We start from the raw sequence: 71,527 nt of genomic DNA on the forward strand, positions 1-71,527 counted from the left end.
AAAACATCCCAACCTGATCACCATTCCCCACCACCACCTGTGTTAGTTTTCAATGCTGTGTAACAAATCACCCCAAACTCAGTGGCTTAAAAAGATGCCCGTTTGTTATCTCACAGTGTCTGGTCAGATGTCCAGGCATGGTGTAATGGGGTTCTCTGCCCAGGGTCTTACAGCTGAAGTCAAGGGCTGTATTCCTACCAGACGGCTCTGGGGAAAGAGCCACCTCCAGGCTCATTCGGGTTGTTGCCTGAATTCAGTTCCTCATCGTTGCAGGATTGAGGTCACCATTTCCCAGCTGGCTGTCCACTGGGAAGGGTCACTCTCAACTTCTAGAGACCACCCACATTCCTTGCCATGTGGCCACCTCCATCTTCAAAGCCAGCCACAGACAGCCTCCCTCACGTCGAATCCCTCTCCTGCTTCTAATTTTATATGCCAAAAAGAGCCCAGCCCCCCACCCCAAGGACTCAACTGATTAGGGAAGGCCCGTCAATGATAATCTCTACATCACAAAATCACCGGTTTGGGACCTTCATTACATCTGCAGAATCCCTTCACAGCAGCATCTAGATTTGTGTCCGATTGAATAATATAGAGAAGATGTGTCTAGGCCAGGGGGCAGGAGTCTTGGGGTCACCTTAAAATTCTGCCTACCACACCACTCTAGTCCAAGCTGCCATGGTCTCTCCCCTGAACTACTGCACATACCACCTCTGGGCTTTTCTGCTTTCACTCTGTTCCATGGAGTCCCTTCTCTACACAGCAGAGAGTGACCTCTTTAGAACATGAATCAGATCACATCAGTTCCCTGTTGAAAAACCTCCAAGAGTTTCCCATTGCACCAACAATGAAATCTACGACCTTTCTCATCGCCTAGAAGGCCCCGCCCCCCCGGTCCTGGCCCTGCCCACCTGCCAGACTCCATCTCCTCCCACATTGCTCCAGCCACACCGACCACTGTGTTCAGCCTCCAAGAGGCTCAGCTGGCTCCCACCACAGGGCTTTTACACTTGCGGTTCCTGCCTTTCCCCTAGAGCTCTGCAGGGCTGGCCCCTTCTCAACCTCCTGAGCTCAGCCCAGACTCACATCCTCGGGGAGGCCCTCCCTGACCCCACGATCTGATGTTATTCCATCCTCAACACTTTCAAATTAACCTATTTGTTGTTTTTATTTCATATCCACAGGCACCATAGCTTGCTTTACTGGCTTTCTTTCTTTTCTTTTTAAAAAAATATTTATTTATTTTTGGCTGTGTTGGGTCTTCTTTGCTGCGCGTGGGCTTTCTCTAGTTGTGGCGAGCAGGGGCTACTCTTTGTTGCGGTGCACGGGCTTCTCATTGCGGTGGCTTCTCTTGTTCCGGAGCACGGGCTCTAGGCGCACGGGCTTCAGTAGTTGTGGCTCGCGGGCTTTAGAGCGCAGGCTCAGTCGTTGTGGCGCACGGGCTTAGTTGTTCCGCGGCGTGTGGGATCTTCCCGGACCAGGGCTCGAACCCGTGTTCCCTGCATTGGCAGGCGGACTCTTAACCACTGCGCCACCAGGGAAGTCCCCTTGTTTTACTTTCAAAGAACTTGACCGTTTACAGTCTGACAGCACTTGACTATTTCACATTACCTTTTTAAATTTATTCCCTCAAACATTGTCTGAGTGCTTCCTCTAGGAGGTAAACCTCAGGAAGTCAGGGACTCTGTCTTGCTCACCTGTGTACCCTGGTGCCTAGACAAGGGCACAGCACATAATGGACGCCCAATAGACATTTGTTGAGTGAGTGAATGAATGAACATATGTCTCTTGAACTGGTCCCTCCTCTACATCTGTACTGCCTCCATCGGGCACAGGCCTCACCATCTCTCACCTGGCCCAGCACGTGAGCATCTTCACTGGTCTCCCTGTTTACAGTTGCACCCTGTCCAATCCATCCTCCACAAAGCTGCCAGAATGAGCCTTTAAAAACACAGATCTGGCCACAGCCTTCCCCTGATCTCCGATCTCCAGTGATTTCCTATTTCCCCCAAAGAAATTCCGGTTGCCCATTGTTTGAGGCCCCCCCACCCCCAGCCCAGACCAGCCACCATGGTGTGCTTCCAGGTGTGGGTTGAGGACCTCAGTGGCATGCTGAGTGATTTTAGGGATACACAGAGATGGTATTCAGTGACATTGTCGCCAAAGCCTGTCTCTTTACAAGTCTTCCTTCTTTCTGAAAACTTTACGGAGAAAGTCTCCATTGGAAACATATGCCTTTCACATCTAAGTACTTGTCAATTTCCCGTTTGAAGAAGAAAGTGTAGAGCTTTCCCTGGGCAATCCTATCTGGCTCCACCTTAAAAATACTGTTTTCTTTTCACTCTAATTTTGCAATCACCTTCTATTTACGTGGCAAGTGATACTGGTTTTCCACTTACGTCAGTGATCAGTGGAAGGAGAATGCTTATGAATTGATTTAAAGAAAAATAGTAAGTAAGGGAAAGCACAGTGGTACTCGGGTGTAGAGAGGATCAGGTGGCATGTACAGTGACCGCTGGCCGGGAACGCTCGTCTCTATCCTCCCTCCCATCCATGGGCTGTGCTTCCTGCTGCCTGCCGTGACTGCTGCTCCATCTCTCTCAACCTTGAACTCACTTCTGTCTGTTCTATGTCCCATCGCCTCTGAATCCTCCAGCAAGTGAGACTTTCCCAGACTGCAGTCATCCCCCCACCAAACTACCATCTCCCAGCTGTCACTCTTACTCCTTTGGCTCTTAATATTCAACTGACTGTAATTTTCCCCTCTACGAGGGAAAATTGTAAACTCTAAGAGGGAGGCACCTTGTGGCACCACTTCTCCATAACCCCCAGGATGCTCTGGCCCAGGGCTCCGCCCATCAATATTTGTCAAATTGAACTTTCCACTGTTTGCACTACTTCTGTGCTCACCACACAGTGACTGAGTCATCAGCATCCTCCCTGGTCCCATTATGGTGGCCCCTGGGGTCAGACAATGGGCGTTTGAACCTCAGCTCTTGGGTCAGCTCTGAACCTTGGACGAGTCCCTTCCTCGTTTGTAAAATACAACACGAATATCTGACTCAGGGCGTTGTCGTGGGTATTAAATTATGTCCAGCAATGTCTGGCAGAGAGGAAGAGGTCAATAAATGTGGGCCTTGGAGACAGGGTGTGGCTGTATGTCCTCCATCACCAAAGAGCTGCATGGGGTCCTGCGATCATGTCTCTTAGATCATGCCTTGGAATTTACAGATGACACATGATTCGAGAAATGTAGATCAAAAGTGATCTGGGGGGGCTTCCCTGGTGGCGCAGTGGTTGAGAGTCCGCCTGCCTATGCAGGGGACACGGGTTCGTGCCCCGGTCCGGGAAGATCCCACATGCCGCGGAGTAGCTGGGCCCATGAGCCATGGCCTCTGAGCCTGTGCTCCGCAACGGGAGAGGCCACGACAGTGAGAGGCCCACGTACCACACAAAAAAAAAGTGATCTGGGTTCCACAAAAGAGGAAGTAGGGTGACCCCATCAATTTGTGATGATAGCTCATTCGCTGCATGAAAATTCCTTTGGATCTCACACAGCCTGTCACCCAGAGCCCCTCCCACTTCTCCTTCCCGTTTATTGAGCAATGGGGGCTCCATTTGGGATAAAGGGATAAAAGCCTCTGGTGTCATGGCTGGGGAAGCAACCTTTGTAGGGGGGGAGGTGAATTCCCAATTCTCAGGGGGGCCGCATGGGTTGGTAGAAGAAGCATGGGATTTGTGTCCTGGCTCAGCTGCTCCCTGGCTTTGTGCCTTGGACAAGTTTCCTCACCTCTCTGAACCTCAGTTTCATGGTCTCTGAAATAGGGATAATGGGATGTGCTGTGTGTCATCTGAGCTGATGTTGTTCCGCAGTGAAACTGGAAAGCAGCCTTGCAGCTCTGGCCGCCCACGCGGAGATCTGAGATTAACTGGGGCAAAGGGCTGATGAGGTGGAGAGCCAAGGCCAGAGGAATTTATGGCAGCCCAAGGTTTATGGTTTTGATATGGATTTATTAAGCACACTCTAGGACTGCAATAGCCTCCTCTGGCCCCCACCCCACGTCCATGCTGGCAGCGGCATGGACGAGGCTTCTGTTGCAATATTATAGAGATTATTTCCTGGTGCTCGGGAGTGGAGGGAAGGCACAGGGGATGGTGGGAGTGGCCCCCGCGATCAGGCAGGCAGCGAATGGGTGCCTCTGAGGCTGGAAATCTCAATGGTTAGCTTCTCACTAGTCAGGGGGTGGTGAAGAGTCCACACTCACAAAGTCCCCTGGGGTGGGCACTCTCTGTGCACCTCATATACACGGCGGCTCTCGTAGCTGCTATGATCTCATTCAAGTCCATCCTGACAACACCCCTGGAGGGAGGGATCGGGGGCTTCCCTGGTGGCGCAGTGGTTAGGAATCCACCTGCCAATGCAGGGGACACGGGTTCGAGCCCTGGTCCGGGGAGATCCCACATGCCACAGAGCAACTGGGCCTGTGAGCCACAACTACTGAGCCCGCGTGCCACAAGTACTGAAGCCTGCACGCCTAGAGCCCGTGCTCTGCAACAAGAGAAGCCACCGCAATGAGAAGCCCGCGCACCGCAACAAAGAGTAGCCCCTGCTCGCCGCAGCTAGAGAAAGCCCGCGTGCAGCAACAAAGACCCAACGCAGCCAGTAAATAAATTAATTGATTAATTAAAAAGAAAAAGAACTACCCGACTATTCTCATTCTTATTTCTAACACCTGAAAGGAAGAAAAGACACCCATCCAAGGACTTAGAAAACATATGCGCCATTTATTTTTTTTTATAAACTTTTGTTAAAACACACAAGAGTAAGAAATCTTTTTTGCTTCTTTGCCCCATTGGGTGCCAGTGACTGGGGCTCAGGGGACAGCACAGGACCCAATGGCATCCACACCCACTGGAAGATGCTGATCAGTCTGGTGGGACACAGCCCACTTCCAGAAATGCTCGATGTAAATTTCAAAATTCGTCACAATCAAGGCAAATCACAGAGCGACTTGGCAAAAGTAATTGGCTTGGTCATCACAAGAAATCGAGGAGCGTCCATTTCCGACGGTCTGCTCGCCTTTGTCCACCCTCAGGAGAGCCATGTGGGTTCTCGAAGCTGCTGAGAGCTGCCTAGAGAAGGGATTGGCTCAGTGGAGGAATTACAGGGTCCGTGCCTGCCCTCCCAACCCTCTTTTAGTCCATTAGATCTTATGTTTTAGGACCACGACTCAGGTAGTGAAGAAAAAAAAAAGAGATCTTCCAATGTGGTGTCGTGCCCTCAGTTTAGAGTCAGAAAACTAAATTCTCTTTGTTTTGTGTTTCCTGCGTTGCAATAACATTATTAAAGTAGAATGGATTTCTCCTCCAGGGAGGTTGATTTGGGACCGAGAACTAGCCCCCTGGCCCAGAAGATTGTTACTGTTAAAAGCCAATGCTACCCAACCCCACCCATGGGAAATTCTTATCTCAGCTTTGCTCCCATGACAGATAGAGGCCTGGGCAACATTGGGGCGGGGGGGGGGGTGTGGAGGGGCAAAGAGGGGGAATGACAATTACCAAAAATGATTCCAGTTTCCCTACCTTGCCCCAGACTAGTCTGAGCGCCCTGGCTGGGGTTTCTGGGGAAGCGCCCCAGGAATAAGGGGTGGCTGAGGAAGCATGGAGCACCCCAAGCAGGAGACAACCTCTCCTGGGACTGGGGACTTGGCTTGGTGGAGAGGGAAAGCCAACCCTGATAGCACTGGAGACGTAGCAATTGCCCTTGGACACCTGCCCCAATACCCGTCATGCCTCTTTCACAAAAAGGAACAATGACTAATGGCGAAATCTGGGGGCACTGGGGTGCTGCCTGCATCCACTCAGAAGGGTCAGCCCTGGGTGGAGGGTAGGTCGTCAGTCTGTTCACTCTCCTCCCTAAGCACAGCTCCAATCCCAGGACACATCTCTTTAATTCCTACTGGCCAGCGGCACTTTCCAGAATTTTCCCAAAGCCTCCAAAATTCTGCATGGATGAGGTGCTGGCTGTTCCATCCCGGGGTTTAATGGTTCCAGAAGGTACCCTGAGTGATGCTCCACAGAGCAGGTCTCAAATCCAATCCTTCTTACCTCTTCCTTGCTCCCACCCAAACCATCCCACCTCTAGAATGCCAGGTCACATTGGTCTATCTCCCAATGCACCGCTGAATGCCCCTTCCCCAGACTTGGGGAGTGAAGACAAAAGGGATCCAGGAGCCATGAATTCTCCTTGTTTATCAGCACACAGGATTCTGGACCCGAAGTGGACTTTAGTGCAGCCTCAGGCCAATCTTAGTCCTGGGGGTGGGCAGGGCTCCTGGGAAGAATGACGCTTCGGCTTCTGAGGCTGCTGAAGGGGGCAGGAAGTTCCTCCACTCAATCCCAGTGAGGACAGAAGGGCCTTTTCAGAGAAGATTTTCAGCCACCGAGGTTAAGAGCTCCTGATCCGGGCAGACCTGGGATCAAGTCTTGGCTTGGTCACATACTAGCTGTCTGAGTTTCAGAAACATGGCTTAACCTCTTAGATCTCAATTTCATCTTCACTAACGATCTCTGGGTAGGAGAGAGGATGACGGGAGATGGTGCAGGTCAAGTGCCTTAAGACAGTGCCGGGAGGAAGCACTTGAGACAGACCCTGTGGAATAATTCCTCCTTACTGCCACTCTGACCTGAGGTTCACCCATCTGTCTTCTCCATCCCCAGCTTCATCTCTCTCACCTGGATGACATCATCAGGCCCCACCTGATGTCTCCACTCCCTCCCAAACTGCCCACCTCTGTAGGACTGCGGTCTTCAGTGCCTGAAAGCTCAGCTCACTGCAAATCACTCCCCGGCTACTCACAGCCCGTGGACCCAAGTCGTCAAGTCTCGGTCTGGCATTCACAGTCCCCAGGCTGTCCAGCGTGCCCCCTCTGCTCCAGACCGCCCCGTCTTTCATCATCTCCCTCCACACCCTCCTTCTTACCTCCCCGCCTTGCCCAGGCTGTTTGCTCTTCTTTGGAACGTCCTGTCTCATCTGCTCCACCAGCTGGAATCCAGCCCTTCCTTAAAGGCCTGGTGCACAGTCTACCCCCTGCTGCCTTCTCTGACCACTCCAGCCCTCCCCTCAGCTCCTGGCTGCAGTGTCCACCCTGGACTGTTCTCTCATTTTTGGCCGCCTGTAGGGATCATCACTCTGACTCAAGGGCTCCACTCAAATCCCTGAAGAAGGAAAGAGCCAGGGGTTAGAGGAGAAATGGAGTCTCCCTTCTCGACAACCTCCTACACTGCGCCTAGCTCCAGTCAGTGTTTTTAAAATGCTCCCGGGATGACTGGGGGAGTTGTTTGCGAGTCTTCCTCAGCCTCTGGAGAGGTGGCTTTGGAGATATTAGGATGGCTGAGGAAGGTGACAGTGGCGGTTAGGACAGCAGAAGAGGGATGGGTAAGGTGCCACCGTCTGACCCAGGCTAGAAGGGCTCTGTGTCTGACAATGTGGCAGTACTAGGGACGAAGTACCAATCTGAGTGGGGAGGGAGCCATGTTTAAGCAAGGTCTTGTGTCGTCTCCAGGCAGCAATCCTTTGGGGGTGAAGAAGTTGGGGTGAAGGATGAAGGGAAGGCAGTGGTGTTGGCAGGAGAAAAGTTGTCCGAGGCAGTGGAGGATGTTTCAACTGGGGTCTCCCCAAGTCACAGCCCCGTCACCAGAGCGGGTGGTGAAGGGTGGCAGTGGGACGTGGCCCATAGCCCAAGTTCTAGGGCCCTCGCCCTTTCCATTACTGCTCTGGGACTGGCCCTGTTGTCACAGCTTTCTTCACTGTGACCAAGTGACCATCAGGGGCTCTCTGAGGGGGCCGGGGGGCTGGCAGAGCCCCCTCCCCCTAGTGACTTGCTAGATGACTTCCTGCTTGGTGATGGTCGGCTGTGGGATTGCAGAGGGGGGCTTGACGATTGTGGCGATGGCTCCCGGCAGGAGCTTGTAGGGCTCAGACCCCGAGCCACCTGGCGGCGAGGGCTGTGGAGTCTCAGGGGTGGCTGGAGGGATAGAGAGACAGACAGGGGCTGCTCAGAATGCCAGCCCTTTGGGGAGTAAACGAAGAGTCCTGGGAAAGTTCGTCCCCCTCTCTGAGACTTAGTTTCCTCTACTACAAAATGAGAGAATTAGACTAGATTCTCTCTAAGGTCTCCTACGGCCCAAACCTTCTGAGTCCCAGATCACCAAGTCTAAGTTCCATGAGGTCTGGAAGGCTGTGGCTGGGTCAGGTTCTGTGGTCAGAACCTTTTGCCCAAGTCCCCATAGCCCCCATCTCTTCCACCATTTGATATGGAGACTTCAGCTGCTGCTCTCAAACCAGGGCCCAAGTTGACTCTCCCTATGGACAATGGGACATGTGACAGGAATATCCTTTCTTGGAGAAAAGGAACAGCATTAGATGCGACCCAAGGGTCTGGCTAACTGGCTCAAAAAATACCATGTCTTTGATCTTTAGGCAGCTGAGTAACAGAAACTAACGGCCCCAGCCCCATTACCAGTTCAGAAAATAATTTTGACTATGACCCACTTGGCCAACTTTATTCAATGGCCGGCTTTCCCAAAGAACAATCTCAGTGAAATGCAACCTCATTTTAGTGGGCCACCTCATCCCAATGATAATCTTACTCTTTGAAGAACTTTGCCCGATGACAAACTCACTCTTGTGAGATTTCACCTCAGAGGACAATCTAGCCCAGTGGAGGTTCTCATCCAATGAATAGTCTCACCCAACTGTCTAATGGATAGCCTTACCCAATTGGGCAGTCTTACTTCAATGACCAATTTTACCTAGTGGACAACATCACCTAATGGAATTCTCACCCAATGGGCAGCCTCACCCATTGGATTGCCTTATCCCAAGGCCCGCTTCATTCAGTGGAGACCGTCCCTCACCTCACTGAATAAACAGCCTTCACAATGGATGTCTCACCCCTCATTCCCTACCCTGGAGCACAGAGAACTGTTTTATCCCGTTTCCCATCTTCTAGACCCGACCTTCTCCAGATTCCCTCTTAGGCCCCAACTTCACCCCTTCCTGGGTAAAGCCCAATTGCCCACCTGCCTGCCCCCTGGGTCGGGGCCACTCACACATCTGTCCGTTGCTGAGGTGAGCAGGCATCGTGTTGGCAACAATGACGTTGGTGCCCATGTGTTCCTGCATGAGGTGAGGGTGCAGGGGGTGATGGGCATGAGGTGCGTCACTGGAGGACCCTGCAGGTAGAAGTGGTACTCAGTGAGGATGAAAGCGTCTGGGATAAAGTCCATGGGCCTTGAGGCACCATCTTCCTCAAGTGTGGCCGATCAACCTGCCCATCCAATACTGACAGTGCCTATTGGGTTCCTATTGCCAGGCTAGTAAACTGGGGCTTCCATTCCTATCCACAGGCTTCATGAAGGTATGGAGAGGACACAAAAACCAAGAGAATAAAGTGATTTGAAAGAAACAAGGAGCATCTAAAGAAGCTGTGAGATCATTTAAATATTGCAGCAAGCACTGTATTGATTACATGTTAATATAATGGATTCAATCAATGGCTCTCAAAGCTCCTTGGTGTGCAAGTCCTTCAACCATTTGGTCCCAACTCACCTTTAAGCCTCATCCCCTATATCTGAAGCCCAAATGACCTACTTATAGCATCGATGTGTCCCCTGTACTGTCCTAGCTCTGTGCTTTTGCTCCTGTGTCACTTCCACTAAAGACGCCTTCTACCTCCCCTTCCCCCGCTCCCCCAATATCCCTAAGTCCAAATTCCAGCTCACAAATTTCCTCCTTTGGGAAGCCTCTCCTGATTCTCCCCAGTCCAGTAGTAAGTAAACCTCTCCTTCCTTGGAAGTCCCATCGTCATTTATCTGTAACCCATCTTTTGGGAACAATCACTTCTGTCTGTGAGCATTACAATTACAGGTGTACTTTTCTTCTCTCTTTGAGGTCCTAGCAAAGTGTCTGGAACACAGTAACTGCTTCAAAAAATGTGTCAGAGAATGACAGTACCATATATATAAGGTTTGGTAATAGGCTATGTTCACTAATATGACAATGATGGAATTTTAGGGCTTGCAAGGGGACTCTAAAGTATACCTGTTTCAGTGATAGCTATCAATTATTGAGCACCTATTATGTGCCAGGTACTGCTTTATAGCACTTTTCATGTTTGACATAATTTAATCCCCACAACAATCCTGTACAGTGGGTATCATTATTAACCCATTCTACAGATGAGATTATAGGACCCGAAGAGATTAATTATCTTACTCATGTTTATCTGGCAACAGAACACAAGCTCCTTCCTGACCCCGGATCTCAGTGACACCTGATTCATTATGACCCCATATTCACAGGGTCAAAGTGAGAATGAAATGAGTTACCATATGACAGTGGTTCTCAGCTGGGGGTGATTTTGGTCCCGCAAGGGACCTTTGAAAATATGTGGATATTTGTCACCCCTGAAGGAGTGATACTGGCATATCTTGGGTAGAGGACAAGCATGTGGTTAAACAAGGTACAGTAGAGCCCCCTCAGCAAAGAACTGTCCAGTCCCAAGTATCCGCTGAGGTTGAGAAACCTCGTCCTTGGCCATCACCAGTAACTGTGTCGCCTCCAAAATCTTAAGTTCAATCATCTTCACTTAGACCCTGCCTCTGACCTTTCCAGCTCACTTCCTCTAGTACCATCACTGCAAAACTTCTTCAGCCCTATTGAGGCTGTCACTTCACTGACCCCCACTTTTCACTATTGTCACCCATCCATATTCCTCTTAGTTCGGCCAGGATTCCGTGGTGCATCATTATGATCACTCCCTTGCAGTCATCCTCAGCTATCTCCCGGGTCCCCTTCTCAGCAAAACATTTTCAAACGGCAGAGTGTACTCTTGCTATCTCCACTTCTCCACGTTCCAACTCACTCCCTCTGTAATACCCGCTCCCCTGCCTCAAATCTGGTTTCCTTTCCCACGGTCTTCTGACACTGCTCTCAACACAATCGCCAAGAGCCTCCTTCTCCCTCCTGTGGAATTTAACACAATTAAATGTCTCTCCCCACCAGAACACACTCTCCTCTTGGATTCTGGGACTCTCCCTGGCTTTTCTCCTATCCCCCTGGCTAGTCTTCCTCTATCTCCTTCTTTGGCACCTAGTTTCTGGGACACCACGAAGCTGCCTCTCATCCTCACCTTTGGGCTTGTTTGAGCAACAAACATGCATCTGCCTCCTGGATAACTCAACCCGGGTATCTAACAGTCATCTCAAGCTTAACTAAAGTCTAACATGGATCCCTCACCACCACCACCATCCCCAGCCTCCAGCTGTTTTTTCTCAGTCTTCCCATCTCAGTAAATTACTCCACCACCATCCCCGTTCCTCAAAGCAAACATGTAGATTTCATCCCTGACGCTTCGCCTTCCCCTCACCGCCCCCATCTGATCAATCAGCAGATCCTGTGGGTTCTTCCTCCAAATAGATGTTCAAGTTCATCTATGCTGATCAATTTCCAGTCAGGCCTTAGTCCTAGCCTCCTTGTCCTTCCCCTGATTGGAGACAGTGACATTTCTCAGGGGTCTCCTGTCTCCACTTTGCTCCCCTGAAATTCACTTTCTACCCAACAATCAGGATAGTTTGTTTAAAACATTAGTCTGATTTTTCAGTCTTTTTATAAGAGTAGTGATGAGAATACAATGCAAATTTCTGACCATAGCCTCTAAGACAATGTTTATGAGTTGGTTTCTGCTCAATCTCTACCTTTATCTCATGTAACTCCTCCCGTCTCACAACCTTATCTTTCTTGAAGACACAAGCCTCTCCTGCTTCAGGAGCACTTTTGCACTACATCTCTTGGAATGTTTCTCTCTTGGCTTTTAAATGTTCTCTTTCCTTCCACCAGGTCCGTGGCATAAAAGTCACCACTTCAGTGAAGTCTCCCTTGGCCAACCTATCTAAAGAGGCCCCTTTTCAGTTATACTCTATCATATTACCTGGTTATTTCAAAATCTGTAGTTGCCCTCTTTATTATATACTTGATAATCATGTGTTTCCACGAGCCTTTATACACAGTGGCAGGCACACGCACACTCATACACAACCTCCAGGAGGACAGAATCTTGTTCTCTGTTGAAACTCCGGCACTTAGAACAGTGACTGGAACATGCTAGCTTCTCAGCACCCGAATTAACAGACCATTATCCCCATTTTCCTGATGAGGAAACTGAGGCTCAGGTAGGTGAAAGGATTTGCTGAAAGCTACAGAGTGAGGAAGTGATGGAGCTGAGAGGTGAACTCAGGTCTGCCTGAGGCTTGTCTCTTGGAGAGCCCGCCCACCCCAGCCCCGCCCACCTCTCATCCCTTCCTGGGCCGGACACGGACCTCCCAGCAGCATCTCCTGCAGCAGGTTGTCGATCTTGGCCATGCCAAAGAGCTTGATGAACTGGATCTGCTCGATCATCTGCCAGGTGATGCTCTGTAGGGTGGGCAGCAGCAGCAGCAGCTCGCCGAAGCGGCCGCGTGAGTCGTACTGGCGGTCGTTGATGTAGTCCTCCAGGCTCACCTGCACCTGGGAACGCAGCCTCTTGATCTTGCCCGGGTCACTCAGCCCCTTGGCATCTGCAACGGGAGAGCTTGTGCAAGGGAGGCAGTGGGTGCCATCTGGAGCATCTGGGGAGGTGGGACCCAGATGTCCCCTTACTCCTGAGGCCCTGATAGGGGGACCTCGTGGCCCAGGTTCACATAGGGAGTCCCCAGCAGCGCTGGGGCAAGGATTCACGGTCCTCAAGAATCAGAGTGTGCTAATGCAAGCTGTAGCTTCCCGGACTCAGGCAGAAAAAGGTTTCTGTCACATTTCCTAAGATGCAGAACTGGGAGAAAGAAGTGGAAGATGGGGGGCAGGACTTCAGGAACACACCCAAGAGGGTACCTTGCAACCGTCTCATCTTAAAGATGGGGAAATCGAGGCTCGGAACAAGGAAAGGACTTGGCCCAAGCCACACAGCCATTTGTTGGCAGATCCATGATGTGAATTAGGGCTCCTGACTCCCAGGTAGCGTCCCACCATCCAGACCTCAGCACACACTGCTTCTGCTGCCTTACAATAGCCTCCCCTCTTCTCTGCTCCCTTGCCTGTGTCGTCTTGGGGTCTCAGCTTAGTTTACACTTCCTTCAGGAAGCTGTCTCCATTCCACCCTCCAAAGTCTGCACTCTCAGTGTCCATGGTGTCCCCAAATTTCTGTGGCTCTTCCATCACTACTGAGCACACAGGATGTAATTGCCTCTTCCACTAGCACAGGCTCCGGACGCGCAGGCTCAGCGGCCATGGCTCACGGGCCCAGCCGCTCCGCGGCATGTGGGATCCTCCCGGACCGCGGCACGAACCCGCGTCCCCTGCATCGGCAGGCGGACTCCCAACCACTGCGCCACCAGGGAAGCCCTCTTTTGTCTTTTTAAACCCACCACTTAACACCATGTGTTGTCAATATTTGTTGAATAGTTAGATGAGAGGATGGGTACATGGACGGAAGGATGAATGAATGAATGAAAAAAAAATCAATGGATACATTCTAGATCCTTAACTAAGAAGGTGATTCAAGTGGTCATCCAATAGTTAATCTCAACCGTCATTGAGGTAATACATTTATTTCCTCTTTTATTTCCTCTTTTATGGATAAAGTAAGCAGCAGAAAGAGAACTTCACCCACATTTCCAGTCCAGGGCTTTCTCTTCTGGGCCACGTTTGTGCATTCTTTCATTCAGTCAATAAATATTTATTGAGCACCACCCACGTGCCCGGCCCTGTCCTAGGTCACCTGCCCGTCCAAGCCAGGTTGCTGACCCTGACTCAGCATCAGTAATCCTGCACATTTTTACTGAGCAGTTACTATCCATCTAGCTCCGTACCAAGCACCACAGGGGATGCAGCCTGGGCCAGGCTCTCGAAGAAACTAGAACTAGAAATCTTACCCCCTTGAGAAACGGGGAATAGCGCGTGGTAGGTAGGAACGTGGGCTTAAGAGCTGGATAGTCTGAAGTTCAAATCCAAGCTCTGCCATTTCCTGGTTGTGTGACCTTGGGCAAGTTAATCGATCTCCCTGTGCCTCAGTTTTCTTATCTGCAAAATAGTGATCATGACAATTCCTACCTCACAAGTAAGAAAGCGAGAACGTCCACAGGAAGCGCTTAGAACGGAGCCTTAGTGAGCACTCCATAAACAGTGCTCATTTCCTCTTTGTCACTATTTTTACTAGAGGCGATCTCCATGCAAGGAGGGCCTGGCGCTAAGAACAGCGTCTGGCACACAGTAGGTCCTCTTCACATGGAAGGAGGGAAGGAAGCCAGCAGGCTTCTGCAGCCCAGGCAACCATCCTGACATTGTGAAATGAAATCACACTTTGCACAAAGACACAACTACAACAACGTTGTATAAAAGTGCAGGTGGGGGCTTCCCTGCCTGCCGATGCAGGGGACACGGGTTCGTGCCCCGGTCCGGGAAGACCCCACATGCCGCGGAGCGGCTGGGCCCGTGAGCCATGGCCGCTGAGCCTGCGCATCCGGAGTCTGTGCTCCGCAATGGGAGAGGCCACAACAGTGAGAGGCCCGCGTACCGCAAAAAAAAAAAAAAAAAGTACAGGTGGAAAGTCAGATGGAATGGGGAGAGTGGGGTGCATTCTCTTTATCCTGCTAATGAAAGGTTAGGAGATGCTGCCTACAGGTAACGGGACAAGAAATAATAGCACAAGCACAGGACGTTATAAAGGCAAACAGTAAAGACACTGAAATAGCAAGAAAAATAGATTAGGAGGATGGGGGAGAAAAGATGGGAGTGGTGATAGAGAAAAGTGCAAGCCTCAGCTATCACAAGAGGGAAAATATGTTCTAAAATGGATAAACCAAGGAACAGAAGGGTTAGCATTTTATTTAGAGCTGGAGAGGTAACTGTCAGAAGAAACAGTAAAAAGAATTGGAAATGGTTCCCCCATGGGGAGTAGGCTTTGGACAGGAAGAGTGTGGTGGGGAAGACTACTTCCATTTTAAGTGTGTATAAATATTATTTCGATAAAAAAATTTTTTGAGGGAAAGAAAAGAAGGATGGTAGGAGGTAAGGAGCAGAAAGCAGGGAGGAAGGGAAAGAAGGGTAAAGTGGGAAAGAAAAAAACCAAGCCTCTGGAGTCAGTGCACCCTATCAAGTCATTTCAGCCCTTTGAGCCTTGATTTTCCTCATCTGTTAAATGGAGCTAATAGAAATGGCCTCTCCTGGTTGATGTACTACAGAGATGAGGTGGTAAACTCAGGGTACATAACCCAGTAGGAGAAGTTTGGCAGAGGGTCTGGAGCATCAGGGGAGGGTGGGAGGTGTGGGCTGTACCTGGGTCAAAGAAGATGATGGCTTTGAGGCAGGCATACTCATTGTCATCGATCTGCAGCTCCTGAAAGGGCAGCACCAGCTCATCCAGGATGCGGATGGACACACGGCTCATCTCTGCCAGCTCTGGGCAGTGCCGAGGGACGATGTAGTCATTGCCTGGATGGGTTGGGAAGGAGAGGGGATGGGGAAGCCACCTGGGTGTACCCCTCTCCCCTAGCTTTGGACAAGCCCTGCCATTGGCAGTTATAATGCAGCTGGTGCCCATGGGAGGAGGGGCCTGTGGGAATTGTCACGCCCATTTTACAGATGAGGAAGCTGAGGCCCAGATTAAAGGAATGAGTTGCTTGCAGTCACTGGACTGGGCCTGGAGCCTGACTTCCTAGGACCCCTTTCACATCACCCAAGCTCCATTCTTCAACATGACAACAGACCCACAACACTGATGACATTAAAGGGCCACTTGGGAGGCATAAAAGCACCAAGGATAAGGGCTCAGTTTCTGGAACTAGACTGCCTGGGTTGAGTCCTGCTTCTACCACTGACTAGCCAGATATATTTGGGTAAGTCATTTTCTGTGCCTCAGTTTTTCCATCTATAAAATGGGAATAAATTACAGAGCTTACCTCCTATGGTCGTCATATTAAAGGAGTTAGTATTTGTAAAGTACTCAGACTAGGGCTCATGGTGCGCCCTATATAAGCATTTAAAATAATAAACAAACATGCTATGAAGGCATAGGTGACATAGGCTGGGGGTTTGTGCCATTCCTGGATGTCTTTTGCTCCTACTCCAGAAAGTACATCAGAATGCACAGGTTACTCCAGGGCTAACCCTGACTGTGCTCTAACTTGCATGCTGGGGAATTTAGTTCTTCGAGTCCACATTTCTTTGCATCTGAGTGGGGTATCCAGTTGAGAATACTGAGGACAGGACCATTCCTGATCTTCCTCCCTCACTCCTGCACACTACCATGGAAATCTCCCGTGCCCGGGTGTGCTCCGTGCTGGGCACACCCTCTGCAGAGCCCTGGCTGGGCAGGCAGTATCCTCACCTAGAAGCAGAACATCCTTGAACACCATGGAGCGCTTGGTGGCTCCGAGCAGCAGGTGCTCGCCAGCATGGGCTCTGAGCAGGGCCACCTGGAAGAGAGAAGGGATGGCGTCCGGTGTCCATACCCCTGGGAAGGTGTCCACACCCCTGGGAAGGCTGCTCCCGGCCAAGTCAATGACCCTGGGCAAGTCAGCTTAATGCTCTCCTTGCCTATACCTGCCTGAATTATAAAATGGGTATCAGAAAACTGCTGCCTTGGAACTTCCCTGGCGGTCCAGTGGTTAAGACTCTGCTTCCACTGCAGGGGGTATGGGTTCAATCCCTGGGCGGGGAACTAAGATCCCACATGCCGTGCAGTGCGGCCAAAAAAAAACAAAAAAAGAAAAAAAGAAAAGAAAGAAAAAGAAAAGAAAACTGCCTTCCTCCCATAACGGATAAAGCTGCCTGGAAGGGCAAAGAACATGTGCTCAGAACCGGGAGACCAAATGCTGAGCCTGTTCTTGAATTGCTGTGTCCATGGTAGCTGCTGCTCCCCTCTGGGCCTCATCTGCATGGCTGGTAAAACTGTAACAACTGGGTATGTGTGTTTTTTTTTTAGCAGAGACTTAAAGGCTTTCATCAGACTCTCAAGAGGGTCTACAAACCCAAAAAGTTCTAAAAGTTTTAGAGCTTTTTCCTGAATTCCTACCCATGGATCAGCTATGAAAGATTATGAAGACTGTTTTGTAAAAACGCAGATTCTTAGGCCCTACTGCCAAAGACGCTGATTCTGTATGTCTGGGGTGGGCCCAAGAATCTGAAATTAACAAGCTCCTTGGTTGATTCTGATGCACCGTTGTGTTTGGGAAATCATTACTCCAGAAGATCTCCAGGGCATCCACCCACTTGACGCTGGAAGATTCTAGATTCTGAGAAAGCGTTATAAGAATCTGGACATGGATGTTGCTTCCCGAGGCAAAGGTGTGAGCACTGGTCCTTGGCAGGGGATCTGCTTGACCGACCCCTTCCCTACAGAGAGGACAGGGAGGCCTTGGAAGAAGACTGAAGTCTGAGGTGGGAGCCCTGCCAGCGCACAGGAGGACATCGCTTGCCCTTTCAGAACCACCTGCTTCAGTGCTTGCATGAGGACCAAAGGATGGGGCTGGTCAAACAGTAGCAGGCTGGTAGCCTCAAGGATCTTATCTGCAAGGTTGGGTTGGGGAGTTTAGAAGTTTTTTAGCAGGCTAAACTAGGAAGCAAAGATGCTTTTATTCATTAATTCATTGGATTGCTCATTCTTGTAGTCGTCAAATGTTGAGTGCCTACTAAGTGCCAGACACTTGTTTGGGGACACAATGGTGAAAGGAAAGCAAAGGAGGGAGGGAGGAGGAGAAAGAAGAAAGGAAGGGAGGGAGGGAGGGAGGGAGGGAGGGAGGGAGGAAGGGAGGGAGAGAGAGAAGGAAAAAATAGATTGATGGAGGGAGGGAGGGAAGAAGAAAGGAACGTGAGGGTCATGTGATAAAGAGCAATGAGGCAAGAGCAACTACATTCAATGAGGAGATCATAAAAGGCCTCTCCAAGGAGGTGAAGTTGTTCTAAGGCATGGAGGATACCTGGCACATAGTAAGCATTCGATAAATATTTGTTTGAATGAAGCAGGAAGGAATAGGTGAATGGATGGGCCAACTACTTAACATCCTCTCCAGATCGATCCCCTCCTACCGCCATGCCCTTACCTCATCTGTTCCCCCATGGTTAAGCCTGATGAGGGTGAGAGGAAAAGAGGAGAAACGGCAAACAGCCTTGGAGGCGAGAGCTCCCTCTCCATGACCAGGGCAAAAGGAAGCCAAAGGATGCTGATTATTGAGCACTTCCTATATGCCAGGCGCCATGCAGGACTTTCGTCACTTACCCCAGTGCCTCTGCAATCAAGAGGCAGAAGACCTGGATTCACACCCTGTGGCTGCCTTGTTCTGTGACCTTGGGAACATGGCTCTTTCTCTCCAAGCCTTAGTCCCCTTATCCAATGCTACCCAGCCTTCTAGGTTTCAATGGGTTGATGTCCAAGACAAACCAAGAAGCAAACAAACTTGGAAGGTGGTTCCTGGGGCAATGTCGACAGACAGTGCCCCCAGTTCTCCCAGGTGTGCCTCACCCATCTTGGGCAAGATGAGCTCCTTATACACCATGAGTGGGGACCTGGGAACCCTCCTGGCCCTGGGTCTAGCCCCCTAACATGGTGGCTGTTCTGGGGGTGGGCAGGCAGGGGGGTGGTGATGTTAATGATTATTCTGTGTTACTGGCCACCCATCACTGCTCTCTGAGAATGCTCTGAGCCCCAGCCAGGAAGGTTTGGGTGGGAAATCGAGGTTAACAATTGCTTAGCTTGGGGGGGATCTTGTTGCCCTGTTGAGCCCCTGGGAAGGAACAGGAGGGATTAAACATTAATGCAGACTCTCCAGCAGAGGGGACCAGGGCCAGAACATGAGGAGCAGGGAAAAAGGCAGGGGCAGCTCGGCCGAGATCCCTGCCTTGTCATCCCTTCCAAAGCAGAGAGGAATCCATGTGAGAGGGCGTCTGATCTAGCCCATGAGGGTGAGGGCCAGCCAAACCAGGGTTTTCACAGCGTGTCCCCCAGGTGATACTAATGTACTCCAGGAGAGCCTGGGCATCAGAAGACTTCGAGAAGCCCTAGGCTTCCCAAAGTTCCATAGCTGCCTTGCCTGAAGACTTCTCAGAAACTTTAATAGACCGACATGTGTTGCCAATCTTTTGTGCAAATGTGCAAAACAGAGAAGCAAATGCACCAGGAGCCGGTACCTGGAACACTACCCATTGGTGTCCCTCAGCTTCCCTTGGAGCTGAGAAGGTGACCCAGCCCAGCTCCTCTTTCCCAAACAGGGAAAGTGTCTGCAGAGGCCTCAGGGGTGCCCTGGGCAGGCGTTACCATTTACAGCATCTCAGAAACTCAACTGTCCTCAGCCCCCGCCCCTTCAGCCCCCTTTTTCCCCTGGGACATTTTTTGGTATTCCAAAGGAGGTACTTTGGGAAATAAAATGCTGAGTTAAGTCATCTTGGTGGGATACAAGGAAGAAACTGACAGGGAGGTCCGCTGTGGCCTGGGACTGTGTAGGTGCCCCATTACATGATTCACGCTTTTCAAATGGTAAGTGGGAGATTGGGACGGACATGTACACACTACTATATATAAAATAGATAACTAATAAGGACCTACTGTATAGCACAGGGAACTCTACTCAGTACTCTGTAATGGTCTATATGGGAAAAGAATCTAAAGAAAAAAAGTGCATATATGTATATGTATAACTGATTCACTTTGCTGTACACCGAACTAACACGACATTGTAAATCAACCATGCTCCAATAAAAACTTTTTTAAAATGGCAATGTCCCTCAATCCTCCCAACAGCTTTCTGAAGTGGATATTACAATTCCCACTTCACAGATAAGAAAATGGAGGCTCAGAGAGAGAAGGTAATTTGTCCAGGATCACACAGAGAACCTATCTTAGAGCAAAGGCTCAAGCCCAAACCTCCTGATCCCTGCCCCTGAGCCCCTACCAACATCCTCCCCAGGAGAGCTGCCTGGGGCAGTGGTGCAGTGGCTACTAGCCTGGACTTTGAAGCTTGTCTGCTTGTTCTAATACCAGCTGTGTTGGATACTAGCTGTGTGATCTTGAGTAAGTTACTTAACCTCTCTGTGCCCCAGTTTCCTCACCTATAAGATGGTCATAATAGCACTGATCCCCTAGGGTTGTTGGAAGGATTAAATGAACTAATATTTATAAAGTGATTTAAACAGCTCCAGGCGCACATGAGCACTGTGTATGTTTGTTAAATAAAATCAAACCAGTCCAAGGCTATATCCCAGGTGGGCCAGCAGGACCCACCTGCCCAGGGCCCGCACTGCCCGCAGACCGTGTTCACCCTCACCTGGTCGTCCAGGGGGAGCTCGCAGAAAGCTGGGATGTACTTGGCCCACTCGACAAGCACCAGCAGCTGCTCTTTCATGGACTCACACACATCCGCGATGCTGGCGATCTTCTTTGCCCGAATGTCACCATTGATTCCAGAGACAGGGGAGGTGATCTGGGGGAGATGAAGGAAAATGCTGGGGATGGCCAGGCCCTCCTTATATCCTCTGTCCCCTGCACAGAGCCCCCACCCCGGAGAGTTCTCCTGTCTGGAAAAGGGCAGCTGGACTGTGGGTGCCTTCTCAGCTCTGAAGGAAGCTCAGGGAAAACCAGAAAGGGAGGATGCTGAGGAGGCAGTTATGGGGGAAGAAGCTCTCTCTGGGCCTTTATCTGCTGCCTGCCCCGTGCGCCCTCCTCCACCAGCTCCTTTGAACCCCGAGGAACCCCTCAGCCCTAGAGGAGAAGCAGAGCAAAAATCCTCATCCTCATCGGATAAGTGGAGAAACCACTGCCCAGAGAAGTGCTGTGACTTGCCCAAGGTCACACAGCAAGGGGTTGGCTGAGCCCCATTGCTACTCTGTCCACTTGTCCACTCCTCTTTTCTCTTGGGGCTAAGCTGATCTCAGGCCCTCAGCGAGAGAGAAAACTGCCTGGCTTGCAGAATGCAGGCCCCACAGGGCCCCTGAGTGCCGGCTGTGGGTCTTTGCTACTAAACCGGCTGAGCAACCCTGGTCTCAGTTTCCCTTCTGCGATAGCTGAGGGCCCTCCCATCTGCTGCTCCAGGGCCTGGCTGGGGAGGTCAGGGGTGGAGTTGAGATTCCTCTTTGGGGTGAGGGATCCCCAGGTGGGTGGATCCTGGAGGATCCCCAGTACCTGCTGGGACAGGACCTCGGCCTGCAGGAGCGCGTTGATGGAGGGCAGGCTGCTGTCCTCATAGCTCGACCTGCGAGTGCTGATCCGGTCCCGTTCGTTCTGGACGGCTGTGAGGAGGCAGAGAGAGGTGGGGGTGGGGGGCTCCCGTGACATGAGGGGTGGCTGAGGAGCAAGGGGAGGTGGCTGAACCCAGAGGGAAGGACTGCAAGGCTGGCCTGGAACAAAGGAAACAGGGTTGGAGGTGGGAGTTGGGGGGCGCTGGGGAGCGCCCAGGGAGCAGAGCCCAGATCAGCATGTGGGAATGGGGGGAGATGGGTCCTGGCCCAGCTGTGGGAGAACTTGCCAAGCACCACAACTGCCCCGCACACAGCTGGGTGGCTGTAGGAGTGACCCAGCCATCACTGGAGGCATGCAAGGTCGTGATGACTTGGCAGAGGGCTGAAGGTGGGTCTTTGAAGAGGGGATCTGTCTAGACGACAGGCTTTCAAGCTCTGTTTTGAAAAAGGGTCCCTTTCTTTCCAGATGAAAGTGTATAAAACAAGCAAAATGAATTGCTCTGGGTGACGGAGATGGTCAGGGATTCCTGAATGTGGAGGCAAAAGGCCTGGACAAGGGGATCTGGAAGCCCCACCTGCCCTGGTGGCCTCAGCCATCAGCAGGAAGTGCATGTGCTCTAGACAAACCTCTCAGGAGCAGCTCAGGAAAGCTCTGGCTCCCTCCTGACCGACTGCGGGGCCCCCTGCCAGGAACTCAGAGACCCAGGGCCTCCGTCCACCAGGGCCTCACACCCCCCCGGCATCCCCATCCTGGCCTAAGATGTAAGGTGGTCCTTCTGCTGCCCTGGCCTGGCCCTTGGAGTCCAGGAGGCCTCACGGTGGAATGTTTTTGAAGCTGGAAGGAGGGAGGACGAGGCGGCAGGAGACCTGGGTTCCTGTTGGGATTCATCCCTCACTCTCCATGTGCTGGTGGGGGTCACATCCTCTCTCTGGGCCTCGGTCTCCCCATCTATAAGCTTTTCCCTCCAAACCTGCTCCTCGGGGTCTTTGCCATTCCAGGAACAGGCAGGTTCATTCTTCCTCCCAGCCTGGGAGTCTCACTATATGCCTTTTTTCTCACACTCCAAATTCCATCAGAAAGCTTTGCAAGATCCATCTCTGGCTCCAGCTCCGGGCTGGGCCCTGGGGCAGTTCAGACCCTCCTCACTGGTCACTTGGCTTCTGGCCTTGCCCCTGAAGTCTGTGCACTTCTCGAAAGACAAAGGGATCCCCTAAAACCCAACTCAGGTCATATCCCTCCACTGCTCAAAACCAGGACCTCCCCATCATACCCGGAGTAAAGAGACAATTCCTCGCGATGGTCCTGTCTCATCCATCTCGCTTTTATTCTCTCTGCCTGTCAAACCTGCCTCCCCGCTGTTCTGGGACTCACTCGGCCACTCTCCCTCAAAGCCTTCCCGCGGCTGTTCCCACTGCCTGGAATTCTCTTCCCCCTGCAGCTAAGCTGCTTCTTCTTCATTTACTCACGTCTTTGTGCAAATATCACCGTCTCAGAGACACCTGCTCTGACCATCCTGTCTGATGTGGTATCCCTCCCGCAGGCTCTGCCCTTTCTCCAGCCTTATTTTTATTTTTTTGCGGTACGTGGGCCTCTCACTGTTGTGGCCTCTCCCGTTGCGGAACACAGGCTCCGGACGCACAGGCTCAGCGGCCATGGCTCAGGGGCCCAGCCGCTCCGCGGCATGTGGGATCTTCCCAGACCGGGGCACGAACCCGTGTCCCCTGCAACGGCAGGCGGACTCTCAACCACTGCGCCACCAGGGAAGCCCCTTCTCCAGCCTTATTTTTTTTCTTTGTACTTACTCTCTGTTTCTTTCTTCACTCTCTGTCTCTCTAAGAGAAGACAAGCTCCAGAAACCAGAACATCATCCCTATTGTCCGCTGCTGTAGCCCCAACAAGTAGAACAGAGCCTGGCGCACAGTAGGTGCTCAATAAATATCTGTTGAGCGGCTGAAAAAAGGCGCAGGATGAGACAAGCTCTGATTCTTGAGCACATCCTATGCCCCGTTTCTCAATGGAACGTTGACATTCCCGCTATTCAACTCTCTCCTGATTTCACACATTGTTGGAATCAGAGAATGAAAGTCAGATAGTGTACAGGGAGCCCGGGAATTTAGTGGGATATGATAGAGGTCCCAAGGTAAGAAATCTTCTCTCCCCAGACCCACCATTCTGGACGGATGCCAGCTCCCAGCCCCGCTCCCCTGCCTGAGCCCCGCCCCGCCCGCAACACCCCTCCCATGACTACCAGCCCGCACCCACCAGGGCGCCAAGTGGCGGCCTAAGAAAAGGGCTGCTGTCAGCAGCTGGGGATTGGGCTCCTCAAGGTTAGGCCGGTGTTATCAGTGCCCGGCGCGAGCTCAGTCACGGAATGATGTTTTCCACATGTTTGCTCAGTATTAGCAGGGTCGGGGACCTAAGGTAACTTCTATTGAATATTAACCGGCCCGGGCAGAGGCGGAGAGGAGGACCAGCCTGTCTTCCGAGAGAACCCCTGAGTCGGGGCGTAGGGGAGTGCTGGGCTGGGGTTCCCAGGAAGGGCCTCTCAGACGGCCCCTGGCCTACCGCCAGCTTGCACCTCCTGCACCCCTGGCTCTGCGTCCTGGGCTGGATTTCTGACGCCAGGAGTCAGACATTTGTCCTGGGGCTACCAGCGGGGGCCCAGGAAGGTGCAGGTTTAGAGGAAGAAATCTGAGACCGGCTGCTGAGCCCACTGATTCCCCAGATTTCTTCCCAGAGTCTTTGTTCTTTCAGGGAACCCACTTCTGACCACCGTGGAATAGCCTCTGGCCAAACTTATAAGACTTTGAGGTCGAGAGGAAGTTTCAGGAATCTCGACCGAGAAGGTGCCTCCCAAGGCCATCACTACTAGATTTCACCCAGGGACCTTGTTGTCTGCTCAGCTCTGGGGAGCCTGAGCTCTAGTCCTGCCTTCCCCCGACCCAATCACATCACCTCTCTGGCCTCAACTTCTGCATCTGTAAAATGGGGAGGGGGTAGATCTGATGACCTCGTATACAACTGACTGGTCTATAAATGCTACGTTTGCGACCCATACCTTCCTGTCCTCAGGTGCAACTTTTGAGTTTTAATCCCTGGATCTTCCTAAGGCCATCGAGGAAGGGAAATAAAAACTGGTCCCAACTCTCCTGATCGCTGGGGCTTCCACCGAGAATCTCTCTTGACCTCCCACCAGGCCGAGGAGGGGTGTTGGGACTGTAAGACTTAGGTAGAGCTAGTAATGTCCTGACTTCCCAGAACTTGACCACAGTGGCAATGGAACACGTTGCTACCCTGGCCTGTTCTCAAAGCAACCAAGCAACTGCATGTGTCATGATCTCCTGGTTAACCCAAGCATGTAAATAAGCACCAACCTTTACTAGCCCACACTCACTTGCCATCGGTTGATTCTCCTATCCTCCTGGAGTAACGCCACCTTCTCCAAGAAGCCATTGGCTATTCTCAAGCGTAAGCTAAGGCAGAATGGCCGGGGGCTCTCCCTCCCCTTCCAGGAGCCAGGATCCGGGCCTGCTGCCTCTGTGGCAGCTCAGTGGGAGGATCAGGGAACAAATACACATGTCCTGGTGGGCAGTATGTACTTGTACGGGTAGATCAGTGGGCGTAAAGGTAGACTCACAGAGCTGGAAGGGTTCATTATCCACCCCTGTCATTTTATAGATGTGAACACTGGAGCCCAGATGGGGCAGAAACTTCCTCGAAGTGACACGTGAAAGTGACTCTGAATATTTAACAAGAGACATCTATAAAGACCATCCAGATGCAGGACCAGGCTACCTACAGCCTAGGAAGGTAGCCATCTGCTCAGGTGAGCTGCCAACCTTTCTCCACCTGCCTGTCACAAGGCCTGGAATTTTAACATGAAAGATTCATTCTCTCAAACCTAAAATCTTAGGCTGTCGGGGTGATTGATAGAATCACTGGCTCTTAGACTATAGCTCTCAATCTTTTTCTTGCCTCCAGCTGTTCATGCATGCCTCATATTCCCATTCATAACATTTCTTTCTTTCTTTTTTTTTTTTTTGGCCACGCTGCGCAGCATGTGGGATCTTAGTTCCCCGACCAGGGATCGAACCTGCACCCCTGCACTGGAAGCATGGAGTTTTAACCATTAGACCGCCAGGGCAGTCCCCCATTCATAACATTTCTCATTCCACAAAGTCGTTCTCAAGTTCAAGGTGAGACTAGCTCAATCCCATTGATAACTGGGTAGGGGAGAGCAGGGGGGCATCTGCCTTTTGAAAAAGGCCCTCCCCGACTTTGAGGATAACTGAGGTCTGGATGAGAGAATTGTGTTGCTGCGAGCCAGAAGGGGCTTTGGAGACCACGCACTCCTTTGTGAGGATCACAGGACCAGGTTTCCCAGCAGGGCTAGTGAACTCTAAGGGCTCTGTAGGGATGAGACCCAGAAGATGTTTCCCAGGGAGGGAGAAGAGAAAACAGGGGCTCAGAGGTAGAGTCGGGGAGGGGAGACAAGCAAAGCCAAGTTCCCGTCCTTCTCAGTCTGCCCGGGGAAGCCTGGGTCCCAGGCTCCTGCTGCGGGGTGGGGTGGGGTGGGGTGTGTGTGTTTGTACAGAACTAGACCAAGGGTTTTGGCTGCTGTGCCACAGCTGCGGGCTGGAAGCGAAGGTCTGGGAGCCAGTCCCAGGTCTGGGAAAAGTGAGTTGAGCAGAGAAGGAGACAGATTTGAAAATGAGCTCAAGTTACCCAGAGAAGCGGTTAAAAGATGTTTGCCTCCTGAGCTTAGGCTGAAAAACTTTTAAACATTCCTGGGGTCCGGAGGGCTCAGTAGGCAGCACTGAGGTATTGTCCAAACAGCAATGAACTCGGGTCCAAAGCTCTGGGTTCAAACCTCGGAGCTTGTCTGACCAGCTGCGGGGCCTTGGGCAAGTTGCTGAACCATCCTGGGCCTCAGTTCCCTCGTCCATGAAAAGCAGGAAGGATAATACTGCCACACAGGGCTGTCATGAGAATGAAAGGAACTATCAACTGCGGAAACGCCCAGCCAGGGGGTTGGTATCTGCTGGTGGCAGGAGGCCAGGGAGACCCGAATAAACATTGTGCCCCAGCGTTCCCATCCTCCTCCACCCAGGATGAGTCTGGGGCCTTGTTTCCTTTTCCTAGAACGGGAGAACACTGGGTCACCCGATGCCCAAGAAGGAAGATTAAGAAACTGTTTGCGGGGGGCTTCCCTGATGGCGCAGTGGTTGAGAGTCCGCCTGCCGATGCAGGGGACACGGGTTCGTGTCCCGGTCCGGGAAGATCCCACATGCCGCGGAGCGGCTGGGCCCGTGGGCCATGGCGGCTGAGCCTGTGCGTCCGGAGCCTGTGCTCCGCAACGGGAGAGGCCACAGCAGTGAGAGGCCTGTGTACCGCGGGCGGAAAAAAAAAAAAAAGAAACTGCTTGGGGAGAAAGCTCAGCTATAGAACTCTCCCACCCCCGGCCCCATTCCCATTTGCTGAGTCTGGGTGGTGGGTCCATGGATGTTCGTAGTGCCATTCTCTACACTTTTCCTAATGTTTGAAATAGTATATTAAGAAAAAACACCCAACTCGGCTGCCTTGTGTTGGTAAAGGCAGGCAGGGGTGGTGGCGCTGGGAACCTGAGTAGCTGAAAGTGGGAGCTTATCTCTTGGAATCTTTCTCAAGACCAAGCCCAGCCCCTCCCTATGGTCAGATTTTCAGGCCCTCCCTCCTCTCAGCCGTTAGCCAGTCACCCTGGGGCCTGTCACCAAGTCATAAAGTTGTGGCCGCAGTTGTAAATGGCTGCTGGGAGCTTGCGGGTGCAGGTGGGACAGTGGAGTGGCAGGGGGAGGGTCGAGGCTCACCTTCCTTCTTCATGCCAGCCCGGAAGCACTTCTTGAGCCTGCAGTAGCGGCACTGGTTCCTCTTGTCCTTGTCCACCACGCACTGCCGGCTAAATCTGGGGAGGGCTTTGGATGGTTGGGTAGAGAAGAGACCGCCTTCCCCCTCCCAGGTCTGAACCAGGATCCTGGCCATCTGGTTGACCTCCAGCCTCTTTGTTCAAACCTTTCATCCCAGGAGTTCTTCTGCTAACCAACCAGGAGCTGGAAAGGCCCTATGGACTCTCTGAGAGCCCAACCCTGTCCCGCTAAACATGGGGAAACTGAGGCTCAGAGAGGTGACACGTGGCCTCAGACCACTCAGCTGCAAGTGCAAGGCACTGCTATTTCCAGCATATCCTATAAAATCCCAGAGCCCAGAGTGGGCTCCTGATTGTGGATCAGTGTCAATACTTGGTCCACATAAGCCACATTCTTGGGGGCGGGGGGGATATGGAATAGAGGCAGTACCCACAGTGGTTATGGGTGGGACCCTGAGTGTCAATCTGGGCTCTGACATTGATTCAAGCTGGGTGACCTTGGGCAAATTCCTAGTCCTCTCCAAGCCACAGCTTCCTCATCTATAAAATGAGAATAATAATAGTAACGACCACAGCGGGGTGTTGACAGGTGACAATGAGATAATTACCTTAATGGGGCTCAGCACACAATCTGCTCATAGTAAGGGCTCCTAACTGACAGCTACCATTATTTTATTACTGCTGTTACCCAGAATGTGAGATGCTTTGAAGGAGGGATCTCCAAGGCCTTGAGAGAGGTGGAAAGGCTGGGGCCAATCCCCTATTTGCCCCAGAAAAAGCACCAGGTTGGGGGATGGTCCTCATCCTCTGAGGCTTCAGAATTGGCTTGATCCTAAACCACATGGGTCCCCATTTGCTAAATGGGAAAAATAACAATGAGCTTCTGGGAACAGTTAATACAGGCAAAGACTTAGTATGGTGCCTGGCACATGGTAAGTACTCAATAAATGTCAGTCTATGGCTTTATGATCAATAAATGAAGTTCCTAGAATAGATGTTCCCATCTGGATCTGCAAGGACTAAGAAATCAGAGGAGGCTTGAAGGGCTTGAAGGGCAGATGCCTCTGGGACCTATTCAGAGAGAGGACAGACCCGGGGGTATATTAGCCCAAGTGCACCCATTTCCCAGCTGGAGAAATCAACGTTCCTTACCTGCAGGAGTACATGTGGTTCTTTCTTACACTCCTCCGGAAGAAGCCCTTGCAGCCGTCACAGCTTGAGGCACCATAGTGTTTGCCTGTGGCCCGGTCCCCGCAGATGGCACACAGGGCGCTGACACCCAGGCTGTTGGGTGCGTTGAGGTTGGCACCTTCTGATGGGGATGTGTCTGCACCACAAAAGAAAAGTGAGGACACAGCGGGGGCAGAAAGTCACCTCCCGGAGGCCCTGCTCTCCTGGTGGTTTAGATTCAGAAACTGATATGAGCATTGTGGGGATCTCCCCAGGGCTTCAGCCTCAGCTACACCCAGGTGCTGTTATACTCCCTCCAAGAACTTGGGCAAGTTCCTCACCATTTTGGAACCCCCATTTTGCATCTATAACTTAGGGATGGTTGTGGCACTGACTTCACAGAGTTGTTTGCAAAGGTCTGTTCCTCCCCATCGTGGAGACCGCTAGCCCCAGCTTTTCTCTGGGAAGGAACGAAAACCTGGCTGTCTCCTAGGATGCATCGGACCCTTGTAGACCCTGATTGGCTGGGTGGAGGGGACCGTGGGAGGGGCAAATATTCCCCCAGCATCTGCCCAGAACCAGGTCCTGTTCCTCACTCCTCACTGAGTGAACAGGTCTGGGTGGCTCTCAGCTTGGTACCCAGGGGCCCTGAAACTCTCCCAGGGAACAGGAAGACATACATCAAGGACAGTGGCTCGTTTGCCCTCCTGGGAGGATCATGGCAAGGATCTGAGCACCTCATAGCAAAAGCTACTGCATCTATGTAAATGTGAAGAGGGGAATAAGAGGCAGGTGGCTGGGGTCCTGGGTACTAGTACTGCTACCAACTTGCTTGTGGCCTTGGGACAAGCTCCTTTTCCTTGCTTCAATTTCCCCTGGGCCTCAGTTTCCCTAACTGCAGAGAGGGGCAGTTTGACTGGTCCAGTCGTTTTCAATTTTTTTTAAGTTTCAGCAGCTGAACCCTCTTTTTTGTAAGCAAATATTCCACCAAGGATAGACCTCTTAGAGAAGTTGACAAACACTATTGACCATCTCCCCAGAAAAATGCCTACATATGCACATCTCACAAAGTCATACACACACGTGTTTTCATAGAAACCCTGAATCCAATCTTGAATTCCTAGGGAACATCTAGCTAAGAACTGGAGAGGGATATAGTTCTGTAGTTAAGGGCACAACCTCTGTAGCCCTTCTGCCAAGTTTAAATCGTAGCTTGCCCACCTCTTAGCTGTGTGACCTTGGCTGCATTAATTCACTTCTCTGTGCCTTCATTTCCTCGCGTGTAAAATGGGGAACATGATAATCCCCAGGTCTGTTATGAAGATTCAGTGAATCAATATATGTGAAGTGCTTGGCACATAACAAGCACTATATCAGTGTTTGTGAAATGAAAACTTTTCTGCAGAAGAAAACTCTGGGAGCAGATGACTTCCAGCCTCCAAGCACCAGTGGACATCTCATTGCTGCTGTGGCCTAGCTGAACATCACCTAGACTCCCGAGGGTGCCCAGGAGTGCGGCCCCCTCCACTTGGTGAATTATTCCTGGAGATGGGGATAATTGTTAAACTGCGTTGGTGCCCTTTCTCCCTCAGCCTTGCCTCCTCCAACCCCCAGGAGAGCTGACCCCACAACTCAGGTGGAGGCTGGGGGAAGGGGCTCCCATATCCTGGGCAGGATAGGCTGGGTGATGCCAAGTATATCACCCCACTCCCAGGGTCAGCTGATGGCTCCCATTCTCCAGGTGAGAACATCAAGGCCCGGAGAGGACAGGACTTGCCCAGAGTCATCACGTTGCTGTTAGGTAGAGGAACCAGGTTTATGGTCCAGGTGTGAGGGCCAGTGCTGGCCTTATTGGGGTGTCTGCTGGGGCCTCTGATAAACAAGGGCTTCTGCCACTTCTGAATCAAGGGTGGCAGGCAGGTAGGGAGCTATCTTTGGAGCCTTCAAGCCTCCAGCCCAGGGTTATGCAAAAGATAACCCCAACTCTCAACCCACTTCAAACTCCAAGGGAGAACGTAGACTCTTCTTAGAGATGCTCAGAGTTCCCGAGATGACTCATGCGGGGCCAGGACCAGTTACCAGCGCTAAGCACTCAGGTGCCTTATCGTTTTTTTTTTTTTTTTTTTTTTTTGCATTACGCGGGCCTCTCCCATTGCGGAGCACAGGCTCCGGACGCACAGGCTCAGCGGCCGTGGCTCACGGGCCTAGCCGCTCTGCAGCATGTGGGATCTTCCTGGACCGGGGCATGAACCCACGTCCCCTGCATCGGCAGGCGGACTCTCAACCACTGCGCCACCACGGAAGCCCCAAGTGCCTTATCTTACTGGATCCTCTGGTTAGCCCTGGGAGGCAGGCGCTATGATTTACTCTCACTTTACAGATGAGAAAACTGAGGCTCAGAGAGGAAAATGGCTTGGCAAGTTCACACAGGTAGGAAGGATTTATGCCAGAATTTGAGCCCCGATCTTTCTGGCTCCAGAGCTGGAGGCTGTCCTGTCTTCAGAACAGCCGGTAAGGAGTCTGGCCTCTGTCTCAGGAACACACAGTTCTCGGGAGCTGGAGATATGCGCTTTGAAGGGGTGATGGGGGCAGCCCAGGGCTGGGCGGTGACCAGGTGTGGCAGCACACACTATCCCTCTGGGGTCACACAGACCCTGCCTAGTGCAGCAGCTTCTTGTTTACCATTTCCTGTGTGTTTTCCCCTCAGTTCCCTCACGTGATACCCGGACACTCCTAAAAGCCGGCCGGCCAGCAGGCCTCAGGTGACTAAGCCCATTTTGTAGAATATACAGAGGCCAGGAGAGGGGAGGTGACATGCCCAAGGTCACACAGTGAGCGAATGGCAGGGGGAGGCGAGCAGCTGGTAAGACTGACCACGGGCAGTGCCCACTGACCACGGGCAGGGCAGATACCTCTCTCTGGCTGAGCTGAGCTGACCCAAGTTCTACAGACCTCAGCTGAAGCCACGGAGCCATGGAAGGAAGGCAGGTGGAAGGCCAACCTCGGCCAGCTGCCCTCTCTCCTGTGAGGCTGGCCTTCGACCAGTCAGGTCCCGGCATCCTGGCTTCCAGGCCTCCTCCCTTCCCCCATCTCTTTGTACAGGAGACCCCCCCCCCCCCGCCTTCAAATGTGCTCTAGGTGATATGGGAGCGTATGTACAAACCTGGGGAGAGACACACAGGCAACACAATCTGCTCTAAGACAAATGGACCTGTTGCTGATATGAATCGCATTTGTTGAATGGCAACCCTGCACATCACGTGTACACAATCACATCACGTGTACACAATCACACGTGCTCTGGACCCCCGAGGGCAGGGATGCGCACACATACACAAGCAGGCATAAACAGGATGCCCAAACGGGACATACACCCAGGAAGCTCGGGGCACACAAACCAATCCACATCCACAGACCACATGTGCAAACATCCACAGACACACGTACACACACTCATCACCGCTCACGGACATAAGCAAGACAAACGCAGGCATCCCTAGAGACACCAACAAACACAAACCCACTCAGTGAACAAATGCAACTAGAAATAAGACACAGAACCCTCACCCACAGACAGGCGAACACAAACATGCAAGTGGATTCCCGGAAACACACGTTTGCAACACACTGCCACCTGCCCACACGCGTACACGGAAACTCATGCATGCGCGCCAAGAGGAGGTCACGATCGCACACCAGCGCGCACACACACGGCACACGCACTACTGATCCGCCTCTCATTTAGCAAAACCTCCCTGAGAACTCCATTTTCTCTGAGTGGGGCGTTCACCCCAGGAAAGTCCCAAAGATGCCCTGAAACACAGCTGTGCCTCCATCCACTGTCCCCAGGGACAGGACATACCTTTCCATCTCTCTGGACCTAGGCCCAAGGGGTTCAAGAAGGGACCACGTTGGACCAGTTACTGGAGCTGGACACCAAGAGGAAGCTCCCATGAAGTCCCCGCTCCCAGTGACACGCTGAGCGGGGACAGCTTTGGTAACAGGGACCACAGGGGCCTGGCAGGAATACCTGGGACCTACTTTTGCTGAAGATTTGCCCTTGCAGCACTCCCCCAACCCAGAATACCTCTGGTCACTGTACCTGGGCACATCTGCTTCACCTGGCAACACCTGTGCTCTCACCTATGGGACCAACGTGCTAATCTGTCATTCTCCCAGTCCCAAACTGAGTGCTGAAGAGTCGCTCCCGTACCTGGGCACACCTGCCCCCAACTGGCACACCTGGGCACACCTGCCCCCACCTACCATTGCCCATCGTCAACACCTGCACATTCTCAAACTCCAGGGTGGTGTAGGCTGGGTCCAGCGCAGCACTGTAGTCGGCCATGTCCATGTCGACAAGGGTTTTGGAGAGGCGCATCCTCCCCTCTTCACACCTCGGCCACCTGCCCTGCCCAGGATGCCCACCCCGAAGGCTCTGGGCCGAGCCCCAGCCCCCGCCCTCTGCCCTCCCACCACCTCCTCCCAGGTGCCCTCTCTGCCTTCCTGCGTTTCAAACCGTCCTCTGGGAGGATCTGCCGGGAGTCTTGGCCTAGCCCCTGCGAAGGGGTGGAGGCTCTGCCAGGGAGGGTTGGGGGTTAATGGTTAATCGGCTCCCCCACTGGTGGACCGGCTGGGCGGGGCCACAGGGATTTGGCTCTTTGTTGGTTTCTGGCTGACCCCCCGGAGTGCTATTACAACGGATGGGGCCCCAACTCCCCAGTATTGTGTTATCAATTCTGTAAGATGGGCACACTAATTCACCAGCCTCCATCTGACCCTGACTCAGCCACCCTCCAAGTGACTGTCGCCCCGAGTCAGGCTGATACGCTCACATATACCCTAGGACACTGACAGCCCACCTCCAAGATGCCCTAATTCAGTAACTTCCCCAGTCATTGACTTCGACCCTCAATGCTCTCGCAGAGATAAAGCTGCCTCAATGGCTCACGAATCAGAAACATAAATCCCAGGCCCCAGATACCAATCTTCTAGATCCTCGTTCTGGGAGCACCCTTCCAGGTTCCTGCCTCTCCTGGGAGCAGGGAGGACTGAGAGGCCCACACTGCTGTCTGGGTCCCCCACCCTGCTCCCCAGGACCCCGCCCTGGCCACCACCAGCCCTCATAGGGGGCTGCTCAGTCTGTCACAGCTGCTCAGGCCCAGACAGACTCCATCTCCCAGGTCCCCGTCACCTCCTCCTGTCGCCCTCCCCCGTGCCTCCCCCTCCCCTTGGGGAACAGGCGGAGACAAGGCTTACAGCCCCACAGACCTGGATTAACATTCAGGCGCCTACCACCTACTAATCGTGACTTTGGGTAAATGATTCTCCTCTCTGAGCCTCAGTTTCCTCTTCTAGAAAATACACAATCAACTTTAAAGGGTGGTCTGAGTATTAAATGAGATGGCATTAGGAAAACACCAAGCGGTGCCCAGCAAGCGTCCATCCCCTCTCCTCCTGCCCCCTGGGCCTCCCTTTCGTATCTCCTTTGTTTCTCTCCACCCACCTCCTCCCTCTAGAGTGGGCTTCACGGGTGAGCCACCTGAGCAGTGCACAGAGTTCCACTCTCAGGCTCCCGTGTTTGGTTTAATGCTCGGCTGTTCTGAACAAGGGGCCCTGCATTTTCGTTTGGGACCAGGCCCGCCTGCCTTCAACTCATGGCTTACTCTTTTCTTCTGCACCCTCCAGCCCTCATTGCCCACCGCGCAGACACTTTCATGAGCTCCCAGACTACCTGGGGTGGTGGAGCTGGGCCGACGTAGAAAGATCTGGGACTCTGGAGGCATGAGAACCTGTCCTCCTTTGCTGGCGGGAAGGGCCGGGCACAGGGATTTGGTAACAAGAGCATGAGTGGGTGAACTAGTGAGAGAGTGCATGAATGAGTGAGTGGGTGGGTGAATTAATGAATGAGTGAATTAGAGAGTGGGTGAATTAATATGTGAGTGGGTGAATTACTGAAAGAGTGAATGAATAAGTGAGCGAATGGGTGAATTAATGAGTGGGCGAATCAGTGGGAGAAGCAGCATGTGCTTGAGGGGTGTGTGGAGGCACCCTGCTCATATTCTTCCAACTATTAGAAGCCCTTTCTCTGCCCCGTGTAGCTGTGTTCTCCTCCCTCCATCTTCCCCCTGGAGCTGAGATAACTGGGGTGGGAGTTGGAGGGGCGGGCAATTGTTCTGGAGGAGAAGAGAAGCTGGATTTGGTGTCAGGAGACCTGGGTTTAGGAACTGGCTCTCTCACTATTTGGATAACTTTCCTTAAATCACATCTCTCTAAGGACTTCAACTTTCCCATCTGTAAAATGGGGTGAAGATACTGGCCCAGTTGTTTATTGATCAGGACAAGACCGCAAGGGAGGGAGGGAGGGAGAGAAATTCCATAAGGGCTGATGGAGAAGACTTCAACTCCTGGTGGGTTCCTCCCGTGCTCTGCCAGGAACATCTGAGCCTGGCTCCAACAGCCTTGGGGCCAAGGCTGAGCCGGGCAGGAGACCCAACTAAGGCATAAACACAGAGGAGAAGGAGGGGCAGCTCTGGGAGGGGACTTCAAGGGCTGACTCCGGGTCCTGCCACCTGTCTGGCACCTGTGACAGGCCACACACCGCTACTCCTCTCACAAGCCTAAACATATGGCATCTCATCGAGTCTAAGAGGCGCAGTTCCCTATTTCTAAAAGTGGGCTGGGATCGCTGGCATGTCAAAGTGTAACGGTAACAAAAATAACAATTTTCAACCTCTACAGATGGCATCTTAGATTGAATTGAATAAGGTCTATGATCAACTAAGGTCAACCATGCCACACACATGCCTGTTACATGCAAGAACTATCAGGTGGGCAGCCTGCATACGACAAGCTACTCTGTACACAAACAGTGGCATACGTGCTTTACCAAACGCACAACACGGGTGACCCACTGCCTATGAGGCACATTCCAGAAACCTATTTCATACCCCATGTCCCACCAATCACAACCCACCCCATAAGTAAATCTACCCACCCATGAACTAGGACTTGCATAATCTGTTACATACACAAATCACCCCACCGTTAGCTGACCCCAAACAATACCTTCTAGATACACGTCCCTCATATAAATGACTGGCCACCTCTAAGATCTACTGGCTCTGTGGTCTCAGGCAAGTTATTATTTCAAAGCCTCAGTTTCCCCTTCTGTAAAATGGGCCTAACTTGAAGTTTGTTGTGAAGATGACACACATCCGCCCCCACCCCCACCCCCACCCCACCCTTAAAGGATAAACCATGGACCTTGAAATCAGAAAGACCTGGGTCAAAAGTCAGGCACTGCCAACTTCCCAAACTCTGTGACCTCAGGTTCCAGCTTTCTCAGCCCTCATTTTGGCATCAGACAGCTTGATACCTTTTCCGCGGGGACAGTACGAGCATTAAATGACCGAGCGTAAGCACAGGGTGCAACAGCAGTGATTACTGTCGTCAGTGGCTGACTCCTTGACCTTGGCCACATAATCAGTTGGAATCGGGACCCCCTGCACAGGAGAACTCCAGGGACGGCTTGCCCAGGCCTGAACAAACCCTGGCCTCTATGCCATCAACTCAGCAGTCCTTCTTTATCTCTGGCCCGGCCCCTGGGGCAGTCAGACCCCAGCTCAACATGCCCCAGTTCCCAGGGGAAAACAGAGAGGCCTCAGAGCTCAGCTGGAGGTCCCACTCCTTTTCGTTGTGGATGGAGAAACAGGGGCCTCAGGAAGGGAAGGAGGGGTGTTTTGAGACCACTGTCCTGGGCAGCCGGGGGTCGGGGAGGGGCGGCAGTGGGCAGGGTGCTGAGGCCTCTGGCACGGATAGTGGTTAAGGGAGCCGCCGCTCTGGACCACAATATTTTTCTTTTAAATGACAATAATGGCTAATGTTTCTGGAGAGAATCTGTGCTAGGCCCAGCGCTAAGAACCTTCCACTCTTCTCTGTTTATCTGTCCCACTTTGTAGGTGACAAAACTGAGGCTCAAAGAGGGGAAGTCACTTGCCTAAGGCCATAATGATGTAACAGGAGGAGGTGTAATTGGAACCCGAGTCTGACTCCAGAGCTTGAGGGCTTTACCCACTCCACGCTGCCTCCCTCCTGGATCCCTGGAAAGAACCCTGGAATTCTGGAGCGCTGGTGGCTAGTGGTTCCATTGTCACGTTACTGCCAGGGAGCTCAGGGGTCTGAGAAGTGAAGGAGCTTGTCCCGGGGCACGTGCAAGTGCAGAGGCATCCTCCAGACACCAGCCACCACGGGCCGCCTGGCGTCTTCATGTCCCCTGGGCGCTCAAGTCCCCACTATCTCCTGTCTCCCCTCCCCTGCCCACAACCCAGGGAGTGGTGCAGGGAACCCGGGACTTATCAAGACAGAGAACAAAAGTCGTGGGGGAAAGAAGCCAAGAGCCATCTCCACTCCTGGGTAGGGCCCTTCAGTTTTGCCCCTTTGAAATTTCAAATTCCAGTTTGTGGACAAAGTCCTAACTTTCTCACAATATAGGTCCCCAACAACTGACCAAACTCCAGTCCAGGCAGCCAGCAGGCCTAGGGCTGGTGTGGCCTTGCTGCTTCCTTTGGCAGCTCTCGAGGTCTAGGGGGAGGGGTCCTGGACCAACTGGGGTCTGTCAGGTCATCCCTGCAGCCACAGCCCACCCCACAGGGACCCCTGCCTTCCACCAGAGAGGACAGCCCTCTTCCTGGAGCTGGGATCTGACACTGGCTGGTGCCGACAGCACATACCAGGTAGGCCCCCTCCCTCCTCTGGGCATCTCTTCTCCCTGCTAGCACTCCTAAAACATGGCTCATCCCACCCTCCTTGTCCTGGGTACAGGCCATGTTGGCTTAATCCAATCATAGAACTTCAAGACTGGACAGGGTGTCTCAGCCAATCCACCCATTTGGCAGATGGGGACACCGAGGCCCCCAGGAGAGTGGCAGCCGGCTGTAGGCTGAACCTGGGACATAGATCCAGGGCCCCTCATGGAGCCCTGAGGAGGGAGGACCCATGCTCCAGGCCATGCAGAGGCAGCAGGGGGAGCTTGGCCTTAACAAGAAGACCAGGAGCTTGGTGAGGTCCCCTTTGCTTCATCCCAGCCCTCAAGGGCCCTGGCAGTGCCTCCTACAGACCCCAGAGGGTGGAGTGTCTGTTCACTCAGTGACTTATGGCCATTCGCTGGGGTGCCACGGAAGTACTTCCGAGAGGAAGAGGAGGAAGCTCAGGGCTGAAGGCCAGTGGGTTTGGTAGGAAACATTTATGTGGTTAACTGATAACTAAGCCCCATCCTTGGGTCCCTGGAAGCCTCCTTCCTCCCTCTCCTCAGCATGATTAAGACGAACTTACCTGCCTGCTAATCATTGCTGAGCCTGTTGATTTTGCCTTAAAAAATTAACTGGGCATGAGTTTGCGGTTTGCCTCACCCCTAACCCTGCAAAGCAAAGGCCTGGGTGGGCAGGAGGCCGCCGGGTTATGCAAGAGGCCTTCAGCCACCCCATGCACAGCGAGCGCCTCCTCTGCTGCTCTCCAAAGGGTAGGTTTTGCTCAAGAGTCAACAGTCTGCTTGTTTCCCCTGCTCTGGGTCCTGAGCAAATTTGCTGTGTTACCAAAGAGAGATAAAAGCAGCTGGGGGGTAGGGGGGGCGGGGAGAGCTTTCCAAACAGGGATGCGAAGCGGCCGCTTTGAGCTGGGGATTCTAGAATCCTGCAGTGTCAGAGCCAAGAGAGCCCTTAGGAGGATGCGGCCTAAGGCCTTTCAAACTGGGTTCTCAGGTCCCAGGAGCCAAGGGAGTGTAGGCAGAGGTCCCACTTCACCCAGTGCCTGCCTCTTAGGGACACTGTCCCTCAATATTTCATTTGAGAGTGGAGCCAGCTGTTGTCAATGAGAATCAGAAAACTACTGGTCCAGCCTCATCCCCTCACTCATCGCACAGATGGGGAGATGGAGGCCAGAGCGGGGAAGTGACTCGTCCAGGGACAGAAGGTCACCCGGGTGTCCTGAGTCTCCAGCTAGGCTGGGGCAGACAGGAGCTCTCTCTGGTACTCAGTGATGTATTCTGGATGGTAGTGAACAAGATGGCACTGAAAGGCCCTTCTTTGCTTTTTACCCTCCCTCCTGGGGCTGGCTGGAAGCAGAGTGGTGCCTGAGAGCCAACGGAAGCCCCAAGTCAGGGGGATCTCACCTGGCCCTGTGCCCTGCGGGCCCTCTGAGAAGCAGCCATGAGCTGCAAATCAGAGGCTCAAAGTTATAACCCATCTCAGCCACATCCTCTCTCTGGAGGCATCAGGCCACAGAAAAGGATGCAGAGCCCTGCCCTGACTCTCAAGACCTCTCTGAGTCTCAGTTTTCTCACCTGTAAATTGGGAATAATAATACCTAACTCATAGGGCTGTTGTGAGGATGAAATGGAGTGGGATATATGCAGTGCTAACCATGGCCAATGTTTATAAAGCTGTTTTGAGGGTTTTCCATGTATTAACTCATTAATCCTCATAACCAGTCTGTGAAGGAAGGCGATGTTTTGATCACTGTCTTATAAACTTGGAGCACAGAGAGGTTGAGTCATATGCCGCAGCTCACACAGCTTCTAAGAAGCTGGGATTCCAACCTGAGCAGAATCTGTGCTCCAGCGTCTGTGCTCCTAACCTCCAGGCCACCCTGCCCTTCCAGGGCTGGCACATAGTAAGTAGTCAATGAAAAGTGGCCAGTATGATGATAAAATAAGCTCCATCCCAAGGCACAATTGGGCTGTGTGTATGGACTGTGAGGGCTGGAAGGTGGCAGAAAGAAGACATATCTCTGGGCTGGAGTGGTCAGGGAGGGTTTCCTGGAGGAGGTGGCATCCTGGGCAGAGGGAACATCCAGAAGTAGAGAACATGGTGGGTGAGGGTGAAAGGGCATGGAAGCTACTCTGGCTGGAAAGCAGGGTATTATGGAAGATGCTGACGGCAAGGCTCAATAGGTAGTGTAGAGAGTGTGGTCTAAAGAATGATCAGGAAGGAAGCCAGGAGGACTTGGGTCTGTGTGGGCGGGGCCTCCCCATAGGCTGCCTTCTGCCAGGTGGCTTGTGACTTCTGGGCTGAGGCTGTTGCTGTCCTCCTGTGTGTATGTTCCTCCCTCCTGGTTATGTTCCTGACTTTATCTGCCGGATGTGACTTTGGGAGTTAGATGGGGCCTTGCCCAGACCCTCTCGGGTCTGAAGGGTGCAGGCCCTGGTCTTCAGGTGAGGAATGAACCCACATCCCAGGAACCACCCTTGGGCTCCCCACATCCTTGTTCTGAAGGGTTCTAGGGATCTGCCTGGAGGTCACTGAGATGAAGTGTTTGGGATCCCGAGACTCAGGCCACGGTCACCTCGTACAGTTGTACAGGTTGCTCACTGCACAAAGGTTCTCTGGCTAAGGGGGCAAGTGGAGGTGGAAATCCAGCCCTTGTTCCACTTACCAAGCCAACTGCCCCTGGAGATTTGCCCGCTCAGAGGGGGGCACCATTCACTTATTTTCACAAAGGCTCCATGTGAGCCCTGTTCCAGCTCTGCTTCCAGCCACTGTGTGACCTTGGGCAAGGTCATTTCCCTCCTGGGCCTTGGTTTCCCATCTGAAAAGTTGTCTAGCATAAAGCAGAAATTCAACCCTGATGGTGAATTAGAATCACCTGGGACCTTTAAAAACTACTGATGCCCAGGCCCCACCACAGTACAATGATCAAATCTTGGGGTGGGGGTGAGTGGGTGCTGGCTATGAGTATTTTTAAAAGTTCTCTGGTGATCCTGATATGCAACTAAGATTGAGACCTACCACAGGAGGGCTTAAAATTTTGGATCTGGAAAGGCCTAGATGTGCATCCAAGTTCTCCAACTTCCTAGTTGCAACTTCAGTGAGGCTCCATTTCCCCATCTGTAGAATGGGAACATAATAGCTTCCTCATAAAGTCAGAATGCTAATTCAACGGGATGCTACTCAGACAGTGCTTGGCACTGTGGTGGGCATGTAAGGAGCTCCTGATTCTTGGTACCGATGACTATCATTTTGCTATTGGCAAAATGCAATCGGCTTAAAATAAAGGGCCCTTCTAGGTCAAGGATGCAGAGACTCGGGGTCAGGCTTTCTCGGTTCCTGAGTCAAGTCCTAGTACATGAGTCTCCATCTTGGCTGCACACCTGTCACATTATTGGGGTCTGAGTGATTATTCTGACGGTTTGATATTTTACCCAATCTATTAAAACACTTAAATTTCTTTTGGAATCGGTACTCCGTGCACATGATTCAAAAGTCAAAACAATATAAAAGGTGCACTTTGAGAAGTCTGGCTTCCACCCCCAATTCCTGTCCACCAGTCCACTGCCCTCTTCACTGTAGCTAATCACTTCCCTTAACTTTCCCTGTACAGACCAGGCAGCGTATGAGATCGTACGATATCATCCCCCATCTCTTAAACTGTTCTGCATCTCACTTTGTTCATTTAATAGCCTAACCTGGAGATTTTTCCATAGCAAATGAGAACAAGCTTTGAGGAAGGAAGGGTTATTGCCCCCCTTCACAGGTGGGGAAACTGAGGCTCACACTGCTGAGTCAAGAGCATTTGAACTATCGCTACTTGGCTCCAGAGCCAGTGTTTGCTCCCCTGCCCCAGTGTGGCCTTCCAGGAAGCCTGACCCAGGAGTGCTTTGGAACTGGGCCTAAATCTCTCCAATGCAGGCCTGGCAGGAAGAGGTGGGGTGGGGATGGGTTCTCAGGGCCCCCACCATATCCAGGCCCTGAAGTCACAGAGGGGCTGAAGCGTGGAACAAAAAATGTCCAAAGTCATCCTGATAGTGACCCAGTGAGGGGATGTCCCCTGGATGGGACAGTTAGGGCCCGGTGGCCATGCCCTCCAGTGGACTGGAGCCTGCCAGGGACATTCTGGCAGGCTCAGACTATGCAGGTAGCAGGGGAGGGCAGGAGGAGGGGGAGAGGTGGGGAGGGAAGGGAAGCATGGCTGATGGGACAGGCCCAGGGGAGAGAAGGCTGAGGGGACCCCATTCTTGGAGATCAGGAAGGAGGATGTGGGATTCATGGCAGAGGGGGCAATGACATTTTTACCAAACATTTTCTGCTCAGGCAACCCCAGGGCTCCCTCTGGATTCCTGACCTGCTTCAGTTCACTGACTCACTGACTGGGGACAAGTCACTTTCCTGTTCTGTGCCTCAGTTTCCCCAAAGCAAAATGAAGCAGATTAGGAAGCGGGTCTTTAGGTAGCCTTGAAACACCCCTAAAAGGCTCTGTGAGGCTCCCCTCGCCTTGTTGACAGAATCTGAATCTTGCCTTGATCAGAATGGGGTCCCGCCATCAAGATCCTGGGCCTTCCTGGGTTGGGGGCTGGGGTGACAACATCTCTATACTGATCCAAAATCTGGACTCCTCCCCTAGGTCCTGCATCTCTCTCCCACCACCTCGTCCTCCTTTCCAGGTAGATGTGGAGTCAGGATCATACCTGGGGTGTCCCGGGGGAAGCCCTGGCCCCAGTCTGACATCCTCCTCCTGGTGTTATGGGGTCTCACACAGTGGGCAACCTCTTCATCCTTAAGGGAGCTCCCACAGCCACTCTGGCACCCAAGACCCTGCGAGGGCTGCCGGGCAGAGTTAATCTCTTTTAATACTAGTCACAATGAGATTTCAGGGATGGAGGGAGGCGGTCTCCATGGAAACTGCAGACCAGCCCAAGACCCATGCAAGGAATTAGCCTCAGGGCTCAGTAAGGGACTCCTAGAGACCCAACCCAAACAGGAACAGGAGACACAGCGGCCTGAACTCCTGTGTCCTGCTCCAGCCCTCCTGCTGTCTCTCTGGAGGGCCAGAGACAACCCATACCCCTCGTACTGCCTCAGTGTTCTCCTGTTAGACTGGACGGAGCCTCCTTCACAGGGAGAGCCCTGTCACCTTTCTGGGCCTCAGTTTCTTCATTCTCCAGTTGGGGGTTATAAGCCTTAACCCAGAGCCTTTTCAGAAGAGTTCAGGCTTCAGAATCTGCTTCAGCTAGGCCTTTTCCACTCAGACTGTCAACCTAGGCCAGGCATTTCACTTCTCCCAGCCTCAGTTTCCTCATCTATACAATGGGCACGATCACTATAGCACCTGACTGGTGGGTACTGATGCTCAGCGACGGAGTCTCCTTCTCACCTCTTTCTGACTGCCCCATCCACACTGTACGTCTGCCCTCCACCCCAACCACTTGCAGCTTTCAGAATCCCGTAGCCCCTGCCTTGTCTCTGGCCTTTGCACATGCCATACCTTCTGCCCAGAGCAGCTGTCACACCTCTCTCTTTGCCTCCTCATCCTCCAAGTCTCATCTTCATCTTCCTCCAGGCAGTCCTGCTGGCTTGGACAGGTCAGGGCTCCCCCTCAGTGCTCCCACAGCCCCTAATACTTTATATCATCAAAGTTTAATCACATGGTGGTTACTGGTTGTCTGCCTCTTCCATTGGACTATGTCTCATTTTACCCTTATAGCCCCACGACCCAGCTGGCAGGTAATATAACGGGTTGGATGAATAAATGAGCAAAGGAATGAAGGAATTTGCCCAGCCAGTCATTCGACATTTATTCAGCACATGCCATGCGCACTACTGTGGGTGCTGGAGATGAAGCAGTGAATAGGTAAGATCCCTCCCCAACAGGGTTGCTGTTTTAGCAAATAAAAACACAGGATGCCCAATTACATCTGAATTTCAGATAAACAATGAATAATTCTTTTAGTACAAGTATGTACCAAATAACACATGGGACATCACTTATATCTTTTAAAACTTCTGTTGTTTATCTCAAATTCAAATGTAACTGGGCATTCTGTATTGGATCTGGCCACCCTCTTCTCTCCCTCACAGAGCTTACATCCTGGTGGAGAGGTGCGGTGGTAACAGACAGGAGGAAGTAAATAAATAAAAAAGAAGAGAATTTCAAATAGTGGTTAAGTGCAGGGAAGACAATGAAACAGTACAATGTGATAGCGCCTTGGGATGGTAGGGGGTAACTGTGGATATGGTGATCTCCGAGCTAGTGACCTTGACCTTCATGAGACAATTCTAAGCTCCAGTGAGATGCTGCTTTGGAAGAGTTCTTTGAAAATCTTAAAGGGAGTGTAGGCTGTAAACACTGGCGGCTGTTAGTTGAGAGGAGGGCTACGAGGCGAGCTGAGGGCGCAGCCGGGGGTCGCTGCTGAGTCTCACCTGACAGACTCCACAATTTTGCAATTTGGATCTGGGCCTTCACAAACCTTCGCGAACCCGCAGCCGTCGGTCAGCCAATGCCCTCTGCGGGGGCTGAGAGCCAGAGGAAGGGGCCAAAAGGGCTGTGCAGAGAAGCGTGGCCACCTGGGCCGGAGCTGTGAGCTCTGACGCCGTCCCCCCACGCCCAACCGTCTCTCGGTGGCCCTAGGACGCAGGGGGAGGAAGCGGCCCAGATGCGCCCCAGCGACGTGTTTTGCGTGTCCTGGGCTCCGCCTAGTGGCCAAAGCAGGAACTGGCGTACAGAAACTTTAAACAACCGAGCGGGCTTCACCAATCACAGCGGAGGTCGTATTACAATCCCACCAATCACAGGCCCAGACGGACTACGACTCTCCAAACTCAGGAGAAGACAGCTCGACATGTCTTCTGGGTTTAGTTACGGGGCATGCTAACTTTCCTCCTATCACACATCACTACGTGGTCACTGCACCAATCAGAACGCAATGTTTTAAAACTGGTTTCCTAAGGGGGGCACCGCGCTGCCATTACACCATCTAGGGAATTTATATTCCGAACTTTCGGTCCCAAAGTACAATCGCCTTTAATGAGGGTCCCAGGTTTTGTGCGGGTTCTATGTGGAAGCCCATGGTTGCATTCAGGGGCATTCATATATCAATATTTAATGATATATCCTCCCCCATTATAAAAATTAATGTGTGGGTCCAGGAGAGTGGGTAAAGCATGACCTTTGGAGTTAAACACAGCTGAATTGGAGTCCATTTACTAACTTTGTGAAGTAGGACAATTCACTTCCCCTCCCTCAGTTTTAAAAAAGAACGATAATAATACTTACGTTAATTGTCACAGTCCATCACCCCACCCCCAACTCAGTTATTCAGGCCAAAATCCTGGGAGTCATCTTTGTGTCCTTCCTCCCACCCCTGCCAGCTCTTCATAAAATCTAGTTCTTGCTACCTCCAACAGTATCTCAAATTTTCATCATCTTTTCATCTCCACCACAGCCAACCGTGTCCCCATCCCCCATCATCTCTCCAGGTCTGCAAAAGCTCTTTTCAATTCTCTTGTTTATCCGCTCTGGGTCTTCTACCACCCACTCTATACCCAGGGGCCAGGGATGATTTTCTACAAGCAGATTGGAACAGGTCCCTCCCTTAAACAGTCAAAACTTTTAATGTATTTATACTAAAACTCATAGAATTCAAAACTCCCATGAACTGTGAGGCCTGCATGACCTTGCTTCTATAGCCCTGCATTTATATGCCATTCAATCCCATCCCAGTGGCTGCAGCCACACTGGCCTGAAAAAAAAAAAGGTCTTTCAGATCCTGATTTAATTGTCACCTTGTCTGGGAGGGCTCTCCTACATATTTATGTAGGTTCTTCCCATCCTTCACCCTTTATTCTCTGTCCCTGTACCTGATTTTTCTTCATACCGCCTATCACAATTTGGAATTACACATATGTTGTGTTACTTGTATATCTATTTCTATCTCTTCCACCCCCATGAAGGAGATGAACCTTGTCTGATGTGTTCCCCAGGGTACACCCCACATCTTGTACAGTTTAAAATTAAACACTTAATAAGCACTTAATAGATATTTGTTGGATAAATGACTGAAAAGACTTGGGGGGGAGAAACTGATACAATGTACATGAAGTGCTTAGTACATAGTATGTATTCACTGAAAAGGATTCCATGTTTTCAGGGAAGTAAAATTTTAAAAAGAGATTAAAACTCATATGTGCTCCTATGTTTGGAAGGGTTTAAACTCTTGTTTACCAGAATTTCTTGACCTTAGCACTACTGACATTTGGGGCTGGATAATTGTAATGGGTGGCTGTTCTATGTACCGTAGGATGCTTGGCAGCAACTCTGACCTCTACCCACCAGATACCAGTAGCACATGCCCCCCTCCCAACCTATGACAATGAAAAATATCTCCAGACATTGCCAAATGCCCCTTTGGGGGTCTCAAATCACCCCCAATTGAGAACCACTGTGTTAGGCCTCTAGACTTACAGTAAATTTTCTCCCTATAATTCAGTGTTTCTCAAATCTCAGTGTCCATAAGAATCATCTGGGGTCATTAACAAAAATTCAGATGACTCAGGTCCCACCTCCAGATTCCAGGGTCAACAGCTGGCCCAGGCATCGCATGTTTAATGAGTTTCCAGGCGCTTCTGATTCAGGGACGCTGCAGGAAAACTCCTCCAGGAAGCCTCCCTGATAACCTGATAACAAAACACTGTGTGAGGCTCCCTATCCACTTGGACCCTGTCCTTGAATGCCTTTCCTTTCTGATCACACTTCCCTGGATATATTTTCAAAGTAGTGACAGAACCAAATCCTAGCTCAGGCAAAGCCCAAACTGCCACATCTAACTTCAGGGAATAAACAAAAGCTGACCACAGGGTTCTGCGAAAACCGCTTACGAAATGAAGGCACCCCCAACCAAAGGAATCGTGGGTCGCTGCTTGGGAGAAGTATCAGTGTAACAGAATGGTACTGTCAGACTGTCTTCTCCCTGGTGGACTCCCTTCTCTGAGAACAGGTGTTGAAGACCACTTGGTGGGGCTGGTCTTAGTGGTCTAAGACTGGTCATAACTCAGTCTGCCTTTCCAGAGCCATCTTTCAGGCTCCTTTACTCATAGCCTACCTGTGGGTTGACTATTCCACGTCCCTCTTCTGAGGCACGTGGCAAAATCACACTTTCTTGCTGCCTTTAAAGTTAGACGTGCCCACGTGACTGGTCTTAGCCAATGAAATGTGAGCAGAAACAATCTGCGTCACACCTGGGCGGGAGCTTTAACGAGTCAGTGCTGTGGTTGTTCGGAAGCGAGTGTACATATGGAGTCACCAGGACGAGGAGAGCGACCCGCCGATTCATGGCAGACAGTGCAGTAAGCGAGCGATAACTATCCACAGAGTTAAGCCAGTGAGACCTGAGGCTTTCTTTCTTTCATTATCGCAGCGTAACCTCATCTAACGTGATTGAGTGCGGTCTTTTCAAAGCTTCACTGATTTTCCTATGACCATTATGATGTTTATCATATCTGAAAACCACCTATGCTATTACTTAACATTTGGCTTACATCAACTCACTTATTTTTACTTAGATTTATTTTAGAAGGAAACGTTATTACTTCCAAATCAAACACCAATATCATAAGTAGAAAGCAATGGGAAAATGAGCAGAATAAAATAAACCATTATATTACGTCCTGAATTAATACTGTTGCCTTTCAAAGCCTCTGGGCCCTGGGTCTGTTGTCTCTTTGTTAAAGAAAAAAAAAAAAGGACAGTCACTGTGTGTCAATCTTTTGGCCTCAAAAAGCTGGCTGAGAGGGACTTCCCTGGTGGCGCAGTGGTTGGGAATCTGCTTGCCAGTGCAGGCGACGCGGGTTCGAGCCCTGGTCTGGGAAGACCCCCACATGCCGCGGAGCAATTGAACCCGTGTGCCACAGCTACTGAGCCTGTGCTCTAGAGCCTGTGCTCTGCAGTAAGGGAGGCCACCGCAGTGGGGGGCCCGCGCACAGCAAAGAGGAGTGGCCCCGGCTCTCTGCAACTAGAGAGGGCCCGCGCTCAGCAATGGGGACTGAACGCAGCCAAAAATAAATAAAATTTAAAAATTAAAAAAAAAAAAAAAAAAGCTGGCTGAGATTGTCAGATGTTTGGAGGAAGCCCAGTGTGGAGGCTGAGAGCACAAATTCTGTAGCCTGACTTTCTGGGCTTGAATTCTGGTTCTGCCCTGGACTAGCTGTGTGATCTTCGCTGAGCTCCTTAACTGTCCTGTGACTGTTTTCTCATTTGCAAAACAGGGGGGATAATGATGTGTGTGTCATTGGGTTGCTGTGGGGATTACTTGTGTTAATGTAGAGAAAAGGCTTAGAACTGTGCCTGGCACACAGTACTTACACAGGTGTTAGCAATAAAATAACGGCAGGAGCAAGGTCAGGTGGGTTTGGAGAAATGTTTGAACTCAAGGAAGAGGAAAGAAAAATCCTCCACACTGGCCAAAAATAAATCACCTGGACACTGTGGATGGGGGGCGGGGGGGAGCTGCCTTAGCAGCAGGCGACGTGACCAAGTTCTAGAGGTTTTACTTGGCAGCGGCTGCCCAAACCTCTAACCCCGGTCTCATGTGTCATTAGTGAAGATGTAGTGCTCGGGGACTTCCCTGGTGGTCCAGCCGGTAAGGCTCGGCGCTCCCAGTGCAGGGGGCCCGGGGTCAATCCCTGGTCAGGGAACTAGATCCTGCATGCATGCCACAACTAAGACCCAGTGCAACCTAAATAAATAGATATATCTATTTTTTTAAAAAGATGTAGTGCTCAGGTCAAAGGAGCTAAGAAGCCCTCTGTATACATGGACCATACACAAAAAACTGTGTTTGATTTCAATTTTAATAGAAACACTTAAAATTTTCCTAGGATGGGACAGGGTGAGAAAACCATACCCTTTAGAGAATAATTGAAGATCCAAAAGGGTTCTGGGCTGACTGTTGGGGAAGGGGAGAGGGGCAGTGTAGCAGAGTGGTCAAGGCCACTGCCTTTGAAATATCAGTGGTACCATTTACATAATTGTGCAACCTCGTGAAAATGATAAGTTCTTCAAGCCTTATTTGTTTCATCTGAGAAACAGGAATCAATAATAGGACCTCTTCACAGATTGCTTTGTGGAATCAATGTGATAAACCTTATAAACCCAGCACATAGTTGCCCACCATGCAGTTGTGTTATTTACTGAATTCAAAGTACTTTCCTTTGGAAAAGGGTGTTCACCTATTCTCAGAGCCCCAGAGGACAAATTAGGACCAACAGATGGATCGTATAGGGAGGAAGATTTGTGCTGAAAATGAAGATGATTTTTCTACTGGATACAATGATACTACCAGGGAAAAAGCTGCTTTATTAAGTAATGAGTGTCCTGTCACTAGAAGTATCAAACCCAAGCTAAATGACCACCTGTCAGGGAGGATGGTGAGAGGTTTCTAGCAATGGATCAAAGACTGAATCCAAGTAGCATTTCTCAGCTGTAAAAGTCTTAAATAAAATGTGATCCAAACCAAATTCACGTTGGAAAAACTGGATATTCACATGTGAAAGAGTGAAGCTGGACTCTTAGCTTACATATATAAAAGAATTAGCACAAAATGGGTTAAAGACCTAAGTGTAAGAGTTAAAACTATAAAACTTTTAGAAGAAAACATGAGGGAAATATTCATGATGCTGGATTTAGCAATGATTTCTTGGAGATGACACCCAAAGCACAGGTGACAAAAGAAAAAATAGATAAATTGGACTACATTGAAATGAAAAATTTTGTGCACCAAAGGACATTATTAACAGAGTGAAAAGGCAACCCATGGAATGGGAGAAAATATTTGCAAATCACGTCTGATACGGGGTTAATATTCAGAATATATAAAGAATTCCTACAACGCAACAACAAAAACCCTGATTTTAAAATGGGCGATGGATTTGAATAGACATTACTCCAGAGAAGATATAGAAATGACCGAGAAACACATGAAAATATGCTCCACGTCAGTAATCAGTAGTGAAATGCAAATTAAGACCAGAATGAGATAACCACTTCACCCTATTAGGATGGATAATTAAAAAAAAAAAAAAAAGATAATAAGCGTCGGAAAGGATGTGGAGAAATTGGAACACTTTCTCACTGCTGGTGAGAATGTAAAATAATGCAGCCACTATGGAAAGCAGTATAACACTTCCTTAAAAAATTAAAAATAGAATTGCCATATGATGCAGCGATACAACTTCTGGGTATATACCCAAAATAATTGAAAGCAGCCTGGAAGAGATATTTTTACACCATTTCATAGCAACATTATTCACGATAGCCCAAAGGCAGAAGCAAGTGTCAATTAAGAGATGAACCGAAAAACAAAATGTTATGTATACATACAACAGAATAATATAAAAATGTTATGTATACATACAACAGCCCTAAAGATGAAGGAAATTCTGATACATGCTGCAACGTGAATGAACCCCGAGGACTCTTTGCTAAGTGAAGTAAGCCAATCACAAAAGGACAAATGCTGTATAATCCCATTTATAGTGGTACTTTGAGCAGTCAAATTCGTAGAATAGAATGGCGGTTGCTGGGGGCTGGGGGCAGAGAAGCTTGGAGAGTTATTTTCTAATGGAAACAGATAAAAAATTTCGAGAGTTGGGAGGTGGTGGAGGTTGTATAACAATGTGAATGTACTTGATGCCTCTGAATAATACATTTTAAAATGGCTAAAATGGTAAATTTTATGTATATTTTACCACAATTTTAAAAAATTTCATCAATGTATAAAATATATGTATTTCATCCTGACAAATTTAGGTTTAATTCCAAGAATGCAAGGATGGTTTAACATTAGAATATTACTAAATTAGCAGACTAAAAGAGAAAAAAATGTGATTATCTTAGTAGATGCACAAAAAGCAATTAAGACAATTTAACACTGTGATTAAAAAGCAAACAAGCAAAACTTCTAGCATCCTTAGAAGAAACTTTTTAAAACCCAGTAAAAGTTACCTACCAAAAACCTAAAGCAGATATCTTACTTAAAAAGGCCAAAGTCCCTTTAAAGTCAAGAATAAAACAAGGTTGCCCACTGTGGCAGAGGCTGCAAGTTGTCTGTTCTGTATTATATAGTCTCCTTGTCTTCCTTTGTAATAGAACCTCCAGTTTTCATTTGAACTCATGAATGCCCCCTCAAAAAACTTATCTCAAGCATTCCTTAAAGCTAGGGGAGACCATGTGAATATGTTCTGGCCAATGAAGTATAATCAGAAATGTAATGTGGCAGCTTCCAGGAACTTTTTAAAAAAGACAGCTGGAACATGACTTTTACTCCTTTTTCTTCTCCTTCTTCTTGCTCCTTCTTTCTGCCTGTAACATGGCTGTATGGTTGGAGCTCTGGCAGCCATCTTGGACCATAAGGATGAAGACCTCATGGGGATGAAAGGAACCTGGGTTCCTGAGGACTGTTATGGGGAAGAACCACCATACTAACCTTAGATTGCCTCCCTCTGGACTTCTATAATCTGAGGGGTTATCTTCTATTTTGTATAAACTACTGCTATTTTGTGTCTCAGCTACTCATAGACAAACAAAGCCCTATTTGAAATACCCGTTATTACTGCTTCTCTTTGATATTTTACTAGAGACCCAAGCGATACAATAAGATAGGAAATTAAAAACAGATCTAGTAAGAGAATTTAACAAAATTGCTGGGTACATTTTCAGTATGTCAAAAGCAGTTGGTTTCTATACACTAATATCAACAAATGAGAAGATTCAATTTAAAAAATTATTTATGATAGCAATAGCGATTATTGCTAGGATTAATATAACAGAAGACCTTTATGTATTAAAATTATTGAACTTTATTTTAAAAACATAAAAGCAAACCTATATAAATGTATCATGGTCAGAAGGATTTTTGAAAATTATAAAGGGAAACCTCATTAAAACGAAGTCAGAAGGCCAGAAGGGGGAGCTCTCATGCACATACTACTTAATCTCAATACAGATCCCAACAGGAAGAGATGTACCTTACATCTCTGGAAGAAACTGTCACAACTCAGCCAATGAAAAGCCACTATACTTCCAACTCCCAGTTTCCTCTAATGGACTGTTTGTTTATACCAGCCCATCCCAACTTCGTCTTTTCCTCTGTAGAAGAGTTTCCTCTCCCTTAGTTTACCAAACTTGCATATAGTTCACCATAGTTGCACGTCCCAAATTGCATTTCTTTGCTACTCCCAAATAAACCCATTTTGCTGGTAAAAATAGCTGGCTCTTTTATTGTCTTAGGTTAACAGCTTCATTATGCAAAGATGTCAATTCTTCCCAAATTAGTCAATAAATTCAATGAATTTCAATTAGAAGCCCAACAGGACAAAGCTACTTAGCACCGTAGTTGGCAAATTGCAAGCACTCAAAATATGTTAGTTGCCTTTATTGAAATCCAGTGGAGACAAATAGGCTGTTGGTCTCCAAACTTTGTTCTGTCCTGTTTAGTCTCATCTTAAAATTTACGTGAATGAGCAAAGAGAATAAAGATAATTTTTAAAAAAACAACTGTAGGGGCTTCCCTGGTGGCGCAGTGGTTGGGAGTCTGCCTGCCAATGCAGGGGACACGGGTTCGTGCCCCGGTCCGGGAAGATCCCACATGCCGCGGAGCGGCTGGGCCTGTGAGCCATGGCCGCTGAGCCTGCGCGTCCGGAGCCTGTGCTCCGCAACGGGAGAGGCCACAACAGTGAGAGGCCCGCGTACCGCAAAAAAAAAAGAACAAAAAACAACTGTAATATGAGGAGGACATGCTCTATGATACATAAAGCTATAGTTTCACTCTCCAATATGGTAACCACTAGCCACATGTGGCCATTGAGCATTTGAAATGTGGCTAGTTCAAACTGAGATGTGCTGTAAGTGTAAAATACACATTGTATTTTGAAGCCCTAGTATATAAAAGAAGAAAAATATCTCATTAATTATTTTTGATTGATTAAATGTTGAAATAATATTTTAGCTATTTTGGGTTGAATAAAATATTAAATAATTTTAACTCTTTTTTGAACTTAAAAAAATTAAATGTTTTATTTTTGTATAATTGTATCAATAGATTCACTTACCTGGTTTTTTTTTTATTTCATTGTTTAAATGTGGCTACTAGAGATAAGTGGAACAGTACAGAGAGCCTAGAAACAGATCTACACATGTCTGAAAATGAGGGACAAAAGCAATGGCATTGCATATCAGTCAAGAAAGGACATCCTAGTCAATAATTGTCTGGGTCAATTGGTTATCCATATGAAGAAAAATATAATGGCATCTCTATTTCATATCGCACACAAAAATCAATTCCTACGGAATAAAGACCTATGTATGAGAAATAAAACTTTAAAATATAGAAAACGTTTAGCATAATATCTTAATGATTTCAGGGCACTGCAAAAAACAAAAAGCACACACTATAAAGGAAAAGATTATTAAATTTAATGATCTTATTTATAATTTAACCAAAACTTAACTACATTACAATTGTAAACTTCTGTACAACAGAAGATACTCTAAAGAGAGCGAAAAGACGAGCTACAGACTGATTAAAGGTATTTTCCACTAATACAACTGAAAAAAGGATCTGTACTGAGAATAAATAATTCCTTCAAATTGTTAAGAAAAGATAAATAAGGCAATAGAAAAATGGGCAAAGGCTATGAACACACACACTCACAGAGGAAATTCAAATGGCAAAAGGAACCTTTCCCTCTCTAGAAATATGGGAAATGCAAATTCTCATTTTACATTCATCATCTTTCAGAGTCAAGTGTGGAGGAAGGTGTGCAGCAGCCAGAGCTCCTAGATGCTACTGACCAAAGTGACAGTTGGTGGACAAGATTGAGCAATTTGCCAACATCTCATCAAAGTGAAGATGCCCACCGCCTGAAATCCAGAAATCCCGCTCCTCCACATTATCCTCGAGAAACTCTCACCCACAGGTATAAGAATGTTCTTTGTAGCATTGTTTAAAATAGTGAAAAGCTGGAAACAACTCCATTGTCAAAAACTGGAATAAATATACTTTGGGATGTTCATTCACAGCATTTTCAATGAGTGCCCTAGTGCTACTTGTAGCTGCGTGGGAAGATCCAAAAATAAAAGGAAGTTGCTGAAGGATACGTACAACATTTGAATAAGTTTTCCAGATATGAAAAACAATGTTATATATAGTTTATGTAGCCATGTAGAGTGAAAGTATAAAAACATGTTTAGCAATGATGAACAGCAAATATTGACAGGGGTCACCTCTGAGAAGGGTGGCAAAGCAAGGGATTGAGGAGGAGTACAAGGTGGGGCTTCAAGTCTAAGTGGAATGTTTCATTTGTCATTAAAACAAACAAAACATGAATCAAATGAAAATATGGTCATGCATGTAGGGCTCGACAAAACTGAGTGATGGGTACATCAGTGTTCACAATATTATTCTCTCTACTTTTCTGCAATATTAGGGAATAATTACAAATTTTTTAGAAAGGAGAAAGATAGTGAAAAAAATTAACTGTCTTTCTACATACCAGCAGCAATCTGTAATGTAACTGGTAAATCGTACTATTTAAAATATCTCTACAATTTTTTTTTCTTAAATCTAGGAATGTATTAAGCTAGAGAATTTCTCTGTTGGGGGGTAGGGAGAGCTTTCATGTGTGTTGTTTTCAAGGGGCTCTGTGATGAGCTAATGTGAACACACTGGAGGCTTCTCTTGGAGTGCCCGAGGCATTCATTGTCCTGTGTTAAGGTCTCTGAGAAGTTCTCTGATAATGAAATTTGTACAGCTTTCTTTAATCCAACATTTTTCAGACATCTCAGGATAGAATCCTCCTTGTCTGAGCAGTCTCGCCTTGAGAAAGGCTGACCTAGTCACCTCCAAGTTTCCTTCCAATCCTCACCATCAGCATTCTAGTTTTGGCTCTGCCACTAACGTGCTGTATGACTTTGGCCAAATCATCTTTCTTCTTGGGGCCTCAGCTTATTAAGATATTAAATGGGTGTGTGAAGTTTAGACTCTAAGATTCTCTTACCTGTTTCCAGCTCTAAAACCCCATGTTGGAGCCCAGCCTTAGGATGACATTTCCACTCAATTTTATTCCTCTTCACTCAACTAACTTTTTATGATTTAACTGAAGCAGGTTCATGGTAAAAGAATTACAAAAATGCACAGAAGTGAAATAAAAAAGAATTAAATTTACTCCACATGCCAGTGTATGCCTTTTTTGAAAGGTATGATGATTGCTAGCATTTATAGAATACTTATGTCCCAAGCACTGTGCTAGAATAGAACTATTTTTATCCTCATTTTATAGATGAGGAGACTGAGGGTCAGAGAGGTAAAGTCACCTGTCCAAGGTTATACAGCTTGCAAGGCTCTAACCCAAGTCTGCCTAACTCTGCACCACAAATTCTCAGCCACTACCATATAAGGCCTCCTCGTCTGAAGGGGGTCTTCATCACTGTGAGATTCCTTTTCCTCCCAGCACCCTAAGTCCTTCAGGATTCTCTCATCTCAGAGGAGCTGTGGGTGGATACTACTACCTCCTCTGAAAACAAAGTCAGCACCTTCACTGTGGGAGGATCCGTGTCCCTCCCCCATACTCCGTCCACCTTATCTCTAGAAAAACTATGACTTGTCCTGGAGAAGGGGAAAAAAAATAATCCTCTCCCCTCCCCAACTCCACCCCCCAAATCACAGGATTTGGGGGTAAATTCACAGGCTGGAGACAGAAGAATGGGTGTGTAATTAAGATTCAGATTGATTATTGTTCTATGTGAATGTCTGATAAAGAGAAAACAATGGCAGCCATGGGGGCTGGGAGGTGAGATTTCCCAAGTGTAGAATTCTAGAAGACAAGCCTTGAGTTCTAGAGCCTGGGTCGTCACCCTGCCCCACCCCCACAAACCAGGCAAGCAACAAGGGTGAGGACACCAGAGAGAACTGTGGGCTCGGGAGAAGACCCAGCCAGGGATACCTGCCCAAGACGTTTGGCTAGAACTGATCTATTCAGAATGGGAAATGGAGACAGGATGAGTTATAGCTGCTATAGAATCCTAGGTGCTAGAGCAGCTGTGTCCAACAGAAGTATAACGTGGACCACATATATAATTTACAGTGTGCTAGTAGTCACATCAAAAAATAGTAAGTCTATGAAATAGGAAATTGCGCTCACAAATAATGAGCTTCCCCTTGGTCTTAGCAATCAGGGGTCCGACACTCAAGTGCCCTCGGTGCCCAGATAGAGATATATGGAGCAGATAGAGTATAAGCAGGTTTCACACTTTCCTATAAGAAAACACAGCAAATATAATGGTTTACATTTATTAATATAACTTTAGTGTAGAGACACTAAGGAATGGTGGGGACTGTGGCAAATTAGAGAAAGCACGCCCAGCCTAGATAAGCTCCAGTGGGATTTTGTCTCATGGTTATGGGGAATCAGTGTTGCTACAGCTTCCAGTTTTTTGAAAGAGGCTGGAAGTTGGGGTTTTGAAAGGTTAGAAGTCAATTGAAGCTTTATTTAAAAACAAAACTGGGTGGCCTGGATCTCAACCTCTCATCTCCTTTGAACCCTTGGTCATATTTTACAGAGGAGGAAACTGAGTTCAGAGTGGTTAAATATTTTCCCCACTCACAGTAAAGGCAAAGAACTGGCCCTTCGGGTCATTTCTGCTGCTTCCGCTAATAACCAACATTGATTTTTCACTATTCTTATTGAGAATTTCCTAGGTCCCAGGTTCTGGGCTGAACATTTGACACCGTGAAGGAGGTACTGTTTACAATGCCAGATTTAGAAAGGGAAACCAAGGCTCAGAATGGTGGAGTCGATTACCTAAGATCCCACTGTGAGGCTTGAACCTGGGTCTAGGTTTAATTACAAGACACTCAGTGAAGAACCTCGGAGACCAAGGAGCCTGGTGGTTTTCACCCTGGGGCTACTTTGAAGGGCCAGGGGCTACAGGGTGGGCAGCATCCTGCACCCCGACACTTCCTTTAACCCAGGTGCCTCCTTTGTATCATTCCCGCAAATTGGTTTCCGGTAAGATTTTGTTTGAAGAAATAATGCCACTGCCATTTTTTTTTTTTTTTTTTAAGTTTGAAACCACTGATCAGCCCACGGTCTCTTGATTTACAGAAGAGGAAACTGAGGCCCAGAGGCGGCAAGTGTCTGAGGTCCCTCTGCAAGTCGGGACCAGAGCCAGGACCAGAACTGGGCACTGGAGGCCAGGCCCTGTCTGGGAAGCTGCCCACTGGGTGTGCTCCTCTGGGCTCTGCCCAGGGAAGGGCCAACTGCTCTCTCTGTGTCTCAGCACCTCCTCTGCCTTTCCTCATGCCTGTTTGGATAACTTTTTGACCTGTTCCTTCACAAGCTCTCCCTGAGGTGTGGCTGCCTCCGTTGCTTGTCCCAGGGAATCCTGGGGCCTTGGCTGTGTGACGACCCAGGCTTGGCCAGTCCCGTGGCAGACAGTTGTTAAATAGTGGCTGTCTGGGCAGAGGGAGGACTATTTACCCAGGGCAGGGCCCAGGCAGAGGCTGCAGCTTCCTCCTCACGTCACCGGCCCATCCAGCCATTCAGCATACTGACTCAGCTGTCCCCTTCGGCATTTGCTCATTCCACAAATATTTATGGAGCGCCTACTGTGTGCCAAGCGCTGTTCTACATGCTGAGGATATAGCAAGACGGCCAGATTCCCCACTCTCATGGAACTGACATTGTAGTGGAGGAAACATGATAAACAGATCAGCGAATTCACAATTCCAGAGCTGTAGAGGATAAAGGGATTGATAGTGATGGCTGGAGGGGAGGCAGTCTTAGATGGGGTGGTCAAGGAAGGCCGCTCTGAGTGGGGGCATTTGAGCTAAGAACCAAACTAGGAGAAGAAATCAGTTATGGGAAGATCTGGGTAAAGTGTGGTCCTGGCAAAAGGAACCCCAAGTACAAAGGCCCTAGGGCAGGAATGTGCTTGGCATCATTGAAGGACAGTAGAAAGGCCCAAGTGGCTGAAGTGGAGTGAGCAAAAGGGAGAAAGACAGGAGAGGCCAACAGAAGGGCAGACAAGAGTCAGACCCCAGGGGTCCTTTTAGGTCAGGGAAAAGAGCTTAGCTTTTCTTTTCAGTGTGACACAAAGCAATTAGAAGGTATTCAGCAGGGATTTTAAATGCAATTGTATCTTGAATTTCTAACTTTAACTCCGCCCTTTCCCTTTGTGGCTTTCTGTCCCAGGACTCTAAGTACTGTTGAGGGTGTCTGAAGTAGTGTTTATTCCCTTTTAATTTAAAAATTGTTTCAAAAATTTTATGAAAGCTCTATAGGTACACAATTGAAAAAATCAAATACTTCTACAAAGCTGATAATAAATTGCAGTAGGGCTTGCCTGGTGGCGCAGTGGTTGAGAATCCACCTGCCAATGCATGGGACACTGGTTCGAGCCCTGGTCTGCGAAGATCCCACATGCCGGGGAGCAACTAAGCCGGTGTGCCACGACTACTGAGTCTGTGCTCTAGAGCCCATGAGCCATAACTACTGAGCCCACGTGCTGCAACTACTGAAGCCTGCGTGCCTAGAGCCCATGCTCCACAACAAGAGAAGCCACCACGAGAAGCCCGAGCACCGCAACGAAGTGTAGCCCCCGCTCGCCACAACTTGAGAAAGCCCGTGCGCAGCAATGAAGACCCAACGCAGTCAAAAATAAATAAATAAAATAAACAAATACAAAATAAATAAATAAATAAATAAATAAATTGCAGTAGTTGTCCACCCACTCTTTCTTTTTTTTTTTAATTAATTTATTTTTTGGTGGTATATTTTTTGGTGGTACATTACAATACCAGCTAGTATTGTCCTTTTATTTTTTTCCACCATCCTTATTGTGGTATAATTGACAAATAAAATTGTAATGCACTTAAAGTGATGATTAGGTATATATGTATATATATATATATAGAGAGAGAGAAATGATTCCTGCAACGAAGTTAATTAACACATCCATTGCCTCACATAGTTACTTTTTTTTTTTTTGGTGAGAATGCCTACGATCTACTCTTAACGAATTTCAAGTATACAAGTATTATGAACCATAGTCACCATGCTGTACATTATATACTCAGAACTTATTTAATCTTATAACTGAAAGTTTGTATCTTTTAACCAACATTTCCCCATTTCCCCCACCCCTAGCCCTGTCAACCACCATTCTACTGTCTGTTTTTTTGTTTTGTTTTTGTTAACATCTTTGTCCTTACTAATACAATGCCTGGGTTTGAATCCTAGCTCTGCCTCTTGTAGTCTGTGTGGGTAGGTTATTTAACCTCTCTGAGCCTTTGTTACCTCTACTGAGAAATGGGTATGGTGACAGTACCTACTCAATGGGCAGTTGTAAGGATTAAAAGAAGTAATTTTTTTAAATTGAAGTATAGTTGATTTACAATGTTGTGTTAGTTTCTGGTGTACAGCAAAGTGATTCGGAAATATATATATATATTCTTTTTCATTATAGGGTATTACAAGATATTGAATATAGTTCCCTGTGCTATACAGTAGGATCTTGTCATTCATCTATTTTATATATAGTAGTTTATATCCACTAATCCCAAACTCCTAATTTATCCCTCCTCCCTTTTCCCATTTGGTAACCATAAGTTTGTTTTGTGTCTTTGAGACTGCTTCTGTTTTGTATGTTCATTTGTATCATAGTTTAGATTCCACATATAAGTGATATCTTTATGATATTTGTATTTGTCTGACTTCACTTAGTATAATTATCTCTAGGTCCATCCGTGTTGCTGCAAATAGCATTATTTCATTCTTTTTTATGGCTGAGTAGTATTTCATTGTATATATATACCACATCTTCTTTATCCATTCATCTGTTGATGGACATTTAGGTTACTTTAAAAGGAGGTAGTTTTTATGAAGTGTTTAGAACAGTGCCTGGCCCATTGTAAGTGCTATATAAGAGATAAAATAGGCTTCCCTCGTGGCACAGTGGTTAAGAAACTGCCTGCCAATGCAGGGGACGTGGGTTTGAGCCCTGGTCCAGGAAGATCACACATGCCACGGAGCAACTAAGCCCGTGTGCCACGACTGCTGAGCCTGCGCTCTAGAACCAACGAACCACAGCTACAGAGCCTGTGCACCACAACTGCTGAAGCCCACGTGCCTAGAGCCTGTGCTCCGCAACAAGAGAAGCCACTGCAATGAGAAGCCTGCGCACTGCAATGAAGAGTAGCCCCCGCTCACCACAACTAGAGAAAGCCCGCGTGCAGCAACGAAGACCCAATGCAGCCAAAAATAAATAAATAAATAAATTTATTATTTTTTTTAAAAAGAGATAAAATAATCAACAAGGACCTACTGTATAGCACAGGGAACTCTACTCAATACTCTGTGATAACCTAAAATGGAAAAGAATCTGAAAAAGAATAGATATATGTATATGTATAACTGAATCACTTTGCTGTACACCTGAAACTAACACGACATTGTAAATCAACTATACACATATAGCTGATTCACTTTGTTGTACAGGAGAAACTAACACAACATTGTGAAGCAATTATACTCCAATAAAGACGTAAAAAATAAACAAAAATAGTAAAAAAAATAAATCAATCAACTATATTCCAATATAAAATAAAAATTTTTTTAAAGAGAGATAAAATAAACCAGAGCTAGGGAATGAATAGGCCAGGACCCAGATGTGGGCCTTCTGATGCCAAGTTCAGTATTTGCCCCCAAAGCCCCAGACATTTGCATTCCTCTTAATGATTTTTACCATATTTGCCCAGCACCTGTATTTTGTTTAGCTGTAATTATTTACTTGATAATTTTCTTTCTTTTGAGGACATACATTAATCTTTTAAAGGATATTTTATATTAGTGCTTCAATATGCTAGTTATAAATTTTTCTAACACAGAGTAAAATAAATTCAGTAAGATTTAAAAGTGTTTGTCGATGTACTACCGAAAATCAGCCCCTGTTCCCTGTGGGTACACTTAAGGAAAAGTATGCTATTTTTAGATCTATAAGGAACCTTTGGGAACATTCTGTCCAGTGACGTTTAAACCCTTTTGACTATGACCCTCAGTAAGTAACACATTTACATCCCATACTTTATATACACTGGCAATAAAGGTGGTAGTCAAAACACAGACTCTGGAGCCTGACTGCCTGGGTTGGAACCTTAGCATCACCTCTTAAGGCATCTGTCACTTTCACTGATGACTCAACTTCTCTGTGGCTCCATTTCCTCATCTATAAAAGGGTAAAGTCAATTATAGTCCCTACCTCACAGGGTCATTGTGAAGGTAAGGAGTTACTATTTGTAAAGCCCTAGTATGTGATCTATAAATTGTTGGTATTATCACAACCCCACACACACATCCATAACCATATAGAAATGAACAAAATTTTCACACAAGAAATTTACTGTGACTACATGAGATGCACTAGGATGTTTTCTGTTCTATTTTACTTCCGTTTCAAAAAGTGGTCGTCTTTATAAAATTTCATTAATCTATTTGTGAGTTATGATTCATACTCTTTTCTGTGTGAACAATATACCTCAATAAACGTATTTTTAAAATAGTACATTTTTATTCAAAGAAAACACAAGAAATGAAAATGAAAGAAATCAGTTTGTTATGTGAACAGCAGTGTGCTGTTATTATTTTGTCCAGCACAGTGAGGGTACATGAACAGATTCGGGGTCCCTAACAGCTTGGAGACTGCTGATCCATAATTTCTAATGAAAACTGTTGAATTGTACTCTAGGAATCACATATGTGCTTTAAAGGCTTTAAAAAAATATATTCAATATATTTTTCAGTTTGCAAGAGTCAGCAACTTACAACCTCTGAGCCAAATCTGGCCCAGTGCCTATATTTATAAATAAAGTTTTATTGGAACATGCCACACTCATTCATGTATTTATCGTTGATGGCTGCTTTTGTGCTACAAGAGCAGAGCTGAGTAGTTGCTACAGATCCCATCTGGCCTGCAAAGTCTAAAATATTTACTATCTGGCCTTTTACAGAAAAAGTTTGCCAACTCCTGTATTAAAGTTATAATTCAAAACCCTTAAGCCTAAATTAAATCTTACGCTATTTGTATTATATTTTATTCTGTTCATAAGTATAGCAAATTTTAACAATTACATGTCCCCCAACACTTTACTTTGAACAATTTCAAGCCTACAAAAGATTCAAAGAATAATACAGTGGGCACTAATGTATCCTTTACCTAGATTCATCAATTGGTAGCATACTGTCACATTTGCTTTATCACTATCTATATATCTCTCTATGCTCTTATTTTATTAGAATGTTTAATGTAAAAAATTGTATATTCATATATGTTATACATATTTGACTGTGTGTGTTTGTGTGTGTATTTGTGAATGTGACCATGGTCCCATGGCAGAGGTGGTCAGCTGTGTACCAACAAATTCACTCCTTCTGTAGTTTAGAGCTATTCCTGGAGAAAAGTTGCCCATCTAGGGACCACATATCCCAGACTCCTTTGCATTTGGCCAAAGCCAGGTGACTAGTTCTGACCAATAGAATGTGAATAGAAGTGATAAATGTCACTCTGAGCCAGGGTCACTTCTGGGGTCCCTGGATGACTATGTGACAGAAGTAAGTAAACTTCTAACTTACATTTTAGGTTTGTTTTTTTGTTCCAACAGGGAGCATTGCCGTAACTAATACAACCCGATACATTGCATAACCCATTAATGGGTCAAGATTGCGGTTTGAAACACACTGGTCTGGTCCACGCATTTTTTAACCATGGAATCCTTTCATTAAACACTTCCATCAAAAGTCAAAATGCAGTGTCTCTGGTTAAACCAGAGGTTGTGGCGTGGGGGAACCTAAGAGCCTGGTCTGTTTGAACACCACCCCCAGGCCCCCACTGGCCTCAAAGTGAACTCTGAGGCATCTTTCTTGACTCCTAGGGCTCCAGTGAATATTGTGTGATGACCACTGAGCCAGGCACAGGGCTCCATTTCTCAGAAGAGGAGGCAGGGCACCAGTAGGAAAAGGACTCGAGTGAGGTCACAAACAGCTGCCTAGGCGCAGAGACATTTCTCAGGGCTGTGGCCAGGCCAGGTCTGTTCCCCCCATTTCCATGCCTTCAGTTTGCTCTACACGGGCCCAGACTCACAAGCCAAGCCCCCGAGAGCCAACCTCAGGCCTCAGAGGGCATCTGAAGGCTCAGGACCGAGCTTTGTCCAGCCAAGGAACTGCAGCCCGGAACCAGTTACATAGCCCTCATTCATCTCTGTTTGTTCCACAGCAGCTAAAAGTTGTCTCGTACGTAAGAAGCATTCAGTCCCTCTCACATAGCAGGTATAATAATGACAACAACAATGCATAAAATTTACGTAGCACTTTCTACATGCCAGACACTCAATGCTTTACAGGCATCAACCTCATTTAATTCTCACAACCCTACAAAGTAGATGCTGTTATTATCACACAATTTGACAGATCAAGAAACTGAGACACAGAAAATTAAGTAATTTACCCAAAGTCATATGGCTAGTAGGTGGCAATATGAGCCCAGGCAGTCTGACTCCAGAGTCTGAGCTGCTAACCAAGGTGTTATGCAGCCTCTCAGATGGTATTATAAGAGGTAACAGCATAGCCAAAAGAATGAAGGTTTGACACCAGGCAGACTAGATCTCAATCCGTCACTGGGTGATACAGTTGTTACTTAACAACACTGAATCTCAGTTTCCCTGTTTATGAAGTGGGAATAATATTTCCCACCTTGACAGGTATTGCAAAGATTAAAAGGGAGAAAAACATATAAAGTAGCCGGCATCCTGCCCATTACATAGAAGGGGCTTATATGGAAATAAATTTCTTTCCTCTGCAGCGGCCCACCCTTATGCTAGAGGCATGTCAGTCAGAAAAAAAATGGAAGGCGTAGTTCCTGCCTTTAAGCATCTCATAATCTTCTTAGGGACAAGATAAATCCTTTATGGAACAATCAGAAAAGTCCCAAGATACTTTCAATTAAGGATGGAATTCACTGCAGTCAAATGTTAAATAAAATCAGTGCCTTTGCATCTGCTGGTCCCCCTCCCTCTCTCCTCCTGGCTGACTCCTGCTAAACCTTCAGGTTTCAGCTTAGATATCAGTTCACTCCTCCAGGGTCAAGAGGTCCCTGACCCCTTCCCCTCTTCCTAAGCCCCTTTGTCCTCGCACTGTGTCCTGTTCACCCCTGTTATGGCACTCTGTCTTGATTACTGCTGGTTCATCTATTTACCCCACCAGATTGGACGCTCTCCAAGATCTAAAGCCATACTTTATATTCTCCTACATTCCCCCAGAGCCTAGCAGAATGCTTTGCATACCATAAGCCCCCAGTGGTCATTTGTTGAAGAAATGAATGAGTGAACAATGAATTAACGAATGCGGGAGTTTTCCGGATGAGGACAGGATGCACTCTGGGTATCCACATCCTCCCTTTATAAAATGGGGCAAAATAAGGCAATTGTTTCCAAACTCCAGCTGACCCAACACCCCAAATCACTTAAGGAACTTAATAAAAATTTAAAGATTCTTGGAACTCATCCCAGAAGATTCTGATTCAGGTCTGGAGTGGAGCCCCCAAAAGATGTCATCTTAAGAAAGTTCCCCATATGCAGCAAGATTCGTAAACCGTTGAACCATAGAGGCTGAAATCAAATTGAGGTGGGATAGGAAGATAATATGGACAGGGAAGAAAGGCAGGAAGGGTGAGAGAGACTGTATTTTGAGAATGAACGGTGGGAACAGCCATGCCTGTTATCTGACATAGTCCCGTCGCTGGCCAGTATCTGGGGCCCAATTTTGGGCTCATCAACCAACCATTCAGGGAGACAAAGCACTTTATAGTTTATGATACTTTTTCGCCTTCGTGAGCTCATGGATCTTCACAACAACCAAGGTTCATTTGGTAGATGAAGAAATTGATGATCAGAGAGCAGGCAACGTGTCCAGCCTCTCACAGCTTTAAGTGGGAGAGCCACTTAACTAAACCACCTCTGACGACCACTTCTGATCTGACCTAGTCAAAGGAACTAGTCCTATGTCCTCAGGAAAAATCCAGCTCATCTGACACTTAGATATACTGTCCTGAAGGAGGATTGTTGACCAGTGGCCAAGTCACCCCTTGTCTCTTTACTTGCATGTACTGATGTCCAAGACCAGCCCATCTTGTCCGTCCATCCATCCATCCATCCATCCATCCATCCATGCATCTTTCCAGTTATTTATTCATCCGCTTGCCACATCCATTCACATATCTCTCCATCCATCCCATCCATCCATCATCCACCATACCCACTCACCCATCCATCACATCTATTCATTATTCCATCCATCCATCTACCCACCTGCCCATATTCCCTGTTACTCATTCATTCATTTGTACCATTCGTTCACCTATCTCTCCATTTCATTCCCATCCATCCATCTATTCACCAGCCCATCACATTGATTCATCAAAGCAACTACCTATCTACCCACCCAGATATCCATTCATTCATTCATCCATCTTCTCATTCATTCATTAAATAAACCTCCTTCAAGTTCTACGTGGGACCAGGTCCTACGGTAGCCCGGGGTATAACAAGAAGCATCAGACATATACAGACCTTGCCCCCGAGGAGATCTGAGATGCTTACAAAAATGGCAGAATCCTGAAGGGCAAAATAAATAATCATCAAGGGAAGCTTGCTAAAAGCAAAACAAGGGTAGGAAAATAACAAAGCCAGGAGTTAGGTTAGCACACGGATATGCACACCATAGCATCTTATCCTCACAGTTGCTAAGGACAGCCCCAAATCTGGCACTGAGCTAGACGCTGGCACCCAGAGCAAATACTGCAACGTGAGTCACAGTACATACACTCAGTTGTGGCAGATCCTAATCAGCAGCTATCCCTGCTTCCTTATAGCACAGTGGTGCTTCATGTGCCCAGGGCACATTTGGAAATGGCAGGAGACATTTTCGGTCGGCACGGCTGACAGGAGGTATGCTATAGCGTCTAGTGAGTCAAAGCCAGGAAAGTGCTAAACGTCCTACAGCGCAGGATCCTACAGGCCAGTCCCTTTACAGCAAAGAATTATCCGCACCAAAATATCAGTAGTGTCGAAGTTGAGAAACCCGTTAGAAGGGAACCCCAGTTTGGTTTGCAACAGCATTTTGCCAGACAAGAAAAGGCCATCATTGGTCTAAACCTTTGCTGTGTGTTCCCATTTCTTTCCATTAGACACTTCCCAGCTTTCCTTGAACTTTGGGGGAAAAGAAACAAGTGCTTGGAGGAAAAACCCTTCCAGCTTCAGACACTTAACTGCAAACGTGATGCCTGATACTGTGACAGCCACCTGGGGTCTGTAATGGGGCAAATCGAGAACCAAAAGCCAACACGGTGAGGATGGCAGGGAGGAAGGAAGGGAAGAGTACAGACCTGGTGGGCATCGCTGACCATTGTCACAGGGCTGTTTCTTTAAAACTGACCTCAATTCATTCATCCAACAAATGCTTACTGAGCACTTATTCTGTGCCAGTCGCCATGTGAGACGTGCAAGGCTGAACAAAGCACTGAAGTCCATGGCCTCATGGAGTCTATAGTCTAGTGGGGGAGACAGATGCGACAAGACGCACAATGATTTTTTTTTTGCGGTACGCGGGCCTCTCACTGTTGTGGCCTCTCCCGTTGCGGAGCACAGGCTCTGGATGCGCAGGCTCAGCGGCCATGGCTCACGGGCCCAGCCGCTCCGCGGCACGTGGGATCTTCCAGGCAGACTCTCAACCAGTGCGCCACCAGGGAAGCCCCCCACACAATGATTTGATCAGAGCAGTGATGAGAACTTAAAGCCGAATCCAGTGTGTAGTGGAGGCACTGCAAGACCAGGGAAAGGTCAAGTTTGCCCAGTACCACCACACCAAAGCTCATTAAAGACTATCCCACTAAGGAGCGTGAGACAGCAGTTGGGATTTATTTCGTGCTTGCTTTGTGTCAGGCACTAGTGTGTATATATATATATATTTTGTTGAAGTATAGTTGATTTACAATGTTGGGTTAATTTCTGCTGTACAGCAAAGTGACTCAGTTATACATACACATACTCTTTTTCATATTCTTTTCCATTATGGTTTATCATAAGGTACTGAATATAATTCCCTGTGCTACACACTAGGACCTTGCGGTTTATCCATCCTATATATAATAGTTTGCATCTTAAGCACTTGTACATTAATTCTTGTGATCCTAACCACAGCCTTGCCCTCCGTTGCCTCTCCCAGGGCTCTGCTATGAACCATGTTCCTTACCCAGCAACTCACCTCTGTGATTGCAACCTTCAGAGGTTATTATTATCCCCAGTTGAGAATCCCAGAAGGGGTTTTACTCAAAGCACTTGTTTTTTTAATCAGAAAATTCATCTTTCCAGAGCCTCCCAGCAGACTGCCCTAGTTTATTTTACAGATGAAACATCTGAGACTCAGAGAAGGGTAGGTTATACAGCTTTAAAAAAAAAAAAAAAGGCAGATCCAGAATGCTAACCCAGATTTATTTTATCTGAAAAGCAAGGTCTTTTAGCCAATGTCTCTCTCTCTCTCTCTCTCTCTCACACACACACACACACACACACACACACACCCCAGCAAATACCCAGCTGTTCCAGGATGGCAATGTTCTCTTGTTGTTGTTGATGCATGCTGCAAATCTGGGCATGGGAGCCCTTCTTTCTCTCCTCAGCCATATCTGTAGCTGAGCCAAGAGGGTCAGCACAGATGGACAATGTCAGCTCTGGAGTCAGATGGCTTTTTTTTAACAATCCTAAACTTTAGTTTTCTCTTCTATCCTTGGAGATGCTAATGTTATTTACCTGAGACGACTGTTTTGAGAATTAAATGCAGTAATAGGCATAGAACACCCACCCACCCATCCATCCATCATCCATCCGTCCCTATCTGACCCATTGGGAGATGACGAGTCTTTCTCCGGACACAGGGTCAGCCAAGTCTCACAACTGCGTTTTAACCTTGGATGAAGCCCCCCAGGCATGCCCAGCCCTTTAGCTATGCTATCTCCTCTAACCACCGCCCCCTGTGAGATAGGTCCTGTTGTTCTCTCCATTTTACAGAATAGATTTAAAGATGGGAAGTGACTTGCCCAAGGTCACACAGCTGGTGTGGGGGATAGGTCCCCAGGCTGTTTTTGGCTCCACAGCCTCTGCCATTTCCACTGCCTCACATACTCCTACTTGATGGCGAAAGAAAGAAGATCCCCTGGACCAGTCGAGAGATCAGCCCCTGATTCCTGGAGGCCATCCGCCCTTCGCTAATGATGATATCGAGTAATATTTACTGAGTCCTTACGACATGCCTGGTGCCGAGGGCTTACACCCTCGCTTTCCTTTAGTCCTGCCTGCAAGAAGCCCCCAAGACACCCTCTGTCCACTTCAGAGAGACAGCAACCAAGACCCAGAAGTGATGAGTAATTTATCTAAAGTCACAGAACAAGAGCCGAGATCTACTGGATTCCAGAGGCCAAGCTCTGTGCATGCATGTGACTGAAATCAGTTTATAAAACGCACCAAATTTTTGAAAATCCAAAATGTGCAAAAAAGTAAAACGAACATTCTCTTGAACTTCCCTCCTTAGAAACAAAGCTCTGTTACCGGTCTCTTTGTGTCCTTCCACTAATTTTCTACGCAAATACAAAGGTGTGTACATACATATGAATGTATCTGTTCTGTTATCAGAAATGTAATATGCTATACTCTCTTCAGGTTACTTTTTTCCATAATTACTTGGAGGTCCTTTTCTCTATCTGCAAACAGATCTGCATTTTTTTTTCTTCAACAACGGGATAGCATTCCATCCTAAAGAGGCATCATGCTTTATTTACCCATCCTCTATTGTTGGTCATTGGGGATACTTCCAATTCTGGAGTTACCCCGAGCAGCAGAGCCCCAGTCCTTCACCGAAACACACTCTTCCCTTACCCTGCATCGAAGTTACACACGTACAGCAAAGATCATTCTCATTTTCCAATGCCCCAGGCTGTGCGTTTCCTTCTACGGCTTCCCCTTGCTGAATTATCCAGAGCTGATGGTCCTTGTTGGAGGGGCTGGCTGACTCTCCCCTTGGGTCCCATCCCACATAGACCAGGAGCTAGTTCCGTGACCGAGACACAGCAAGCTTCTCTGCAGGCTTCAAAATGAGGATGATGCTTCCAGTTCCACGTTCTGTGAAATTTCCTACAGACCCCCCGGGATGCATCTCCACAAAGGCTGTCTCTGTGGGCGGGCAAAGTGAGCCAAGCCCCTACCCTGGGGCTCCTGCAGCCCCTCCAAGTACTTCCCATATCGGCTCCACCAGGCCTCAGTTTAGGAGTTTAGTGAAGCAAATCACATGCCTCCCTCGGGTTTCCTGCCATTCTAGAGAAGCCCTTAGAGGGTCTTTGGGGTGCTAGGAAACATGTAGAGGGCCATCCCATGGTCTCCCAAACTTAACGGTGGTCCCACCATGTCCAGTCTTCCCCCGAAGCCCAACTGCCGACCCCACTCACCATAGGGACTCTCCACCGGAGCCCCGAGGGGCGCGTTCACACTGACCATGGCCAAGCCCGCCCAGCCGGAGACCTGGGGGCATGGAGGAGCCTGGGGCTCACACACAACAGCGGGAGCTAGTCCACCAGGAAGGCGGTGAGTGCAGCCAGCTGCCACTGCCCGGTTATCTTATTGATTCTTCTAATCACCCAAGGTGGGTGGATACGTTAAAGAGTAACCAGTCACTTAGGGAACCTGTGGCTGGGGACTGTCACTGTTACCATGGCAACGACAAGCTGGCCAGACCAGAGGTCCACTAGGGCCCCAGTCCTGCATTCTGGGGTTGGGGGCTCTTGGAGCCAGAATGTGGGGGACACCAGCCCCCTCACCCCTCACTTGAGGGAAAGGACTGGCCAGGAGATGATGAGGAGGTGAGAGTCCAACCTGGGTTGGGTTTTATGACTCCAAACAATGGGTGTGGCAGGAGGCAACAGGGAGGGGTAGAGGAGAAAAGGAGGAAGCTGGGGGATTGTATTTATTGAGCGCCTACTGGATGCTGGGAGTTGCAACAGGCATTGCCACGTTTAAATTAAAACTTGAGATGAGGAAATTGAGGCACAGAAAGAAGTTGCTTGCCTGGAGTCTCCCAGCTGGTACAAAGAGGAGTTAGAATTACAACCCACGATTTCCCTTTATCTAACGTATATTTATTGAGCACCTACTGTATACCAGGCTCTGTGCTAGACTCCAGTGATATAGAAATGAGCAAAGAGATATCATCTCTGCACCCATTGAATTGTTGACTAATGGAGGAGATGGGCATTCATTAGATAACATTAAAGATATTATTGCAAAGACATAATTACAGATGGTGAGTGCTACGAGGAATGGAGAAACACAAGTATGCCTCCAGGCCCGTGGCTCAGAGGCACCCTACCTGCTCCCTCCACCGGTCAGTTGGTCTCCTTCGCCACACAAAACACAGCCTGCTGCTGAAATCTGCATCCTGGCCTCGGAACGCAGAGCCAGCTTGCACCTTAGCTGTCCTGCATACTGGGCTACCATCTGGCTTTTGGGGGAACAGTCCCATTTCTTTTATCCCAATGTTGGGTCTCACAGCCTGACTTGGATTCCTGAGCTCAAGGTCTTCATCATGATGCGGAGGCTCAAATGAGAAGTAGGAAAACCTGGGACTCAGAAAAGTCAGAAAACCCCAGCTCCACCATCATCTTGCTGTATAGTTTTGGGTACATTATCTCATTTTCCCATAGTAACAGCTGCCTCACGTGTTGCTTCACTTCTAAACTAGCTAATTGATCTATTCCTCTCTGTCCACAGTCTCTTCTTCCCAGTGTGCTTGCTCAGCAGCCTCAAGGGGACCTCTCATCCCCTACTGATGGACACTGGGGTGTCTCCAGTCCTTTGTTCCTTCTGTTTCCTCCCTACCTGTTGCACCTTCCTGTCTTAGTTTCCTCCTGTCCAGTTTGAAGCCCACAGTCCATCATCTTAGTTTCTCTCTTGCTTCTGTCTCAGCTCCTTTCCTTCTAGCCACCTGACAAAAACCCAAGCCTGGAAGAGCCTAAGTATCTTGCTTTCTTCATGCTTACAAACCAGCAGCCAATCACTGTTGGAAAAAAAAAAAAATCACTTAGCGAGAGAGATGAGGGCCACCAGAGATTAATGATCAAGAATTTCGAGGTCCCTCCACACTGCCTGGAACTTCTACTCTGTTTCTCTTCTCCTTGCTTTTCTATTTTCTGCCTCTATTTCAGATCTTTTCTCTCCTCAAAACTTTTCCATCTCATTCTCAGCAGGCTGAGAGTTTACCTTCTTCACAGAGAAAATAGAAGCCTTCAACCTGGACCAGCCTCAACTCCCCACAAAAACTCCCCTGCATCTGCACCTTGTTCACCTCCTTCCCTCCACGTGGGGGATCCACGTGGGGCCACACCCTCCCTCCTCCCACTGCTCAGGAGCCCCACGTGACCATGCGTGGGTTCTCCTATATATTCAACCTCTCCCTCTTTAAACTTTAAAAATCAACTTTACTGAGGTATAATATACATATAATAAAATGTACCCTTTTTTAGGTGTATAGTTTTATGAGTTTTGGCAAATGTATACACCTATGTAACTATAACCTTAAGATACAGAACATTTCCATTGCCCCCAGAAGTTCCCTTTATTCCTCCGCAATTAATCCCCCCAGCACCTCCCACTCCAGGTGACTGCTGATCTGCTGCTTGTCACCCTAGAGTAGATTTGTCTTTTCTAGAATGTCATAGAACCAGACAGGATTTACTCTTGTGTCTGGCTTTTTAGCTCGGCATGTTTGTGAGTTTCACCTGTGTTAGTGTCCTTTTTTCTTGCTATTATTCCATTGAATGAATATACTGCAACTTGTTCAGCCATTCACCTTGTAAAGGACATTGATTGGGGTTATCTCCAGTTTGGGACAATTACGAATTAAGCAGCGATGTACATTCATGGACAAGTCTTCTTGCAGGCATATGTTTTCATTTCCCTTGGTTAAATTTCTAGGAAAGGAATTGATGGCTGATATGGTATGTGTATGTTTAATTTATAAGGAACTCCAAAACTATTGTCCAAAGTGGCCGTACCATTTTGCATTCCCACCAGCAAGGTAAGAGAGCTCCTATTTACTCCACATCCTTATCACTGTTTGTTGCTGTCAGTCTTTTTAACTTTAACCACGTGATGTGATCTTTCCTTTTGCTTCCATTTACTTTAAACTAGTTTTATAAATGAAGTAGTAAATTCATGTGTTAAAAATGAAAATTGTACTAACAGCATAAAATGAAAAATAAGACTTTCTCCTACTTTAGT

General features: G+C 48.5%; 1 protein-coding gene across 4 annotated transcripts; it reads right to left on the reverse strand.

Annotated features, from left to right (window-relative positions):
- Positions 1–4,765: 4,765 nt before the first annotated feature.
- Positions 4,766–32,882, reverse strand: HNF4A (hepatocyte nuclear factor 4 alpha). Of its 4 annotated transcripts, none has more exons than XM_029219992.1 (10): positions 32,602–32,780; positions 28,318–28,492; positions 27,110–27,204; positions 21,207–21,313; positions 20,353–20,508; positions 16,422–16,509; positions 15,371–15,526; positions 12,382–12,618; positions 9,115–9,237; positions 4,766–8,027 (listed from the first exon to the last, which is right to left on the reverse strand). In XM_029219992.1, the coding sequence occupies exons 1-10, from the start codon at positions 32,714–32,716 to the stop codon at positions 7,885–7,887; spliced, it is 1,395 nt and encodes a 464-aa protein (XP_029075825.1). In that variant the 5' UTR covers positions 32,717–32,780; the 3' UTR covers positions 4,766–7,884. The 4 variants fall into 4 exon arrangements, with proteins under 4 accessions (XP_029075825.1, XP_029075822.1, XP_029075823.1 ...); XM_029219989.1 differs by having other exon boundaries at positions 4,783–8,027; positions 9,085–9,237; positions 12,352–12,618; XM_029219990.1 differs by having other exon boundaries at positions 7,619–8,027; positions 9,085–9,237; positions 32,602–32,882.
- Between the last annotated feature and the right edge of the window lie 38,645 nt (positions 32,883–71,527).

The sequence above is a fragment of the Monodon monoceros genome, unplaced genomic scaffold, assembly GCF_005190385.1.
Source record: "Monodon monoceros isolate NGI ecotype Baffin Bay Population unplaced genomic scaffold, NGI_Narwhal_1 Super_Scaffold_13, whole genome shotgun sequence".
In the NCBI taxonomy this organism is placed as follows: Eukaryota; Metazoa; Chordata; class Mammalia; order Artiodactyla; family Monodontidae; genus Monodon; species Monodon monoceros.

What these genes read in the sequence shown, in the direction of transcription:
- HNF4A (XM_029219989.1), bottom strand. Translation starts at nt 32,716, where the DNA reads ATGCGCCTCTCCAAAACCCTTGTCGACATGGACATGGCCGACTACAGT. An exon ending in GGCTGGCATGAAGAAGGAAG is followed by an intron (nt 21,314 to 27,109) that starts GTGAGCCTCGAC and finishes GCCTCCTCACAG; the next exon opens with CCGTCCAGAACGAACGGGAC. An exon ending in CATCATCTTCTTTGACCCAG is followed by an intron (nt 12,619 to 15,370) that starts GTACAGCCCACA and finishes CTCCCGTTGCAG; the next exon opens with ATGCCAAGGGGCTGAGTGAC.